This window comes from Oncorhynchus mykiss, chromosome 19 (assembly GCF_013265735.2).
Source record: "Oncorhynchus mykiss isolate Arlee chromosome 19, USDA_OmykA_1.1, whole genome shotgun sequence".
Classification (NCBI taxonomy): domain Eukaryota; kingdom Metazoa; phylum Chordata; class Actinopteri; order Salmoniformes; family Salmonidae; genus Oncorhynchus; species Oncorhynchus mykiss.
In genome coordinates this window covers 59,189,221-59,261,309 of record NC_048583.1, presented here as the reverse complement: position 1 = coordinate 59,261,309, position 72,089 = coordinate 59,189,221, and the positions used below count along the sequence as shown (strand labels likewise).

General features: G+C 43.6%; 1 protein-coding gene across 1 annotated transcript; it reads right to left on the bottom strand.

Moving 5' to 3' along the window:
* Positions 1-33,791: 33,791 nt before the first annotated feature.
* On the bottom strand, positions 33,792-41,274 carry LOC110498210 (odd-skipped related transcription factor 1). Its single transcript, XM_036955215.1, has 3 exons — positions 41,009-41,274; positions 36,318-37,062; positions 33,792-34,985 (listed from the first exon to the last, which is right to left on the bottom strand). Exons 2-3 carry the CDS (start codon positions 37,016-37,018, stop codon positions 34,853-34,855), a joined length of 834 nt encoding a protein of 277 aa, XP_036811110.1. The 5' UTR covers positions 37,019-37,062; positions 41,009-41,274; the 3' UTR covers positions 33,792-34,852.
* Positions 41,275-72,089: the final 30,815 nt, after the last annotated feature.

The window sequence follows — 72,089 nt, the reverse complement described above, 5'->3', positions numbered from 1 at the left end:
ATAATCAGTGGGGGGGGAACTCCTTGGGCTCGTATTTTTCCAATGGACTATTGTGTTTGTGGAGCCAAATATGATCAACTTTGATACTGAATCCCTGCTATCTGTTAACTTTGGCAGGGGTGTGTGGATTCTGGGGATGCTTGCCTGCGTGTTACTGAACCCCCACCCCCCCGCCCCATCCCCACCCCTCAGGTCGCAGAGTTCCTTCAAGCCACTGGTCTGTGTCTGGTCTCTGGGGGTGGAGGGGAGGGGGGGTTGCAAGGAAGCAGTGAATAACAGGAGGGGGATTGGGTGGGTGGATGGAAGCAGGGAAGACATTGTGATGCAGCTCTGAGTGAAAACCTGATCTCCAGTGTCTCAGATAGCTGAGGTTTGCAGAGAAAACACTTCTCCAGGCTCTTTGTTTTGGCCCCTATCTCCCTTGCTGCTCTCTCCACTGTGCCGGATCGTAGGATGAGCTGATTCGGGGGCTGAGGAGGAACTTGAGCGCCCGGCCGCCCAGGGGGAGAGACCAGAGTCAGCAAACATGCGGCAGAGCAAATAAGCGACATGTACTGTTTGTGCTTCAGCCTTTGTGTGTTTGTGTGTGTGTGTGTGTGTGTGTGAGGGGGAGGTGGCGGGGTGCTATGTGTGTGTGTGTGTGTGTGTGTGTGTGTGAGGGGGAGGTGGCGGGTTGCTATGTGTGTGTGTGTGTGTGTGTGTGTGTGTGTGTGTGTGTGTGTGTGTGTGTGTGTGTGTGTGTGTGTGTGTGTGTGTGTGAGGGGGAGGTGGCGGGGTGCTATGTGTGTGTGTGTGGGGCGGGGGGGTATGTGTGTGTTTGTGTGTGTGTGTGTGTGTGTGTGTGTGTGTGTGTGTGTGTGTGTGTGTGTGTATAGACGTGTGTGTGTGGGGTGTGTGTTTGCATACGTGTGTGGAAAGGGAGCAGGGTTGTCAGGGCATTTACAAATGTGTGAAAATCGAGTCACACTTTGGTTTCAAAACGTTTCATTCTGCTTATAAGGAGCCGTTGGCACTATCATTCCACGGTCTTCCAGATGACCACTGATAATGTATCAGTACCTTGCATGGCTTCTCTTCTCCACAACGCTTCCAGAGGAGTAACATTAAAGGGCCTGACAAAGGGAAAAGTGACAACAGCCACTTCTCAGCGGGAGCCCAAACAACAAGAGGTGTCGGCTCACCCCTTATCAAGACGAAGGAGAGGTGGACAGGCAGCCAGGCCAGGCCAGGCCAGGCCGGGGTGTGAAACCCAGGGAGGGGGTCAGGGGAGTCGGGTTAGCCCCCTACTTCTGAGCCTACTGACCCAGGGTGGGTGCTGCCTCCGGGTTTATTTACCTAGCCTTCATTTAGAGAGCGTCTCCCCTGAGTGATTGATGGTGGTTGCCCCGGTTAAAACGCTGCTGTTTTAGTCTGTGTCCAATCTAATCAGCCAATCACTCACCTCGGCGGGGGGGGGGGGGGGGGGGGGGGGGGGGGCTGCTAGGCCAGCATACTGGATGGAGAAAGAACAGGAAAGTTTTGGAGGATAACAACACACACACACACAGTTACCAGGAACATAATACAGATATGTGGACCTTGATGGTGATCTGTTGGGACAGAGAGAGAGTTTGGGATTACACAAGCGCTGACATACCCACACACACACACACACACACACACACACACTGTTAATCCAGGCAGAGAACTTGTGAACTCTTCTGATATCAAAGCTATCAAAGCTTCCCATTGACAGGATCAACATTGTCTTCCTGCAACTCATCGTTTATCAGCCTACCTGCAGCGTTACAGAGGCTCAGTGGGACTGTATTTTACTGTTGATATGGCATCATCACACACACAAACACAATTATTAGGATAAATACATCTCTGTTGCCTTGCCCAGGACAACACTGAAGTCTACAGAAGAGTTTGTTAATGAGGCCTGGATCATCTCCAGTGCAGAGGCCCACACACTAGTATGCACACACAAAACACACATAGATACAAGAACACTCTCTCTCTCACACACACACACACACACACACACACACACACACACACACACACACACACACACACACACATACAAGAACACTCTCTCTCTCTCAAACACACAAAACACACATAGATACAAGAACACACTCTCTCTCTCTCTCTCTCTCACACACACACACACATACACACACACACTAGCATGCACACACAAAACACACATAGATACAATAACTCTCTCTCTCACACACACACACACACACACACATATACAAGCACTCTCTCTCTCTCTCTCACACACACACACACACACACACACTAGTATGCACACACAAAACACACATAGATACAATAACTCTCTCTCTCTCACACACACACACACATATACAAGCACACTCTCTCTCTCTCCCTCTCTCTCTCACACACACACACACACACACACAAACACACACACACACACACACACACACACACACACACACACACACACACTAGCATGCACACACAAAACACACATAGATACAATAACTCTCTCTCTCTCTCACACACACACACACATATACAAGCACTTTCTCTCTCTCTCTCACACACACACACACACACACACACACACACACACACACACACACACACATACACACACACACACACACACACACAGTAGAATGTCAGCACACTAATATGCATTTTGTTTGACTCAAAAAGAGCGATACAATTATCAATTTGTCATGGCCACTGAGGCCATCTTGAGGAAGGAAGGGTCTTGCGTACTGGTGTTGACAGAGAATATGTTGTGAACTGGTTTTGTACTGGTGTTAAGAGAGAAGGGTCTTGTGTACTGGTGTTGAGAGAGAAAACAGTGATGCCACCCAAAGCTCAAAGCACCAACCTAACACTAATGTTGTTCCAGACTGTGTTTACAATGGTCTAGGCTTTCAATGGGGCCACAGACTTGTGCTTTTTAACTGCAGGAGTAGGAAACCTCACACCGCTTGTTGGTGGTCGTGGCACCTCCGACCTGCTTGCTATTTACATGATTTAATTATCACTGTCAGTTGAAAACGCTCCACTTTCTACTTCCGTCTTCTCCTCTTTCCTCTTTGCTTGTTGTCAGAATGCAGTGCCAAAGAGTGGTTGTAGGGGTGTTACATTTTATCACAATTAAAACCAAGTAAAAACATAATCAAATAAATTCTAGGACTAAAATAAAAACATCCTTCAAAACCAGAAATAAGAACAACACTGCATTTCATATTCACAATTAAGTCCAATTAAGTCCAATGAGGTTCTGTGCAGGAATGAGGGACAGTTTAGGCACTGATATTTGGAGGGGAAAAAATGTATATACAGGGTACATGATGACCCATCATGATAATTGCTATGTCCAACATCCTGATGGACGGAAGGAAAACTTGAAGGCCTGAAAGTCATCCTAACCGATTGCTAAACAGATTATCAAATTGTTCTTTGTAAAGCTAAATCAGAAAGGGAAAGGAAAGGAAAGGAAAGGGAAAGGGGGATACCTAGTCAGCTGTAAAGGGGGATACCTAGTCAGCTGTAAAGGGGGATACCTAGTCAGCTGTAAAGGGGGATACCTAGTCAGCTGTAAAGGGGGATTCCTAGTCAGCTGTAAAGGGGGATACCTAGTCAGCTGTAAAGGGGGATTCCTAGTCAGCTGTAAAGGGGGATACCTAGTCAGTTGTAAAGGGGGATACCTAGTCAGTTGTAAAGGGGGATACCTAGTCAGTTGTAAAGGGGGATACCTAGTCAGCTGTAAAGGGGGATACCTAGTCAGCTGTAAAGGGGGATACCTAGTCAGTTGTAAAGGGGGATACCTAGTCAGCTGTAAAGGGGGATACCTAGTCAGCTGTAAAGGGGGATACCTAGTCAGTTGTAAAGGGGGATACCTAGTCAGCTGTAAAGGGGGATACCTAGTCAGTTGTAAAGGGGGATACCTAGTCAGCGGTAAAGGGGGATAACTAGTCAGTTGTACAACTGAATGCCTTCAACTGATTCAAATAACTGATAGGATTTTGATTTTGCAAACTAATGTTAAGAACCATCTCTCCCTTGCAAATTTCAGTATATTAATTTAGATGAAACACGACCAAGGTCTCCCCAATCCCCTTGTAGACCAAACAACCGTGTGCGTGTCCATGCGTGTGGGGGTTGTTTGGAGCATGGAATAAAATTGTATTTCCTTCCAGCCCAATAATTTGACACGGCTTACCCGCCTCTACTGATGGAGCTAGTCTTGGCAAGACCAACCTCCTGAATGCTCCCACAGCGGCAAGACCAACATTCTGAATGCTCCCACAGCAGCAAGACCAACCTCCTGAATGCTCCCACAGCAGCAAGACCAACCTCCTGAATGCTCCCACAGCAGCAAGACCAACCTCATGAATGCTCCCACAGCAGCAAGACCAACCTCCTGAATGCTCCCACAGCAGCAAGACCAACCTCCTGAATGCTCGCACAGCAGCAAGACCAACCTCATGAATGCTCGCACAGCAGCAAGACCAACCTCATGAATGCTCCCACAGCAGCAAGACCAACCTCCTGAATGCTCCCACAGCAGCAAGACCAACCTCCTGAATGCTCCCACAGCAGCAAGACCAACCTCATGAATGCTCGCACAGCAGCAAGACCAACCTCCTGAATGCTCCCACAGCAGCAAGACCAACCTCCTGAATGCTCGCACAGCAGCAAGACCAACCTCATGAATGCTCGCACAGCAGCAAGACCAACCTCATGAATGCTCCCACAGCAGCAAGACCAACCTCCTGAATGCTCCCACAGCAGCAAGACCAACCTCATGAATGCTCCCACAGCAGCAAGACCAACCTCATGAATGCTCGCACAGCAGCAAGACCAACCTCCTGAATGCTCCCACAGCAGCAAGACCAACCTCCTGAATGCTCGCACAGCAGCAAGACCAACCTCATGAATGCTCGCACAGCAGCAAGACCAACCTCATGAATGCTCCCACAGCAGCAAGACCAACCTCCTGAATGCTCCCACAGCAGCAAGACCAACCTCCTGAATGCTCCCACAGCAGCAAGACCAACCTCATGAATGCTCGCACAGCAGCAAGACCAACCTCATGAATGCTCGCACAGCAGCAAGACCAACCTCATGAATGCTCCCACAGCAGCAAGACCAACCTCCTGAATGCTCCCACAGCAGCAAGACCAACCTCATGAATGCTCCCACAGCAGCAAGACCAACCTCCTGAATGCTCGCACAGCAGCAAGACCAACCTCATGAATGCTCGCACAGCAGCAAGACCAACCTCATGAATGCTCCCACAGCAGCAAGACCAACCTCCTGAATGCTCCCACAGCAGCAAGACCAACCTCCTGAATGCTCGCACAGCAGCAAGACCAACCTCATGAATGCTCCCACAGCAGCAAGACCAACCTCCTGAATTCTCCCACAGCAGCAAGACCAACCTCATGAATGCTCCCACAGCAGCAAGACCAACCTCCTGAATGCTCCCACAGCAGCAAGACCAACCTCATGAATGCTCGCACAGCAGCAAGACCAACCTCATGAATGCTCCCACAGCAGCAAGACCAACCTCCTGAATGCTCCCACAGCAGTAAGACCAACCTCCTGAATGCTCCCACAGCAGCAAGACCAACCTCATGAATGCTCGCACAGCAGCAAGACCAACCTCATGAATGCTCCCACAGCAGCAAGACCAACCTCCTGAATGCTCCCACAGCAGCAAGACCAACCTCATGAATGCTCCCACAGCATTGCAGGAATGTTTAGGTAGTTATGTAATTCTATGCTGCTGTTCTGATTTAAATGCTGTGCTGCCCTCTCTAGATTATTGTTGCAAACTATAGAGTAGCATATTTAAATGATTAGATGTGAAGTATGAGATTTATTAATCCCGTAATGTTGTCTTATTGTCATGCGTGGTTCCACGTCAGTGACAACAGTGAACATTATGCAATATGGTTTCAAATGAATCAGCGCCATGGGCAAGGAATGTCTTGAGCTGTGGACTCACTCAGATAGCACATTTCATGGAGTCTATTTTTCATATCTTAAAGGATCCCAAATCGTAAAATAACACTGTACGGGCCAAATCCTAGCTTGAGGTCTGTGTACACGTTTAATTTGGACTTTCACGAAAATCAAAGGGGATCTGGAGTAAGGGTTCAGACCTGAGAGAGATCCTGCTATAAGTGCTCTTATGGGGATTTTGAAACAAATGTGGCTTCTGCTTTTAATGGTCTGTGAAGATATCCTGTGTGGCAGTAGGTGTGAAACTCTCAACAGCTGAATCATATTCAACCAATAAAAACAAACCAGACCTCTTCACAACAATGCTTAAGATCTACATTGTTCGATAAGACTCCATAAAAATGCTTCGTTACTTCATTAACGTACAGAGTATGCATGCCCTTGTTAATGGCTCTGGGGGAACTTCTTATGTTCTGACAGTTAACAATCTCTCCTAAGAGTTGTTGTTCACGAATTTACTCCAATTAGGGGAGGGATGGCAGGGATAGTAGAAAATAATAAAGCACAATATATTAAAATTCAAGTATATATTTGATATATATATATATGCGTCTTTTAAACATAATGGGGGATTGTAAAGGGATGCAGACAATTACATTAATGGAAGACACAATCTATCTGTAGTATTAAAGCTGAGCTACCCCGTTACAAAAATCTTTAAAAAATATAGATTTTAAAAATCACTACAGGGCTCTGTTCAGTACGGCACACCGTAGCAAAACGGAAATGTGTGTTCTTATTGACCAAGTTCTTGTAGAGAACCTGTCCGTTGGTTTTCCCACACTGTCACAGCCACACCCCTTTTCCATCGCTGGGCAACCAGCCAGTTGGACACTTGCGATGCCAAGCAAACCTACGCAGGTCAATTCCAGCTATGGAGGTGAATCGAGCCTGGGGAATTATAGAATTCTAAAGAAATAAATCACAGAGTATTTCACTAACTGGGTTATTGAAATCAGATTTTTTTTTTTGCGCAGCCAGAGTTCTCTGGCCCAGGAAGCTGTGTTATACATAACATAGCTCATGGCCACACACCTTTTCACTTACTTTTCCTCCTATCCGCTGTTTTCTCTCTCGCTCTCTGCGTCTTTTAGACAGAGAACAGGCCGATCCAAGCTTTCAACAAGGTGGAGAGTTGGTGCGGGAGAAGAGGATCTAAACCCGGCAGTTTATTATCATTTGGTCATTAAATCTGAAGTAATTATTATGTCATTCAAGCTGTTTAGCAAAGGAACACATGTATAGAGCACGTCTTGTCATCCCACTTTCGCAATCAATTCCATGTGGCTGCAATCATACAGTGATATATGAGTGTACAAAACATGCTCTTTCCATGACAAAGACTGACCAGGTGAATCGATGGTGAAAGCTATGATCCCTTATTGATGTCCCCTGTTAAATCCACTTCAATCAGTGTAGATGAAGGGGAGGAGACAAGTTAAAGAAGGACTTTTAAGTCTTGAGACAAGTGAGACATGGATTGTGTATGTGTGCCATTCAGAGGGTGAACGGGCAAAACAAAATATTATGAGTGCTTTTGAATGGGTTATGTTAGTAGGTGTCAGGCGCACCGGTTTGTGTCAAGAACTGCAACGCTGCTGGATCTTTCACGCTCAACAGTTTTCCGTGTGTATCAAGGATCGTCCACCACCCAAAGGACATCAAGCCAACTTGATACAACTGTGGGATAGATTGTAGTCCACATGGGCCAGCATCCCTGTGGAACGCTTTTGACAACTTTTAGAGTCCATGGCCTGACGAATTGAGGAGGGAAACTCGGTACTAGGAAGGTGTATCTAACGTATTTTAGCTTACCTGAGGATTTGTCTTGATGTATGCTTGTTGCCTACAACTTTGCCTTGAACCACAGTCCAAACCTACCGATAACCTTTGAAAGATTGATTCGTAGATACATATCATAAGGCATATTGTAACGCAGCTCGAAGACATTATAAAGTCTTATACATGCGTGTAACAAGATATACCTGCACGTCTTATAATTGGAAAAATATATATTTATGGTCCACATTACAGCACTGATGAATCAACTACATTTTAACCTCAAAACAGTGGGGAGTCTTGGAATAATATGGCTGTCAAAGTGTCGTTAAGTCTTAGAAGGACGAGGGCAGGAGAGCGGAGCCACATTGCCCTGACCGAAAGGACCTTGTTTACAGAGCCGTGTAGCAACCAAAACACACAAACACACCCTGCAGTGATTGGGGTCTCCCCCCTGTTGGGGGGGGGGGGGCTTGCTCTAAAGTTGCAAAGAAGGGGCTTGACAGATCCTTATGTGTGTGAGTGAGGAGGGTATGGTGACGTGTCCCTTGGGATTGTGGCTTATGACAAAAGTGTTGGACCTTGACGAGGTGCAGGATTTCTGTGGGGCTTGCTTCTCTCATGAGCAGAGTGCAGAAAGACATAATGTCATCGATCAATTAACTATTTTGAGTAGCAGTGTAATGTACTTCTGATCAAACTATTACTATATCATATGAAAAGTGTGTGTGTGTGTGTGTGTGGGGGGGGGGGGGGGGGCATATGAGTTCATCTAAAAAAGAAAGAAGGAGAGATTGTGAACAGACAATATAGACTAGGGGACTGTTTGGTGGGTCATTACAGATAGCACAACATAATAAATACGTTGCTGCAGCAACACTTTTCTAAATGTACTGTTGTTCCCCCCTCCTTTAGTGACCTGCATCTCGCCAGTTCCCCAAGTGACAAGTTTGTTTGCACATGTCATGCAATAGATTTTTGAACTATGCCCTGATCTGTGTAGTTATATCCACTTTGCAGAACAAGGAAACTTTTTAAATGCACCCAACTGTTCAGTACACGTCCTGAATGTACCGTACACAGGCAAAGTAGAATCCCAGATGTTCATTGACCAACATACACTATCGACAATGATGAGGAAGCATGTTCAATTTGGGAAAATTGCATCAACCTGTTCAGCCACCCTGTGCGATGACAGAATTAATTGTTTCAGGTTCACGGTCATGAACGAGGGGCCTTTTAATCATGGCCCGTGATGTCATGATACCAGGTCATGTTCGCCACCTCCTCAGCGTGTTTCTGTTCCTCGTTATGTTATATGAAGGGAGCGATGTGCCACGAGGATCTGGATTCACATCAGGTTCAGTTTGCTCTACTCACACATGAACCATCAACAAGCGCAGACGATGGGAGCATGTTGTGAAAGTTAATTATCAGAAGATTAGTTGCATTTGGGGGAGATATTTATTTGGTTTATTTGGGTTTTTTTTGTCTTATTTTTTTACTTCCCTGCAGATATTCCTGGCAGCGAGTAACTTCCTGTACTCTTAACATTATTAAACAAACATGTCTGCATTGCATTTGCCCCCATGCCAATTCTTAACCCTGCTGCTGGTCTGGTTTCATGCATTAAGTAGCCCCAGAGGATTTGAATAGCTTGTGGGGCTCAGTGGAAAGTCTTAAATATAACAATTTTGTGGGCAGTTTTTGCCTCACAATTGCAGCTGCACCTGTTTAAGGGGCTATAAACCAAATCAATAAGATATTGTCCATTTCCCTAACATTTGGATTGGAACCGAATGTGGTGCATCTGTAGTGGTGTGTCAATTCAAAGCCGTTTGTTTCTCATACATACTGTATTCATTGATTAAAGATGCCCTTTTGCTTTTGGCCTTGTGATCCGTAAAGGGTTCCCCGGGAATGAACTTATTTATCACTATAAGAGAAACACCTCACTACGGCCCCCCAAAAAGCTCAGGACGTTTGGTCAATTGGACCTTATTAAAAAAAACAAAGGATTTTGTGATTAAATTTGGTAAGATACAGATTTATATCATATATTACGCACATATGAACCATATAGTTAAAATCAGAGATTAATTTCTAGTTCACTATTAGAAACAAAAATACCACAATGTACCTTTACGATACCAGCTGTTCTTAAAGATAATGATCAAAGTCAGAGCCACAGACTGTATAATGAGTAACTGGATGTAGTCGGAGATATAATGAAAGATTCTTTAGCAACTTCAGAGGGTATCAACAACTGGGACTGGAACCCGGGTCCAGTGACTGACAACCAAACGCCTGAGCTGGTACACCAAGACATCTCTTGACAAGGTCGCTAGGGGTTGTGTGAAGGTCACTACACTACCCCCCCCTTCCTTCAGTTGGAATGTGTTTCCAAGCTTCTCTACACCAAGTCCCTCACGGGTATACGCGTCTCCAATGACCTCACGGGTCAGAGCAGACTTCTCATACCTTTACTACCAGTGGGATATCATTTATGTGGTGTCAAATCCTGAAACTATCCAAAATGCCTTTTGGATAACAATAACAGCAACGCCATTATCTGCAAACCACCACAGTGTTTAGTCTTGTATTGCCCGTCACTAATGCCAATTGCAAGCATAAGGTATGTGCTCCACCAAACACTTTGGGGTGTCAAAGGAATCAGAAGCTAGAAGACCATGGATGAGCGTATACTTCAGTGTGTTCTGATTAGAAAGAAGTCTGGAACCTTCTTATCCTTGTAAAATGCTTGAATGCCTTCATTATTGTGCAACCCCTCTGATATATTTTGGCCCAGGATTTTACAACACCATATAGACTTCCTTTTTACATTAAAGGGCCAAAATACAAAACAGTTTTTGGGCAGCCAAGCCTATGTTAGAATTCCACATCAGCGTGCCGAACACTCAATAGGCCTGGGAGGCCAATCGAGTGTTGTTTGTTTCCACAGATAATACCGAGAATTTTAGCATGTGGTTATGGACATGGTTGTGTACAATACTATTAACGCTTTGCTGATGTTTTGGAGGACAGTGGACACATTGAAACCAATGTTAAGTGGCCTATTTTGATACCTATTTTATTGTATTAGTTTATTTCACCTTCATTTAACCAGGTAGGCCAGTTGAGAACAAGTTCTCATTTACAACTGCGACCTGGCCAAGATAAAGCAAAGAAGTGCAACAAAAACAACAACACAGAGTTACACATAAACAAACGTACAGTCAATAACACAATAGAAAAAAAGTCTATGTACAGTGTGTGCACCCATCTCAAAATCACAAAATGGACGTACAGAGATCAGCCCTTCTAACTGTAGCCAAGCGTAATACCTTTCCCCAGAGTCTGAAGAAATTCATCTCTAAGAAGTTGTTCAACATCACAGAAAGTTGATTTGTTTATCTGAGCAGAGGGAAAAGATTAACCTTCATTTGATCTGGGTATTTACTACAGAGGGGAACAATATTGGAAAATAGATGAAATTCAACATTATTAGTAGTACTCGCTATCCAACAATGAAAATGAGCATGAACACAGGAGAATATTGTTTACTTTTTCTGTAAATAGGAGCCATCTCAAGGATCAAGGAATCAATGTTCATGTAGACTTGCATACCTCCTTGAGGGCCCGATGGAATGGAACCAGCCTTCTGATTAAGGCATTGCCCCCCCTGTTAGCGTCATGCTAATGCAATACCAACCACAGAGCTTTTCTATTCGATGTCACCACCATGTAACCCAATCATCTGTGACATCAAAACCACTGGCTAGAAGACAAGGCATTTGATTCAGACAGCTTTGTTCGTCTCCAGGAGAGGAGCTTCCCTCAAACTGGGAGAACTCATTTCACTTAAAAGAGGAGTGCACAGATTTTCCCGTGCAGCGACTGCCGTTTTCCCCTCAACCAAAATGGTCTGTTGGAGAGGGCACTATTTGAAAAAACCAGAACCAATTTTTGATGAAAGGCCAACTTGGTTCTGTTTGGGTCGAGACTGGGGGGATACACGTGGGGAATTATACAAACCACTAACATATGCTACCACATCCAAAACCCTGAGAAAGAGACATACCCAAATTGAAAAAGTCCAAATGCAAAATGTTTATTCCCATGAACAATCAAATTCTTCCTGCTCCTGATAAAGTCTTAATATTATAGGACTGGAGAAGTACTCCCAGAACCTATCTGCATAAATCTATGGCAGCCAACACCACCAATGTGTTGTCCTTAATAAAATGACAATCAACAAAATAATACATAACAGTAATAAGGATATTACCAATAACCATGTTTGCCATAATTAATGGCAATAAGGGAGTATTTTGAGAGTGGACTTTTGCTCCAGAGGGTGAAGGCTACAAAATCTCTAGCACGCCTCATTAGCGTTGTGTTAGAAGTAGCCAACGGCCTCGGTTTACAGGCCCTAGTTTTTCTAACTTCTATTCTGGTTGCCAAACAGTAATGTGTGTTGCCAGCGCAGACTGGGCTATAATGATTTGTTAGAGGTGGCGGACACCGGAGGGTCTTTCCAGAGGTTGGGGAACTGGCGAGATGTAGGGTACCAAGGGAGGGTGGGGATTCAGTCGAATCCATATTCAAAGGAGTCACACAAGGCTTTCTGGGTTCAGCGGAAAGAACCTGGAATAAATGACGGCACTTGAGTGTGCCTTTTTATTTCACAACTGTAAAAAAAAAAAGCGTTTATTCTCCAACAAATGATTTCAGGAACTACGACACATAATACCACACAGGCCGACTGTAACAGACAATAAATATGCCTTCGGGTATCGGGTATTCTTCCACTGCGATTGAGAGTGACATTTTTCTCATTTTAATTTGTGTACCTTGTATTTCTGAGTTAATTGTTCAGTGAGTCAACACAGTGTGAGCCGTGTGTTGAGAGGCTTTGTTTTGAGGCCTGTTGCTCAAATGTCAAGTAATTAAATGTTTGTTTTTGGTTATGGCTTAATATTTATTCTTCAAAGCTTGCAGTGTATCATAGGGGAACAATATTATTGTACAGAAAACAATCTTAGCGGAAAGATTTTTACATTGGCAGCCCGTAATAAGCTACCACTAGAAAAATGCTGGGAAATATCACCCTTCGTCTTTCACTTTATCTCAACATTCCACGTAAGCTCTTTCCGTAGACCATAGAATAACATGTCAAATGTGCATATCAAATCATAGTGAGTATGGAGAGAGAGTTACAGTTTCAGAGGATCGTCTGTAGATACAACAGGAGCGTCTTTGCAGAGACGCCAGACAGCACTTTATCCACCAGTCTTTTTAATGTAACAGGGGAATTGCATAGCCTGAAAGGCATGGTGGCAAACTGCCATAACCCAGACACTGTTCTAAAGATGGAGAACTGCCATAACCCAGACCCTGTTCTAAAGACGGAGAACTGCCATAACCCAGACCCTGTTCTAAAGACGGAGAACTGCCATAACCCAGACCCTGTTCTAAAGATGGAGAACTGCCATAACCCAGACCCTGTTCTAAAGAGGGAGAACTGCCATAACCCAGACCCTGTTCTAAAGATGGACAACTGCCATAACCCAGACCCTGTTCTAAAGACGGAGAACTGCCATAACCCAAACCCTGTTCTAAAGAGGGAGAACTGCCATAACCCAGACCCTGTTCTAAAGATGGAGAACTGCCATATCCCAGACCCTGTTCTAAAGAGGGAGAACTGCCATAACCCAGACCCTGTTCTAAAGAGGGAGAACTGCCATAACCCAGACCCTGTTCTAAAGATGGAGAACTGCCATATCCCAGACCCTGTTCTAAAGAGGGAGAACTGACATAACCCAGACCCTGTTCTAAAGAGGGAGAACTGCCATAACCCAGACCCTGTTCTAAAGATGGAGAACTGACATAACCCAGAACCTGTTCTAAAGATGGACAACTGCCATAACCCAGACCCTGTTCTAAAGATGGAGAACTGCCATAACCCAGACCCTGTTCTAAAGAGGGAGAACTGCCATAACCCAGACCCTGTTCTAAAGATGGCAAACTGACATAACCCAGACCCTGTTCTAAAGAGGGAGAACTGACATAACCCAGACCCTGTTCTAAAGATGGCAAACTGACATGACCCAGACCCTGTCCTAAAGATGGACAACTGCCATAACCCAGACCCTGTTCTAAAGATGACAAACTGCCATAACCCAGACCCTGTTCTAAAGAGGGAGAACTGACATAACCCAGACCCTGTTCTAAAGACGGAGAACTGCCATAACCCAGACCCTGTTCTAAAGATGGCAAACTGCCATAACCCAGACCCTGTTCTAAAGAGGGAGAACTGCCATAACCCAGACTCTGTTCTAAAGATGGCAAACTGCCATAACCCAGACACTGTTCTAAAGATGGACAACTGCCATAACCCAGACCCTGTTCTAAAGAGGGAGAACTGCCATAACCCAGACACTGTTCTAAAGACGGAGAACTGCCATAACCCAGACCCTGTTCTAAAGACGGAGAACTGCCATAACCCAGACCCTGTTCTAAAGATGGAGAACTGCCATAACCCAGACCCTGTTCTAAAGACGGAGAACTGCCATCACCCAGACCCTGTTCTAAAGAGGGAGAACTGACATAACCCAGACCCTGTTCTAAAGATGGCAAACTGCCATAACCCAGACCCTGTTCTAAATACGGAGAACGGTCATAACCCAGACCCTGTTCTAAAGATGGCAAACTGCCATAACCCAGACCCTGTTCTAAAGATGGCAAACTGCCATAACCCAGACCCTGTTCTAAAGATGGCAAACTGCCATAACCCAGACCCTGTTCTAAAGACGGAGAACGGCCATAACACAGACCCTGTTCTAAAGATGGCAAACTGCCATAACCCAGACCCTGTTCTAAAGATGGCAAACTGCCATAACCCAGACCCTGTTCTAAAGACGGAGAACGGCCATAACCCAGACCCTGTTCTAAAGATGGCAAACTGCCATAACCCAGACCCTGTTCTAAAGATGACAAACTGCCATAACCCAGACCCTGTTCGAAAGATGGCAAACTGCCATAACCCAGACACTGTTCTAAAGATGGCAAACTGCCATAACCCAGACCCTGTTCTAAAGATGGAGAACGGCCATAAGCCAGACCCTGTTCTAAAGATGGAGAACTGCCATAACCCAGACCCTGTTCTAAAGATGGAGAACTGCCATAACCCAGACCCTGTTCTAAAGAGGGAGAACTGCCATAACCCAGACCCTGTTCTAAAGATGGAGAACTGCCATAACCCAGACCCTGTTCTAAAGATGGACAGCTGCCATAACTCAGACCCTGTTCTAAAGATGGAGAACTGCCATAACCCAGACCCTGTTCTAAAGATGGAGAACTGCCACAACCCAGACCCTGTTCTAAAGATGGCAAACTGCCATAACCCAGACCCTGTTCTAAAGATGTCAAACTGACATAACCCAGACCCTGTTCTAAAGATGGCAAACTGCCATAACCCAGACCCTGTTCTAAAGAGGGAGAACTGCCATAACACAGACCCTGTTCTAAAGAGGGAGAACTGCCATAACCCAGACCCTGTTCTAAAGATGGTGAACTGCCATAACCCAGACCCTGTTCTAAAGAGGGAGAACTGACATAACCCAGACCCTGTTCTAAAGATGGAGAACTGCCATAACCCAGACCCTGTTCTAAAGATGGCAAACTGCCATAACCCAGACCCTGTTCTAAAGAGGGAGAACTTCCATAACCCAGACTCTGTTCTAAAGATGGCAAACTGCCATAACCCAGACACTGTTCTAAAGATGGACAACTGCCATAACCCAGACCCTGTTCTAAAGAGGGAGAACTGCCATAACCCAGACCCTGTTCTAAAGATGGACAACTGCCATAACCCATATCCTGTTCTAAAGATGGTGAACTGCCATAACCCAGACCCTGTTCTAAAGATGGAGAACTGCCATAACCCAGACCCTGTTCTAAAGACGGAGAACTGCCATCACCCAGACCCTGTTCTAAAGAGGGAGAACTGACATAACCCAGACCCTGTTCTAAAGATGGCAAACTGCCATAACCCAGACCCTGTTCTAAAGACGGAGAACGGTCATAACCCAGACCCTGTTCTAAAGATGGCAAACTGCCATAACCCAGACCCTGTTCTAAAGATGGCAAACTGCCATAACCCAGACCCTGTTCTAAAGAGGGAGAACTGCCATAACCCAGACCCTGTTCTAAAGAGGGAGAACTGACATAACCCAGACCCTGTTCTAAAGATGGCAAACTGCCATAACCCAGACCCTGTTCTAAAGATGGCAAACTGCCATAACCCAGACCCTGTTCTAAAGACGGAGAACGGCCATAACCCAGACCCTGTTCTAAAGATGGCAAACTGCCATAACCCAGACCCTGTTCTAAAGATGGCAAACTGCCATAACCCAGACCCTGTTCTAAAGACGGAGAACTGCCATAACCCAGACCCTGTTCTAAAGATGGCAAACAGCCATAACCCAGACCCTGTTCTAAAGATGACAAACTGCCATAACCCAGACCCTGTTCTAAAGATGGCAAACTGCCATAACCCAGACACTGTTCTAAAGATGGCAAACTGCCATAACCCAGACCCTGTTCTAAAGACGGAGAACTGCCATAACCCAGACCCTGTTCTAAAGACAGAGAACTGCCATAACCCAGACCCTGTTCTAAAGATGGAGAACTGCCATAACCCAGACCCTGTTCTAAAGATGGAGAACTGCCATAACCCAGACCCTGTTCTAAAGATGGAGAACTGCCATAACCCAGACCCTGTTCTAAAGAAGGAGAACTGCCATATCCCAGACCCTGTTCTAAAGAGGGAGAACTGCCATAACCCAGACCCTGTTCTAAAGATGGAGAACTGCCATAACCCAGACCCTGTTCTAAAGACGGAGAACTGCCATAACCCAGACCCTGTTCTAAAGATGGACAACTGCCATAACCCAGACACTGTTCTAAAGACGGAGAACTGCCATAACCCAGACCCTGTTCTAAAGACGGAGAACTGCCATAACCCAGACCCTGTTCTAAAGACGGAGAACTGCCATAACCCAGACCCTGTTCTAAAGATGGAGAACTGCCATAACCCAGACCCTGTTCTAAAGATGGAGAACTGCCATAACCCAGACCCTGTTCTAAAGATGGAGAACTGCCATAACCCAGACCCTGTTCTAAAGACGGAGAACTGCCATAACCCAGACCCTGTTCTAAAGATGGAGAACTGCCATAACCCAGACACTGTTCTAAAGACGGAGAACTGCCATAACCCAGACCTTGTTCTAAAGACGGAGAACTGCCATAACCCAGACCCTGTTCTAAAGACGGAGAACTGCCATAACCCAGACCCTGTTCTAAAGACGGAGAACTGCCATAACCCAGACTCTGTTCTAAAGATGGACAACTGCCATAACACAGACCCTGTTCTAAAGATGCCTTACTTTAATTTTCAATGATATACAAGATTTGCATTGATGCATTTTTGTTAAAGTTACATCACAGAAGACTTGGCGGTGCTCTTGCGACAGACATTGTCCCCTCAACGGCCAGAAGAAATGTCCAGAAATGACCTCACTGGACAGAAAGCGCCACTTCTCCCACGCCCATAAAAAAAAAAATAAGCTTATATTGCAAAGTCAGCTTGTTAGCCTAAAACTAAGGTTGACTCCACGGTCAATACGCAAGAAAAAATGTGCAGTAAACAATTAGCAAATTAACTTCCAAAGTGAGCCTTTAACTTGAAATCTTGTATGTTCTTAAGATGATTTTATTCATGTACAGTACAGCGTACTGAGAATAAGGATACATTTATTTCAGGCAAGAATCCAGCTATACCCGTGTGATTTAAAATGTGAAAACTCCAAACAAATTACATGCAGGGATTTTTCTCTCTTGCACAGTATTTGACCACTATCACCTATTAAAGTTGAAAGTGTAATTGCTCTCCCACCCTTTGGCATCAGCCTGCATTTTTAGGGCCTTAGGCACATTGAAATTATCTTTCAATTATATTTTTTAGCTTGTCACTTTCAATTACATCACGGAGTTGTTTAACGGCCATAAATTTGTATTTTACTAAATAAATCAGCATTTTGGGCATGGGAACAGTTTTGCTCTGGGCCTGTCAAAGCTTAAGTAATGGACTGATCTGGTAGAGGAGCACGCTGATTCACTAAGTGTTAACTCAAGGCTAACTTTATGAGCTTTTTGGTGTTGTTGGATATCACTTGATGAGGCAGGCCCTATTGGGCACCCTTCCATACAGTCAGATCACAGTTACTTGTTACTGCCTTATTGTTTCAAATGGACGGATTGATTGTCAGGAGAAAATAAAAGAAGGAAATCGCTCCATCGGGATAGATAATCACTTCCCGTTATTTTTAGGGTCTAAAAAGCAGAATCCGGGCTGTGCTTAGATAATATGTACAATCTGACTTTCTCCTTCCACAATGTTTTATTTTTCTCTTTGTCCTTACTCTGACATTTTCCCATGGTCCTTTGTGAACAACAGCCATTGGTTTAGTCGACCATTAGATATAATTCTGACTTTGAACTCACCAAAAATTGCTCAATACGTTTTTTTTTCTTTACCAGTGTCTTGTACAGTAGAGCTATTGAAGGTTTGCTAGGTGAACCTTTATGTATCCTTAATTGTAATAGGGCATTAAAGTATGTTTTGTCATTCTTCCAAGGCCAAACCAAGTTTACTCCATGTTTATGCTCAAAATTGCTCAATTTCCTTTCCTCTCTCTCAATTCACTCAATTGCACATAGTCTCCTGGGACCCAGCAAAAAAAAAAAAAAAAATAACATTTTGGGAATATAATTTTCTTTACATTGCATACGTGTTTGGGTTTTTTCCCAAAAAATTGTTGAAAAAAAAAATATTAAAACATTTGTAGTGTACGTGTACTGCAGTGGATAAAAGGAATAAGGTTGATAATACAATACAGAGGACATGTATTTACAAGCTGATGTCCACTACAGAGGACATGTGTTAAACATCATGATGTCCACTACAGAGGACACTTGTTAAACATCATGATGTCCACTACAGAGGACATGTGTTAAACATCATGATGCCACTACAGAGGACATGTATTTACAAGCTGATGTCCACTACAGAGGACACTTGTTAAACATCATGATGTCCACTACAGAGGACATGTGTTAAACATCATGATGTCCACTACAGAGGACATGTGTTAAACATCATGATGTCACTACAGAGGACACTTGTTAAACATCATGATGTCCACTACAGAGGACATGTGTTAAACATCATGATGCCACTACAGAGGACATGTGTTAAACATCATGATGCCACTACAGAGGACATGTGTTAAACATCATGATGTCCCTACAGAGGACATGTGTTAAACATCATGATGCCACTACAGAGGACATGTGTTAAACATCATGATGTCCACTACAGAGGACATGTGTTAAACATCATGATGTCCACTACAGAGGACATGTGTTAAACATCATGATGTCCACTACAGAGGACATGTGTTAAACATCATGATGCCACTACAGAGGACATGTGTTAAACATCATGATGCCACTACAGAGGACATGTGTTAAACATCATAATGTCACTACAGAGGACATATGTTAAACGTCATGATGTCACTACAGAGGATATGTATAATTTACTGTAGCTCCTACTTACTAGAGCCCCCGAGTGGCGCAGGGGTCTAAGGCACTACATCTCAGTGCTTAAAAGGTGTCACTACAGTCCCTGGTTTGAATCCAGACTGTATCACATCCGGCCGTGTTTGGGAGTCTCATAGGGCCGCGCACAATTGGCCCAGTGTTGTCTGGGGTAAACTGTCATGGCAGATAAGAATATGTTCTTAACTGACTTGCATAGTTAAATATTTAATGTGAAAAAAAGTACACTGCTCTGAAAACTCAGCAAACTTTTCCTGAGATACTTACTAAGAAGCCATTTTGAATATCAAACTCACAAAATGTATAATTAGGCAATTACACACACTTGATATTTTGTATTTGGCAGCCATTTAGAAAAAACAGTAAAGTAAAGTAAAAGTTATCAAGGTCATGTGATATCATTGAAAAGCCCATAATGGCCTCTCAAAGGTACAACAGGTCTTTTAACACAGTGGCACGTATTGCCTCAATGATACCGACCAAAAACCAATGTCCATTAGAGTGGACAAAATGAGTTCCTGGGTCTCAGGAGGATAATGGATTTTCAGGCAATAGTAAAGGGCTTACCTGTGTTACATATCTATGAAAGACCTGTATATACAGTGCCTTGCGAAAGTATTCGGCCCCCTTGAACTTTGCAACCTTTTGCCACATTTCAGGCTTCAAACATAAAGATATAAAACTGTATTTTTTTGTGAAGAATCAACAACAAGTGGGACACAATCATGAAGTGGAACGACATTTATTGGATATTTCAAACTTTTTTAACAAATCAAAAACTGAAAAATTGGGCGTGCAAAATTATTCAGACCCTTTACTTTCAGTGCAGCAAACTCTCTCCAGAAGTTCAGTGAGGATCTCTGAATGATCCAATGTTGACCTAAATGACTAATGATGATAAATACAATCCACCTGTGTGTAATCAAGTCTCCGTATAAATGCACCTGCACTGTGATAGTCTCAGAGGTCCGTTAAAAGCGCAGAGAGCATCATGAAGAACAAGGAACACACCAGGCAGGTCCGAGATACTGTTGTGAAGAAGTTTAAAGCCGGATTTGGATACAAAAAGATTTCCCTTTTTTTTACTTTCACAAGGCACTGTATATATATACTGTATGTTACAGGAGAAGGTCAATTTGGGAAATGTATATGTTCCCCGTAATAAATTTGCAACAGGATTTTCAGGTAATACTTTTGTAAGTGCTTTTGATTTGCATTGGAGTCCACCCTGTAAAGAGGGAGTTGACGCCTGGTAAAAACAGGCAGTCACATGGCCTTTAACACACTAACGTTGAGCCCTAAACACTTGTAATATTACCAGTGTATAGGATTGTTTGAGTGCCCATTGTCTCATAAGTCACGTAGCGAACCACACGTACTTTAACTTAACTCGCTGCCTTTTCCCAGACTCGTTATCGTAAATGAGAAATGGGCTCGCGTTCTTACTCCTCTGTGAAATAAAAGGCAAATCAAATTCAGATTACTTGCTGAAAGAGAGCCAGAAAACGTTTGCTTTTTTGGGGGGCGCTTTGGGCAGTCAGAAAGGAGCGATATGAAATTGAAATCCGTCGTGAGTTTTACCACCTTTTTGTGGGGCTCGTTTGAAAAATTCACAGCAAAATGTGTCTCCTTTGGACATGGGCATTTGGAAATGCTCTTAGTCATGTGACAGTGTTTATGTGTCTTCGGTCAAACAGTTACACACGCATTCATCTTTAATTCACCCTTAAGCGAGCTATAGGCTTATGACTAACAACCTTAACATATATGGTCGAATGGGACCTAGTGCTATTGTGTCTCTCTCAAAAAGGTGAGGAGGCCACACACCAAGAGGAAGTGATTTTCATCGAGACCCGCGTTCACCTTCCTGGCCTTCCCCTTGTTATTTTCTATATTAGGGGAGCAGTTTTTTCAGTTTCCCTTTTTCCTTGCAGGAGGAAGCCAGGGCGGACATGTCGCGGCTGAACTGTTCCCCCTCTGCCGCTGTGTCTGTCAGTCCCTCGTCCGCTCATCCTGCCGCCCTCTACCTTACTCCCTTAAACATGTCATCACAAAGGGCCACCGTTTACTGGATGCAGCTGCCCATAACACTGACCCCAGAGAGGAAGAGGCAAAGCGAGATATTTAACTCCTCCACCCCAAAAAAATCTGTACACGAAAATTAGGCTACGAAGTGAGGAATTGTATTATGGAGGTCAATGAGAGTGTGTTGAATTTGGTCAACAGAAAATGTCATTGCTAATTTGCTACGTGAGGCTTATTTGATCAAATAGTAGTTTCGTAATGGTTAGGTGTTACGAATACACTGGGTAGCCTAGTGGTTAGAGAGTTGGACTAATAACCGAAAGGTTTCATGTTCAAATCCCTGAGCTGACAAGGTACAAATCTGTCGTTCTGCCCCAGTTAACCCGCTGTTCCTAGGCCATCATTGTAAAATAAGAATTTGTTCTTAACTGACTTGCCTAGTTAAATAAAGGTACAAAATATATATATAAGTGTATATGTGGACGCACGTGGTATTTCAGCAAACTGAGAAAAAAAAACGACTTTATATCGGAGCTGTCCCTGTAGTTGTAAAGACAGATACAGGACTCATCATGGTATAACCCATTTTAGCATGGACATTGCCATTGAAGGGCTGCCTGTGCTGTCACAGATGCTATAATGGCAGAGATACAAAGATGAGTCCTCTATCTATCTCTATGGGCTGTTGTTCACGCATGTATCTGCTCTCTCATTGGCTTGAATGGTCCCACCTAGTCTCGCCTCCTCTCGTCTGCCCTCCATCTATGAGGACACGTATTTCCAGCAGTCACTTGAATATCTTGTCAATATAATATACAATCTTTTCTGACACACACACACACACACACACACACACACACACACACACACACACACATTGACCCCTTGCACAGTCTTCTGGGAGCCTCCCCTAAATCATTCTATTTGTACAGTAGTTGTGAATTACATCTCTGTCAGCCACAGAGGTAAAAGTGCTGTTAAGAGGCTATGGGAGTCAGCTATTGTCTGACAAAGGTCATAATTTTCATAATGTGGTAGATCCCTACACTCAAAGAGACTACCTTACCTTAATGTACCATTCCACCCCTTTGCGTGGAGGGAGTAGGGCTTTGTTATGAAGGGCACCGGTGTCATCCTTGTCCTCTCAGCCACCTGCAATGGCAGGCCAGACTAGGGAAGTGTCATGTACACTGTCCCAAGGCTGCCGCTGCCTGCTTGTGTATGTGTGCGTGTGCGTGTGCGTGTGCGTGTGTGTGTGTGTGTGTGTGTGTGTGTGTGTGTGTGTGTTGGTGTGGATGGCAGTACAGTACAGTATGTGTCCCTGGCTTGTCACACCGGAGGGTCAGACAGAGAGAGGTTGACGGACTGATGAGTTCTTGGCTGCTGGAGAAGCGCTGAGCAACAGGGTGAATAACAGGGTAAACAACAGGGTGAATAAAAGGGTGATCAACAGAGTGAATAACAGGGTTAACAACAGGGTGAATAACAGGGTTAACAACAGGGTGAATAACAGGGTACAACAGGGTGAATAACAGGGTAAACAACAGGGTGAATAAAAGGGTGATCAACAGAGTGAATAACAGGGAGAATAACAGGGTGGTCAATAGATTGATCAACAGGGTAAATAAAAGGGTGATCAACAGAGTGAATAACAGGGAGAATAACAGGGTGGTCAATAGATTGATCAACAGGGTGAATAACAGACATAACAACAGTGTAAATAACAGGGTGGTCAACAGGGTGAATAACAGACGGAACAACAGTGTGAATAACAGGGTGAGCAACAGGGTTAACAACAGGGTGAGCAACAGGGTGAATAACAGGGTGAATAACAGGGTGAATAACAGGGTGAGCAACAGGGTTAACAACAGGGTGAGCAACAGGGTGAATAACAGGGTGAATAACAGGGTGAGCCAACTGGTTTAACTAAAGGGTGAGCAACAGGGTGAACAACAGATACATATCAGAGGGGTTGGGTTAAATGCAAAAGACACATTTCAGTTGAATTCATTCCGTTGTACAACTGACTAGGTATGCCCCTATGTAAACCTATATGGTTTCACATCTAATAATGTTATTGTGTTGTAGTGTTGTAGTGAGAAACTGTACCGCCTGTTGCCATGAGACCCGCTTTGGGTATATAGACAAAAGCTATATATCAACCCCAAAGGCTTACGGTAGCTTGCTATACTAGTCCCCTGCTGAGTTAGTGGAACGACCACAGACAAGGTTAGCTACAGAAACTGTCGTCTGGTGCCAGATATGGGAAAAGCTACAGTTTTCAATACATGCATTTGTTGTTTGGATGATGAGCAGTACTGAAAAATATAATGAGTCGAGACAGACGTTATCCTACTTGTTTATAAGGATAAAAAAATCCTCACTTCAAGTTACTTGTTTGTAAGGATGAAAAAGCCTCACTCTAAACGACTTGCGCTGCCTGGGAGAAACAGGAAGAGTCCGGTAGCGCTGCAGTGTCCCCATTGACAGAAAAGGTGAACTTCAGGAAAAGGCTTCATACACAAGTAATGATGTAACATAGATTGTTCCTATAGGGTAGTTTAATTGAGTTCCTTTTGACATACACACTACGTGTCACGTGTGTTGTAATGCTTTAAACATGTTCTAGGGAGCTGTTACGAATGTGCTGGTTGTGTCATGAATAATGTTTAGTAAATAAAGTGCCCATTTTTGCCGATGTAGACATGAATACATGTCTTTAGGACATTTCCTAGGAATCTAAATCCTTGCACATTATAGTTCCCACCTTGTAATCCTACCACTTACACTGAACAACAATATAAACGCATCATGTAAAGTGTAAGTCTTATGTTTCATGAGCTGAAATAAAAAATCCCAGAAATGTTTCATATGCACAAAAAGCTTATTTCTCTCAAATTTTGTGCACAAATTTGTTTACATCCCTGTTAGTAGTTATTCATCCTTTGCCAAAATAATCCATCCACCTCCATCCAGGTGTAGCATATCAAGAAGGTGAACATCATGATTGTTACATAGGTGCACCTTGTGCTGGGGACAATAAAAGACCACTCTAAAATGTGCAGTTTTGTCACACAACACAATGCCACAGACGTCCCAAGTTTTGAGGGAGCTTGTAATTGGCACGTATGTTAATTTCTCTACCATAATCCACTTCCAACGTCGTTTTAGAGAATTTGACAGTACGTCCAACAAGCCTCACAACACCAGACCTTGTGTAAGGCATCGTGTGGGAGAGCGTTTTACTAATGTCAACGTTGTGAACAGAGTACCCCACGGTGGGGGGTGGAGTTAAGGTATGGGCAGGTTTAAACTACAGTGAACACAATTGCATTTTATCAACGGCAATTTGAATGCACAGGGATACTATGACGCGTGCCGTGAGGTCTGTTGTGAGGCACATTGTTTTTTAAGGTATCTGTGACCAACAGATCTGTATTCCCAGTCATGCGAAATCCATAGACTGGGGCCTAATGAATTCATTTCAATTGACTGATTTCCTTGTACTGAACTGTAACTCAACACGAATGTTTGAAATTGTTGCATTTTGCATTTCTATTTTTGTTTGTTATATTTACAGTCTTAGTATTGCACTGTTGTAGGGACAAAGAGACAGATATATTTGAAAGCTAGCATTTGTGTATGTAGTTTCCATGATTGTGTGTTTAAACAAAATGCTCAAAATGCTCTCTGAAACGCCATACTATGATGTCATCGACTGCATCAGCCATAGAAGTTAAATATATCATCTCAGCCTTTGTAATAATTCAGGGGCGTAACACTCAACATACTTTTATATTGACGTATGTGTTGTGTATATATATATATATATATATATATATATATATATATATATATATATATATATATATATATATATACATATACAGTGTGTGTGTTGCCTCTCCATCACTCACTTTTGCCTAGCCAGCGTTTAAAAGGAACTGATGGAGCTTTTCATGTTGCTACACAATGCAATGTTAAGATGTAATACTGGAGCTCAGAACATTCCATATGGGTCTGGATTCAGGGACAGACTGGGACCAGAAATTGGCCCGGGCATTTCCAACACACTGGCCCACCACTAGTCAAATAATTCACTTCTTTTTTTTTTTGCACAAAAAAAAACTCATATTTAGATAGGCCCTTTGGGCTGAAGATAGACCAGGCCATCTGGCATTTGCCCAATCTGCCCTATGGTAGTTTATTCAACAGTCATCAGGACCAATATAACAGTCAGAAAACACTTGTTGAAGACATTCCAATGGTCTTTAAAAATGCAGATTAGTGGACTCAATCCGTTAGTTTAATACTATTCATAAACATGTAATTATCCAACACACTGTACGTGTTCACTGTACTCATTGCACTGTGATAATAGCATAATGTATTGCACTGCATAAGACAAATGTTAATGAGTGTTGTGCAATGTCATGTAAAGATTATGTGGGTGGGCATGTTCAGAACAACAACGACTGAATTGATTGAAGTCAAAAGCTTCAATGCCACGGTTTTGAAAATCGAACAAAGCAATTATGAGAACACAGCAAAATAGTGTGCTCAAAGCAAACTGAACTGATAGCAAACAGTACAGTGTGCAATAATGAACACTGAATTGACACAAAGTTAACCAATAACCACAATTGTCTCTGGATTGGAATATTTTGAATTTCAAGAATCATAATGGTTCTATATGTGTGCACAGCATTAGGTGGTATGACTTCAAGGTGGGAACTATAATGTGCAAGGATTTAGGTTCCTAGGAAATGCTCTAAACACATCTATTCATGTCTACATCGGCAAAAATGTACACTTTATTTACTAAACATTATTCATGACAGAACCAGCTCATCCGTAACAGCTTCCTAGAGCACGTTTAAAGATTTAAAGCACACTTGACATGTAGTGTTTATGTCAAATGAAACTGATTTAAACTACCCTATAGGAAAAATCTACACTGAACACAAATAAAACGCAACATGCAACAAAACAATTTCTAAGATTTTACTGAGTTACAGTTCATAAAGTACAAGAAAATCAGGAAATCAGTCAATTGAAATAAATTCATTAGGCCCTAGTCTATGCATTTCACACGTCTGGGAATAAAGATGTGCATCTGTTGGTCACAGATACCTTAAAAGAAAAAGGTAGTGCTGTCAACGATTGGTGAAAGTGGAGTCAGGCGCAGGACACAGGTATAGAGTGATCCAACTTTTACTCAAATCTGTTACTCAAAGAATAAAGCAAAATTCCAAACACAACCACTAACGACATGAACAATCACGGACAGAACAGAAATGCACGTCAGATGGTTAAATAGGGAAGGTAATGAGGGAATGTAAAACAGGTGTGTTTGTAATACAGACAAAACAAAACAAAACAGAAACATGGATCGGTGGTGACTAGAAAGCCGGTGACGTCGACCGCCGAACACCACCCGAACGAGGAGAAGGGCCGACTTCGGTAGAAGTCGTGACAAGTGCCCGTGGATCAGAACACCAGTCAGTATCTGGTGTGATCAGAACACCAGTCAGTAGCTGGTGTGATCAGAACACCAGTCAGTATCTGGTGTGATCAGAACACCAGTCAGTATCTGGTGTGATCAGAACACCAGTCAGTATCTGGTGTGATCAGAACACCAGTCAGTATCTGGTGTGATCAGAACACCAGTCAGTATCTGGTGTGACCAGAACACCAGTCAGTATCTGGTGTGATCAGAACACCAGTCAGTATCTGGTGTGACAACCATTTGCCTCATGCAGCACAACACATCTCCTTCACATAAAGTAGATCATGCTGTTGATTGTGGCCTGTGGAATGTTGTTCCACTCCTCTTCAATGGCTGTGTGCGAATTTGCTGGATATTGGCGGGAACAGGAACACGCTGTCGTACACGTCTATCCAGAGCATCCCAAACATGCTCAATGGGTGACATGTCTGGTGAGTATGCAGGCCATGGAAGAATTGAGACATTTTCAGCTTCCAGGAATTGTGTACAGATCCTTGCGACATGGGACAGACCATTATCATGCTGAAACAAGAGGTGATGGCGGCCGATGAATGGCACGACAATGGCCCTCAGGATCTCTTCACGGTCTCTCTGTGGATTCAAATTGCCATCAATAAACTGCAATTGTGTTCATTGTCCATAGCTTATGCCTGCTCATATCATAACCACACTGCCACCATGGGGAACTCTGTTCACAATGTTGACATCAGCCAACCTGCTCGCCCACACAACGCCATTCCCGGGATCAATTTGTGAAGAGCACACTTCTCCAGTGTGCCATTGGCCATCAAAAGTGAGCATTTGCCCACTGAAGTCGGTCACGGCGCCAAACTGCAATCAGGTCAAGACCCTGGTGAGGACGATGAGATGAGATGAGCTTCCCTGAGACGGTTTCTGACAGTTTGTGGAGAAATTCTTTGGTTGTGCAAATCCAGTTTCATCAGCTGTCTGGGTGGCTGGTCTCAGAAGATCCCACAGATGAAGAAGCCGGATATGGAGGTCCTGGGCTGGCGTGGTTACATGTGGTCTCCGGTTGTGAGCCCGTTTTGACGTACTGCCAATTTCTCTAAAATGACGTTGGAGGAGGCTTATGGTAGAGAAATTAACATCAAATTATCTGGCAACAGCTCTGGTGGACATTCCTGCAGTCAGCATGCCAATTACACACTCCCTCAAAATGTAGACATCTGTGGCATTGTGTTGTGTGACAAAACTGCACATTTTAGACTGGCCTTTTATTGTCCCCAGCACAAGGTGCACTTGTGTAATGATCATACTGTTTAATCAGCTTCTTGATATTGTCACGCCCAGGCCAAAGTCTCTTTGTTTTCTTTATTGTTTTGGTTAGGTCAGGGGTGTGACAAGGGTGGTTTGTTTAGTTTTTATTGTCTAGGGGTTATTGTATGTCTAGGGGTTTTTGTATGTCTAGGGGTTTTTGTATGTCTAGGGGTTTTTGTATGTCTAGGGGTTTTTGTATGTCTAGGGGTTATTGTATGTCTAGAGCTTTTTGTATGTCTAGGGGTTTATATGTCTATGGTTGCCTAGATTGGTTCTCAATCAGAGGCAGCTGTTTATCGTCGTCTCTGATTGAGGACCATATTTAAGTAGCCATATTCCTTGGGTATTTGGTGGGTTCTTATTCTATGTTTAGTTGCCTGTGCTGCACTAGCCATATTAGCAGCACGGTTCGTTTTTGTATAGTTTGTTCACTGTTCTTTCTTCATTAAAGAAGTATGTATGCTTACCACACTGCGCCTTGGTCTCCTTCATATGACGACCATGACAGATATGCCACTCCTGTCAGGTGGACAGATTATCTTGGCGAAGGAGAAATGCTCACTAACAGAGATGTAAACAAATGTGTGCACAGCATTTTTGAGAAATAAGCTTTTTTTTTGTGCATATGGAACATTTCCTGGGATCTTTTATTTCAGCTCATGAAACATGAGACACTTTACATGTTGTGTTTGTTTTTTTGTTCAGTATAGCTCATTTGATGAACAACATGCAACATTTTCTTTGTGCAAATCTTGTAACATTGTTCATTGCATTTCTGACTAATTGCACTATAATATACAGGTAACTGCCAAAATAAAGGAAACACCAACATAGTGTCTCAACAGGGCGCTGGACCACCACAAGTCGCAAGAACAGTTTCAATGCACCTTGGCATAGATTATACAAGTGGCTGGAACTCTATTGAAGGTATGTTACACCATTCTTCCACAATAAATTCCATAATTTGGGTGTTTTGTTGACGGAGGTGGAAAATGCTCCAGAATATCCCAGAAGTGTTCAATTGGGTTGAGATCTGGTGACTGAGTGACACACACACAAAACCCTTTCAAACTGCCTATGCTCCTTTGAGATCCCTCTTTCAAAGTCACTGAGATCTTTTGATGGGTAACTGAACATTTTTATACATGGCCCCAAGCATGATGGGATGTTAATTGCTTAATTAACTCAGGGACCACACCTGCGTGGAACAACCTGCTTTCAATATACTTTGTATCCCTCATTTACTCAAGTGTTTCCTTTATTTTGGCAGTTACCTGTACGTTGGAAATTACATGAAGCTTTGTAATGCTTGATATGTGTATGTTATGTTGATGTAACGCGTATTAACGGTGGTTTGGTGAACTACACTCGCTTTAGTAACCTTTCCTGAAAACTGAATATTCACCTTAGCTTCCAGCTACCTGACCAGTGACAGTTTTGGATGTGTTTTGTGCTAAAAATTTTCACCCAATACTTATTCTAGTTGTGGCTGTATGATTGAAGGTACTTATTCTAGATGTGGCTGTGGTGAAGAGGGCGCGACAAAGCCTATTCCCACTCAGGAAACTAAAAAGATTTGGCATGGGTCCTGAGAACCTCAAAAGGTTCTACAGCTGCAACATCGAGAGCATGGCTGGTTGCATCACTGCCTGGTACGGCAATTGCTTGGCCTCCGACTGCAAGGCACTTTAGAGGGTAGTGCGTACCGCCCAGTACATCACTGGGGCAAAGCTCCCTGCCATCCAGGACCTCTACTCCAGGCGGTGTCAGAGGAAGGCCCTGAAAATTGTCAAAGACCCCAGCCACCCCAGTCATAGACTGTTCTCTCTACTACCGCATGGCAAACGGTACCGGAGTGCCAAGTCTAGGACAAAAAGGCTTCTCAACAGTTTTTACCCCCAAGCCATTAGACTCCTGACCAGGTAACCAAATGGTTACCCGGACTATTTGCATTGTGTGCCCCCCCCCCCAACCACTCTTTTACGCTGTTGCTACTCTCTGTTTATCTTATATGCATAGTCACTTTAACTATACATTCGTGTACATACTACCTCAATTGGCCCGACCAACCAGTGCTCCCACACATTGGCTAACCGCATTGTGTCCCACCACCCGCCAACCCCTCTTTTTATGCTACTGCTACTCTCTGTTCATCATATATGCATAGTCACTTTAACCATATCTACATGTGTATATACTACCTCAATAAGTCTGACTAACCGGTGTCTGTATATAGCCTTGCTACTCTTATTTTCAAATGTCTTTTTATTGTTGTTTTATTTCTTTACTTACCTATACACACACACACACACACACTTTTTTTTCTCTCTGTACTATTGGTTAGAGCCTGAAAGTAAGCATTTCAGTGTAAGGTTTCACTGTACCTGTTGTATTCGGCGCACGTGACAAATAAACTTTGATTTGATTTGAAGGTACTTCTTCTAGATGTGGCTCTATGATTGAAGGTATATGGCTAGAACTGGGGTACGTTTAGATCTTCATAATGGCTTAGGTTTGAATCATCATTTTTCCTAATCAGTACTATCGGACCCAGCCGAAACGGGGTTCTTGGATAACTCCAACACAACAGATTGAGAAGGTTCACTGCAGGCACGTTCCAAACAGTGCCAGTGTGTTGGGGATCATGTGACGACAGTGTGGCGGGTCAGTCAAGGAGGGGCGTCCAGGGCAGCGTCACAAATGGAGCACAACGGAGCCCTGGTCAAAAGAAGTGCACTGAATAGGGTGCTAGCCCCGGTCAAAAGATGTGCACAAAATAGGGAATAGGGTGCCAGCCCTGGTCAAAAGAAGTGCACTGAATAGGGTGCCAGCCCTGGTCAAAAGAAGTGCACTAAATAGGGAATAGGGTGCCAGCCCTGGTCAAAAGAAGTGCACTAAATAGGGAATAGGGTGCCAGCCCTGGTCAAAAGAAGTGCACTAAATAGGGAATAGGGCTCCATGTGGGACGTACATTAGAACAAACCAGTTGCAGGTTAGAATTCCCAACGGAACATCAGTGGTAGTGTAGGTGTAGGTCTCCAAGGAGGCGCTGAGTAAAGCAATAAAGGTCTTAGCACGCATATGCGTGAGAGACACTTTAGCTTTAAATCCCCAAGAGGTATAGCACCGTAGCGTACTCTACCGTTTCTAGGGATTTACGAGCTAGTGTTGAATTGTCTTATTGTTTCAGAAACAGGGGGAATTTAGGCATGATTTGCAGTGCAACTTCAATTGATTTCATACCACCAGACCATACTATTATCATGGGTTGCACCTTCTACCACTATAACTGTCTGGAGATACAACTCATCCCTATAACTGTGTCTCTGTCTGGAGATACAACTCATCCCTATAACTGTGTCTCTGTCTGGAGATACAACTCATCCCTATAACTGTGTCTCTGTCTAGCCATTTGGTTTGCCTCCCTGTTGTGCTGTCTGTCTGTCGCCGCATCTTCTCTGCTGTCACTCTGCTTCTTCTTCTGTCTGTCTGCCTGTCCGTCTGCCTGCCTGTCCGTCTGCCTGCCTGTCTGTCTGCCTGTCTGTCTGCTTAAGTCTTATAGGTTATAATAGCCAAGCTAATGACATAGGCTATATTGAAAATGACTTCCTGTAATATGTGTTCCCCTGAATAAACACCTACCCTAAGTGTTAATTACTATTACAGGGTTCCAGACTAACATGTTCCCCTAAATAAACCCCCCCCCCCTCTCCTAAGTGTTCTTAACTATTACAGGGCTCCAGACTAACATGTTCCCCTAAATAAATACCTACCCTGAGTGTTAATTCCTATTACAGGGCTCCAGACTAACATGATCCCCTGAATAAACACCCCCCTAAGTGTTCATTACTATTACAGGGTTCCAGACTAACATGATCCCCTAAATAAACACCCCTCTAAGTGTTCATTACTATTACAGGGCTCCAGACTAACATGTTCCCCTGAATCATCACCCACCCTAAGTGTTCATTACTACAGCCTGGTAGGGGCCCATCCTGGTAGGGGTGCCAGCCTTTGCTCACTAATCCACCAAAGGCGGCAGGTGTGGTTAGTGTGGTTCGAGCGTTGGACTGGTAACTAGTCACTGAAAGGTTGCAAGATCAAATCCCCGAGCTGACAAAGTAAAAATATGTCGTACTGCTCCTGAACAAGTCAGTGAACCCACCGTTCCTAGGCCACCATTGAAAATAAGTATGTGTTCTTAACTGACTTGCCTAGTTAAATAAAGGTTTTTAAAAAATGAAGATTAGTATAACAGAGGAATTCAATTTCTTTTCCACGTTGGTTCAACGTAATTGAATTGAAATGACATGGAAAGAATGTTGATTCAACCAGTGTGTGCCCAGTGGGATGGGCTGCCGGCTATGTCACCTTTTTCATTGCCTTATATATTTAAAAATATATATATATTTTGTGTCTGTGTCAATTTCAACCAGCCCACCCAACTGAAAAAAAGAGTCCAGTCCATCTGGCATTTGCCAGAATTGCCAGATGGCCAATCCAACCCCTGGCCCCTAGACTGAAAGTAATATTTGGCTGCCCGCTGTCTGTACATGCCTTTCAACTTACAAAATGCTTGGACAGATCACTTTTCTGTCTAACCTGGAACAAGGAAACAATGTTTCAGAGGACAGTTGCTGTTACCCAGAAACACTTCCGATAGATGACAGGTTGTCTTCCTTCTCTAACATTGATAATCTGGTTTTTGAAAACGATCTGAGAACATTCCTTTCAAGAATATGCCTGGAAAAATCCAGCAACCTTTTCAGCACTTTGATACTGATTTCATACTGTCTGAATATTTCTGGTAAAGTTCCATTACATTTGGGGGCATGTCTGTTAGCTGTGCTGCCATATCACATATAGTCAATGGGTGTCATGCACTGGATTTCTAAAACAGGGGGAAATATTTTTGAGGAAGTAGATCATCTATTGAGATGTAATTAGTATCACGTGACTGATATTTTAGTGTTGTTCATTATATCTTTCACATAGTTGTAAGTTACAACTTGTGAGTTTCCAAAGGGATGAGAGGGTGCAGGGTAAATACTAAGGTTTCTCTTAATCTGTACCTGTTCTTTCATGTTCACAATATACATGTCTGATGGTCCTGTTTACACCTAATGTTGACAGTGTTAGCTATCAGCCACCAAAGTCACGTTGACAGGTGTTAAATCCACTTCTAAATGCTGTCATTCGGATGAGGACCACTGCAACACCTCACAATACACATGCATGCACACTGGAGCCCTCTCCATACCCTTTATGCAATGCTCCTATTAGCTGTTGTTTTTTAAAGTGATGCTACTTTGGTAACACGGAAAGCACAATAACAGAAGTCCTGTGTCAACTACAGGAAATGAGAAAACAAAACGTTTTTTTTACAGCTGATTTCCATTTCAAAACCCTAAAAGAATGCTAAGGCAATGATTAAAAATGGGCAAAGTATTTGATAGTATTCCTCTCACAAGAAGCCAGAATAAACAATAAAATATAGATTTTGTTTAGAAAATTACTATTTATTTTCTCAAAATAAGTTTTAGGAATCCAGTGATATATGTAAATAATCAATAATCAGGTTAAAGTGCAAAAAATACAATTATACAAAAAAATAACATTGGAATGTAAGCTTTGGAAGTGGAATAACATTACGCTGACATGACTTTAACCAATTTAGTTGTTTTTTTGTTTTTTGTTTTGTTTTTTAACAAAGACTGCTTTAGACTCGTAAATGTCCCTTTAAAAAAAAATGTCATTTTGATCAAAAGCAAGAGTCTTTCGGAATGTCTGAGAGGTCAACTTTGTCAGAGAGGTCAAGATCACATTCCATACAGCTATGATGTATGATCCATTCGCCCCATTGGGCTTCATCGTGGACAACCAATACACTGCCTCAAAGTCATTAAGCCTAATTATCTCTTAACTAAATGTGGAAAAACAACTTAGATCTAGTACAAGGTGCTCCTGGATATTGTCTGGATACATCATAGAGATCCAGGATTTTCAAATCTCTCTGAAGAATCATTCCCCACGATGAACACTACGGCTTCCTTCCTTGGCTGGTGAATTGTTGGTGAACAGTTAACTTTTTATATCACTTTTCTTCTGTTCAGAGAACTTCAGTTTGGTTCAAGTTCAGAGATGTTCTACTCATTATATGTTCCAGGCACTTGAGCTCCACAATGTCCCCCTGTCTTTGGTCAGCTCTACAATGTCCCCCCGTCTTTGGTCAGCTCCACAAACTCCCCTGTCTTTGGTCAGCTCCACAAACTCCCCTGTCTTTGGTCAGCTCTACAATGTCCCCTGTCTTTGGTCAGCTCCACAATGTCCCCTGTCTTTGGTCAACTCTACAATGTCCCCTGTCTTTGGTCAGCTCCACAATGTCCCCCCGTCTTTGATCAGCTCCACAAACTCCCCCCGTCTTTGGTCAGCTCTACAATGTCCCCCCGTCTTTGGTCAGCTCTACAATGTCCCCCGTCTTTGGTAATTTTGTCTTGTTCTCCTTTATAGTCTTCACCGTTATTGTTTCCAGTGTCCCCTAGTCTCTTTTTTCATGTATTGACATCACTTAATCTTGGATGGCTTTAGTTCCTTCACCTGCATGTGCAGCGTTTTGTGGACAGCTAGAGTTCTGGACTGACAAAATCCCTTTCCACACTCCTGGCACTTGAAGGGCTTCTCTTTGGAATGGATGTACCTGCAGGGCAGAGCAGAACAAAAACAGAGTACGGGTTGAGCAAGGAAACATAACAAACACACAGAGACAGCTATCAACCTATAGCTCCAAATGAATAGGAGACGACAAAGAAATATTAAGGGAAAAGGGAGTTGAGAGGTTGACTGGCCCGCTAAACCATCTCATATGAGAGGTATGGGGATACTGACTGGCCCGCTAAACCATCTCATATGAGAGGTATGGGGATACTGACTGGCCCGCTAAACCATCTCATATGAGAGGTATGGGGATACTGACTGGCCCGCTAAACCATCTCATATGAGAGGTATGGGGATACTGACTGGCCCGCTAAACCATCTCATATGAGAGGTATGGGGATACTGACTGGCCCGCTAAACCATCTCATATGAGAGGTATGGGGATACTGACTGGCCCGCTAAACCATCTCATATGAGAGGTATGGGGATACTGACTGGCCCGCTAAACCATCTCATATGAGAGGTATGGGGATACTGACTGGCCCGCTAAACCATCTCATATGAGAGGTATGGGGATACTGACTGGCCCGCTAAACCATCTCATATGAGAGGTATGGGGATACTGACTGGCCCGCTAAACCATCTCATATGAGAGGTATGGGGATACTGACTGGCCCGCTAAACCATCTCATATGAGAGGTATGGGGATACTGACTGGCCCGCTAAACCATCTCATATGAGAGGTATGGGGATACTGACTGGCCCGCTAAACCATCTCATATGAGAGGTATGGGGATACTGACTGGCCCGCTAAACCATCTCATATGAGAGGTATGGGGATACTGACTGGCCCGCTAAACCATCTCATATGATACTTTTTCCACATACTGATCCTGAATTCCGATTCAGCATAAAATATAATCGTGTTATCGTTACGTTTAATTGGTCTGTCGCTCTTGGGGAAATGACAAGTTTGATATTAGAAATCGATTCAACATAACACATTAAAAAGCAATGCATAACAGGTTTGTGACCAATTACATTTGGGGCTGTTCCATTTCTTTGACTGGAATGAATTCCAATGGAACAGGCCTCAACCCTGATGCATGACACTGTCAGGGGGGCACAACAGGATTCATCAATAGCACACATGACCATTTAAGAAGCAGTTTTGTGTTAATATCCCATGCTGTTCTCATGTGGAGGCCTTATACAGCAGTGTAACTGAATGTGGTTCTGGGATTTTCTGTGGAAGGTTCTGTCGCCAATAAATAAAGTATGCAATAAAATATGATTAATTCATTTACAACATTTTGGCAGCAATCTATCTCCATTCTCCATGTTTATTAAATAGAAAAAAAAGTACAGGTCTCACCTGTGGTCTCGGAGGTGGTCCTGCCTCCGGAATGCCTTGTGGCAGATGTCACAGGTGTACGGCCTCTCGTCCGTGTGCGTCCGCTCGTGGATAAGCAGGTTGTAGGACTTGGTGAAATGGCGGCCGCAGAACTTGCACACAAACTCCTTCTTGGTCTTGGAGGGAAGGCGACCACGGCTAGGCTTGCGCTCGGGCGACGACAGCTTGGCTACATCTATGAGACAGCCTAGCCCGCCATGGCGAGGAGAAGTGGCGGCGGCTGCCCCTGTTATGCTCAGGTCCTCTGCCTTCAACGGGTCCTCCTGGGTGGCGGCGGTGGCCAGGTTGGCAAAGTCGAAGCGTGGCTGGGGCTTGTTCTTGGAGCCCTGAAGGAGATTCATGGTGGTAGCTGCTGTGGCGGCAGCAGTGGCCTGGTCCTTGTGCTGGACCAGGTGGGGGAAGATGGGGATGGAAGGCAAGCCGGGGAAGCGGCCGTCCATCAGGGCTGGGAGCTTGGAGAAAGTGCAGCGGGGGACACCAAAGGGAGGGTAGCCCAGGGTCCACTGGTGGAGGTGGATGGCGTGCAGTGCGCTGAAGCTATAGATGCCAGGGACCTGGTCCGTGGGCAGCTGGAAGCCATTGGAGGCCTGGAGGATGGAGTAGTTGGCCAGCTGCAGAGAGGGGTGGAGGGGAACCGGGGCTGGAAGAGTTTTGCTGCCCATGATTGGTGTCACTACTGATCACTCGAATCGCAATGGGATTCCCTCTGGAAAAGCAACACATCAAAAAGGTTAGGTCATATTGATAACACAACAGAACTGTACTCGTTTAATACTCGTATAAGTCATTATTTGTTATAAAAAAGTTGTACAAACCCCTGATACCATGACAACAACTAAAACTACAAATAATGACAATATGGATCATAATATTCCATAATGAAACGAGCATAATTGTGATATTTGATAATGAATCAAAAAACATTTCTAACTAAGTATTTCCTGCACTTCCAACAGGCTTTGAGTCTACCCCCCTTGTTCTGGGTCATCCTGGTGTCTTCACCCTGCCCCCCCCCCCCCCCCCCCACCCCCCCACCCCCCTCACACCCCAACACAACTGCCTCAATGCCAGGCCAATACACAAGCGATCCAGCTTGATTATCTAGTTGCTTTTCAAGAGGCCTCATTATCAGTGGATTAAGATGGTACATGTGAATGTCTCCTTTTTACCACTGAGACAAAAGGGATGTTTTTTTCTCTCTAGGGAGAGCCCCTTTGCCACCTTAGAGAGTGATAACAGCTCTGAACCAGACCTCCATGCCACAGGGACTACCAGCTCAACATGTGGCCCAACACACGCACACGCGCACACACACACACACCTTGAATCATGTATTGTCTGCAAGGCACACGACGAGTGATGAGAGCCTGTATGTGTGAGTTTGTATGTGTGTGTGTGGAACGTGCTTAGGATATATGTCAGAGAGGAGAAGGTGTGAGAAAACAAAACAATTTCCAGTGCTGACACACAGACACTGGGATGTGCCTGGTGTGGGTGTTTCCCGTTCCCAGAAAACATGCCCGGGCTGTTAAGACTCAGGTAAATAGAATGACACCATTCACTGAGGCGGGAATACCTCAGTGAGCTGTTTATTCAGGTTTAATAAGAGGAAATAACAAAGGAATATAAAGCCTCTTTGTTTCTGAACATATTTGATTGTCAGGCTGTATGACACAGTTACCCTATGTCGTTTCTGTTTTAGTCTAAGTAGAGCTCCCAAGCCGCACCTTTCCATTGTGATATGCTTTAGCGTTCCAGAGAAAAAGCATTACCCCCTAAGCCATGCCGTTTGCTTTGTTTGATTCTGTTAGTCATAGGGAATTGTGTGTAATCCTCCGATTTTACCGTTCTGAAAATATGATTTACTCATTATTCTACTACTGGTTTACATTAGTTCATGTGGGATTAAGAATTCAAATGTAATTGTTAAACGTGGTCATGGGTTATGTCGTCATCGCATAAGGAAACCCTCCAATATGGCCAAATCAAGATATATTGTAGATGTTAATAGGCTATATATGGGTATAGATAGGCCTATTGGAGAAAATTACCCATTGATCATATTGGTGAATAAAGGCCTACACTGTTAAAAAAAAGTGTGGATTGAGTGAAAGACATGGCTATTCGGCAGTAAATAGAAGTAAAAATAGTGTTAATTAGAATGAAGCTCAAACGTCCCCCGGGGATTTTCTCCTTTCTGATCAGGACGCAGAAGTAATTTACTTTTACTTACGATGTCATTAGGGGCGATCAGCGGTTTCTCCCGAGTGGTCTCATATCCTTAAAACGCTTTGATGTCTACATACCATCTCTAACGACTCAACAATCAAGCTAAACACTGCTAAATCTCGTTTCCCCGTTGGACGTGACTGGCCAACTGTTCCAATTCCACGCCTCGATCACACAGCAGACTTTGTATGAGATTTGAGATAAGATAACGCAAGGCATGATCGAATTATCATGTTCCCCCACACATATCACACCAGTATATGTTAAAGAATGTGCTCACTCTAACTCTAATACATATTATAGGTAGGACATAAGGAAATCAAATAATGTTTTGACACAATATACAACATCCTATGGGTTCAAAAATGACCCGAGGTACACCTTCATTACATTTTCCCAGTACATTGTTATATAATTAGGAGAACGTTACGTTGGTGTTGGTAAGAAAAGTCACACCAGCATTCACATTTAGGTCCCCACAAGCCAAATCCACTCAAAATCAGGGCAGCTTTTCCACAACTTTATCTGAGCTGAGAAAAAAAATCGGATTACTTTGGATTTTGGGGCGCTCTTGTAGACTCCAGACATGGGCCTACAACATTACATACATGTCATGATTTAGAGGGAGTTCACCTCTTTCAGGTTGTACATAATAAGCACAGAGGCAGGCATGCTGGCTGGACCTACTTAATTTGCAATTGAAAAGGCTACATCAAGCATGGAATTGCAATACATTGCATTGGTTTTGGGTTAAGGAATACAGAATCGGACTCAATCTAATTAAATCCATATCCACAAACTCACTAGTCTACTGCGGCTATAGATTATCTTTCCTAAACCTGGACTTCATTTATTTAGTTTTCTTTTTCAAAGGGGGATTCAAGTGCAAAACATCTATCTAATAAACATATATTGTTAAATAAATAATATATATATATATATATATATATATATATATATATATATATATATATATATATATATATATATATATATATATATATATATATATATATAAAAAGAGGAATGGTGACCTTGTGTGTATTGGACAGCAACTTCAGAGTTTTTACGTTAATACAGATGCTTTGGTCAATTGTGCAGCAATGACCAGGGACACATGTTTTTAGCCGTGTTTTGATGCAGAACACGAGAGGATATGAGCGCAATAAAATACAGACGTGTGCACCCAAGCAACGTGGGAAACAGTTCTCTGACAATCGCAAATAAAACATGTATATGCCTAAGAATGATTTCAATTCAAGCCAATAGTTCCAGATCATGTCTGATACCATAAAACCATTATTTTGTCCATAACAATTAGCACAATACGTTGTCCACTGTTTTAATTCCGATTATTGCAATTCCCGATTAAATCGTGTTTTCATGTAAAAAAAAATGTAAAAAAAAAATAAAGTAAAGTACATAGGTCTAATCCATGTTTCTATGTAAAGTACACTAAAGCGTAGCCTGTCGTTATATATTCCAGAACACTGGTTTAACTCTGAATATTTAACTATTGATTGAATGTAATTCACCTGCAACGATGACCGTTAAATGTTAATCAATTATTAAATGTAGGCTATGTATTTTAGTTTTTTTTTGGCGACGTAGTAAAATTCGTTTAAGTCATTTTATTATAAGAGACACTTAAAACGATTAATGATCATAACAATGATCCTTACCACTCCAGCTATATTTGAATTTATTAAATCGACATTTAACAAATATTTCGAAGTACCTTTAATATGCCACAAAATACATTTAAAAAATATATATATAAACAACATAAAAAGGTAATGTTTCATTAAGGTACCAAAGTTTGGATAAATGAATTGGGGATACCCTGTAAAAGAAATGTGCCTCCTCGTCATCGAACACGCATATCTTTCTCATGTTAACTCAAACCATGTAATGTATCATGCAATTCAACAAAATGTACGTTTTTGCATGGAATTATGTCGTTATTTTCACTTAGGTCCTTGTTGAATTTACTCCAACGTGCTGGAATGCGTTTACCTCTGAAAGATCCCACCTGTTTCACACTCTCTTCGCGCATCTAACTCAGAAGGCTCACAGTCGTGACTCTCTCTCTCTCTCTCTCTCTCTCTCTCTCTCTCATGCAAGCTCAAGACACTGTCGAATATGTTAACTTCTAGTTCCAGCATTAAACAGGTCAAAAATGGCTAAACTGAATATTGTTGCTAGGCTATTGTAATAACACATCTATTCACTGCGAATGGACCAGTTATGTTAAATAACTCAACTCTCAAATCAGTTGTGGTAAAGTTTACAACGTTGTGTATTGTGCCTCGCGTTGTCATTCCCCCGAAGAAGCCTGACCATAAATACATTTTACACGTCGTATTCTGACTGATGGCTCAGAGAAAAATCACAGAGAAAATGTAATACGATGAAATAGTTACCAGCGCAGATGTCGGTCCTATGGATCCGGAATGGTCCTGGAGTTGAAAACCTGCGGATGGTCCGATGCAAAACGTCTTGGAAAAAAACGTTCAAAGTTGAATGTAGTTCAGAGAAAGTTTTGGGCTTCGTAAGACAACTTTCCCGGCATGTTCAAATCGAGTTTAGATTGTACGCGCGTGTAGTTCAACAGCTGTCCAAAATAGTTGCGTGTAGAACTTCTGTAGTGACTCTGGTGAAGACGCCTTCTGTTACTGTCCTGCGGTCTGCACTCAAACCGCCTCTTTATTGCAACCAAACCCTTTACTCGCACATGCGCGTCATTTAGCCAGCCCCCATACAAATTTGAGGGAGCTCCTTACTATAAACTCAAGTTTCTCTTTTTTCATTATAAGTTGAACATTCTAGTGATGGCCTGAACATAGTTGTAGCATAGTGTCAACTGTACTCTCTTGTTTCTTTTTAGAGAGGCTGCAATGCCTAATTACAATAGGCTGTTTACAACTACTAAACACATACATTTGTCATTTTGCCCGGCCCATATTTGAAAATGCAGGACTATTTTTTTTAGCCTGTCTAGGCTTATAAGACAATAAAAATAGGTATGTCATAAAAATCGAATTCTAATAGCTCATCCTTGCCCATATTGGGAAATAACTTGGCAGCTAAAATTCATAGGAGCATTTGATTTTTGTGATGCATTTTTTTTAAATCAGTGGATGGTAATGCCGAGATGGCATATTGATTGCCTACAACATTGCATATAAGGGTAGAAGGGTAACATATCAAGGGTTAATGGATTTGGCAATGAAGCAATTCACGTTCCATGGATTTAATTGATGGCTTCTAACGCAACAAATTAAAGTATCACCCACATTATTATTATTAGTTTTGTTGTTATCATCCTAGTATTAATATTAATGTTAATAAGTATTTTCATAAAGTTGGTATTATTAGTGGAATAAACAATGTACGGGCTGAACCTCATGCACCCTCCCTCATAGGCCTAAAACCTACAATCCGTAATCCGAAGGGCAAAAATCCCCCCAAGCAAATTAATTCGATTATTATATTCATGGGATTAAAAACAAATTGCTCGTTTAAAAAGAGTGCGAGGTGGAACGACTAACAAATACATTTTCACTTTCTCCTAATTAAAGAAAATATACAACTGTCACTTTAACTTGAGATCTGGAGGGAAAGAAACGACACACGTGTATTTAATCTCCCTTAAAACCATTATTCAATTGGTCACCCTGCGCGGAAAAAGGAAGATGCATCTTAAAGCCTTTAATTTAAATTGCACTAGAAAACACCTTTCTTTCTAAGGACAGAGGTGAGGTATTTCCAGTACATTGATATCATAAATAAAATATCTGAAGTCCTCTCAATCTCACATGAGGCAGGGCAGGGAACCTGAAACACTCAAACCTCGGAATTATATCTATGATTTTGTTGAACAACCAGCTATTTGTTAAAAAAAATTTTTTTATGAATAAATGAACCTAATAAGTGTGATTGATATAAAAAACAACATGCGCCACAAATATGCAGCTCGCACTACATCGTTATCGTTTCACTGACAAGGTGCTCGTGCTCCTGTGGTCAAGATGTTTTTTTTTTCCCTGCTCTTATTTCCAGGGCACTTGAACCGTGATGGTTTAAGTGTCGATAAGCAACACCTTGCGGTGGTGCTATGGTGTACAAAACCCGCCACCTGCTGGACAAAACATTACATTGTTAGTTATTACTCCTGTGTTCCTCCGTTACAGACAAATACATGAGGGGTAGGCACAGAGCCATAACCTTATTGTCTAACATCAACCCAAATCAAGAACTTTTGTTGTTGGAATATTATCAATTTTAATTTCGGTAATATTGTGACAGAAAAGTAGCCGAATGTCAAAAAAAGCTTGAAAAAAAATTATATGCTAAGAAAATTATATGACATTGATATAATAATTTAAAATGGTGAGAGCAGCCACTACTAGATGCACTTTAGAATAGCGTAACATATAATGTGTTGTAAATATGTCATTCTATTGCAGGGATAGTTTCTAAAGACAAACTATTCAAAAGTCTATGCAGTGTTGCAAAGACAGATTTCATTCTGCAATTGAAATCGTTTTTTTTTTGAGGCAAATACTGCATATTTTGATTGACAAAAATATTTCCCAACTTAAAGGCAAAGATGTGATGTGGTGATTGAAACTGTTCATAAGTGTCATGAAAGAGTCTGAAATGTTTATTTTATGAGCACATTTTGTCAAGACTCACTGAGCCAAGTTCAAGAGTGGTGACCTCAATAATTTATCATCAATGCTGCCACAGAAGCACATCGAATAGCCAAGTCTGTAGGCTACCTACTAGTGCCCACTGAGGGGTACTAGATTCCGCTGGGTCGTACTAGAGAGTTTATTTTTTATTTATTTTACCTTTATTTAACTAGGCAAGTCAGTTAAGAACAAATTCTTATTTTCAATGACGGCCTAGGAACAGTGGGTTAACTGCCTGTTCAGGGGCAGAACGACAGATTTGTACCTTGTCAGCTCGGGGGTTTGAACTTGCAACCTTCTGGTTACAAGTCCACCGGCTGAGTGGCTGAGTGGTACTAGAGCCCTCTGAATGGTAATAGAGCCCTCTGAATGGTACCAGAGCCCTCTGAATGGTACCAGAGCCCTCTGAGTGGTACTAGAGCCCGCTGAGTGGTACTAGAGCCCGCTGAGTGGTACTAGAGCCCGCTGAGTGGTACTAGAGCCCGCTGAGTGATACCAGAGACCTCTGAATGGTAATAGAGCCCCTTAGAGTGGTACCAGAGCCTTCTGAGTGGTACTAGAGCCCTCTGAGTGGAACCAGAGCCCGCTGAGTGGTACTAGAGCCCGCTGAGTGGTACCAAAGCCCGATGACTGGTACTAGAGCTCTCTAAGTGGTACCAGAGCCGACTGTGTGGTACTAGAGCCCACTGAGTGGTACTAAAGCCCAATGACTGGTACTAGAGCTCTCTAAGTGGTACCAGAGCCGACTGTGTGGTACTAGAGCCCACTGAGTGGTACTAGAGTACTCTGAGTGATACCAGAGCCATCCGAGTGGTACTAGAGCCCTCTGAGTTGCAGTAGAGCCCTCTGAGTGGTACTAGAGCTATCTGATTGGTACTAGAGTCCCCTGGGTTGTAGTAGAGCCCTCCGAGTGGTACTAGAGCCCGTTGAGTGGTACTAGAGCCTGCTGAGTTGTAGTATAGCCCTCTGAGTGGTACTAGAGCCCTATGAGTTGTAGTAGAGACCTCTGAGTGGTACTAGAGCCTGCTGAGTGTTACTAGTGGTACTCCCTCAGAAATTATGTTTACAGATCACTTGCATATTTTATTCCAACTATTTACAAACACTTAAGGCAAAGGAATTGTGGTGTATTGGAAGGCTTTTGTGGGAAGTAACAATGTTTGTGACCTTTGGATCATTGGATCAGTACAGGCACAATGACTGGAGCCTAGCTGGGAAATTTAAGGTGAACATGACATACAATATCCATGCTTCATATGCAGCCTATTAATAATTAATGCTCAAGTGACGTGTTTTCCCATGCATATAGCTAGCTTGGCATACACTCTTCTACAGGGGGGAAATAGAAGATTATATTGACAACATCTGCAGATCTGTTCCTATTAGACATAAGGGCTTTAGAAAAAATCTATAGGCCTAAAAATCTATGCAAGATGTCAGCTGTCCTCCAATGAATCTTAAGTCCATCGGCCTTTCATAGAATTCAAACGTGTTTCTCCCTGATAGGCTGCATGCAGGTGGAGAGGATGTCTTTGTTTACAGAAGCTGGAGGATGGAGACATTAGCCACAGACTGACTCCTATGGTATGTTGGGGGCAGCTGCAATTTCATTAAACACAGTTCACGGCTGGAGAAGTGCATTTAGTCATGTGTGTCCAGTGCACACAAGATGTTGTGTTATTGTAACATGTTGCATCAGGGAATTATGTTTTTACCCAATTTAAGGAGAGGGGAATTCCACTCCTCTTGTTGTTTTATTTGGATTGTAAGGGAAAGGGGGATACCTAGTCAGTTGTACAACTGAATGCCTTCAACTGAAATGTGTCTTCTGCATTTAACACAACCCTTCTGAATCAGAGAGGTACAGGGGGCTGCCTTAATCAACATCCACAGCACCCAGGGAACAGTGGGTTAACTGCCTTGCTCAGGGGTAGAACGACAGATCTTTACCTTGTCAGCTCAGGGATTCGATCCAGCAACCTTTCAGTAACTGGCCCAATGCTCTAACCACTAGTCTACCTGTCATATATAGATGAAGTGAGATGGGAAGACAGATACAGTGTTTAGAGTTGAAGAGGTTGACACCCCGGTCTCTCACCGGGCATGCGTAGTCCACAATTGGCTGCGTTATACTGCTAGACCAAACTCCTGCACCAGGGTTTTGAACTCTAAGGTCCGGTCTTGTCTATACTCCATCTCCATGTGGTAATGGTTAGTTTTACATCATTCCCTTTCTGACTGACAACATGAATAATGGCGAGCCGCAAGGAGGCTGAGTACATGATCTTCAGTGTGATCGAAGCCAGGTCTCTATGCCAAGCGAAAGAGCGCATGTGTAGATATTATTTAGCCAGCAGCCAGCCATGTGTAGATAGCATTTAGCTAGTAGCCAGCCAAGTGTACTGTAGATAGCATTTAGCTAGCAGCCAGCCATGTGTAGATAGCATTTAGCTAGCAGCCAGCCATGTGTAGATAGCATTTAGCTAGTAGCCAGCCATGTGTAGATAGCATTTAGCTAGCAGCCAGCCATGTGTAGATAGCATTTAGCTAGCAGCCAGCCATGTGTAGATAGCATTTAGCCATCAGCCCAGCTACTTGCAGCTTGTCTTGAGAACGAGTTTAACTAAACAAAATAACTCATTTGTATTTCCAACGTAAAACATTCCACCAGTGCCTGAATCCAAACAGAGAGGTGAACTATGTTTTGTCTGAGCTGCTGCTGTTGTGTCCTCTGTCAAAACCTTTCTTAACTTTAAATGCAGGCTTTACAAGCAGCTTTAATTGTTCCTTATTCCATGTTGTTCTATGGGCCGCTCTGCCTCGAGCACAGAAATTAATGTAATTGGTTAAGTTAAAGGGGAATTCAGCAGCTGCTACATCTATTGTTTGAGTTAATGATATGTACCCATTGATTCTTGAAGAATAGAACTTAGAAATGCCCGCTCAGTTCAATTGTCACACTCCATGAGAAGCTAAAATATAAGCTTGTTTAACTCTAGTGTTTGTAAACAAAGTACATGTCAACATACACTATATGGCCTCAAAACATGGTTAAAAAGGTACGTTTTGATACCATGGATGATCAGTACTTGCATCCACAGCTCTGTCTATGAATTTGAGAGTGGTTCCATTTCTCCGGCCCCGTCCCTCAGCTTGTTACCGAAACAGGGGCAAGGAAAACACTTTATTACTGTTTCTACTGCTGATTGTTGCTTTAAAGCAAAGCAATGTGATTTGGTAGTTTAGGTTTTGTTTAGGTATGCAATTCCAATTGGTTAGGGTTAGGGTTGTAGGTTTAGTTAAGTTTAGGTAAGAATTGTGATTATTTAAGTTTAGGGTTGAGTTATAAGTTTTAGAAAACTAAAGAAACACATTGAGGGACCTTGGAAATTATTCAGTGGAATTGACATTTGCCAATATCCACCCCCACAGTTTACAAACAAGTGCAAAATAACAACAACAAAAAAAACAATGTTTTTAGAAATGTTCTGCCTTACTTTGCTTCTGCTTTGTTCTATTGTTATTAAATATATGCTCCCCATTTATGAAAAGATGTCATGTTTGTGATCAATCATCCAATGAAGTGTATGTTGTATTTGTATGTGTATTTATTATGGATCCCCGTTAGTTCCTGCCAAGGCAGCAGCTACTCTTCCTGGGGTTTATTATGGATCCCCGTTAGTTCCTGCCAAGGCAGCAGCTACTCTTCCTGGGGTTTATTATGGATAACCGTTAGCTCCTGCCAAGGCAGCAGCTACTCTTCCTGGGGTTTATTATGGATCCCCGTTAGTTCCTGCCAAGGCAGCAGCTACTCTTCCTGGGGTTTATTATGGATCCCCGTTAGTTCCTGCCAAGGCAGCAGCTACTCTTCCTGGGGTTTATTATGGATCCCCGTTAGTTCCTGCCAAGGCAGCAGCTACTCTTCCTGGGGTTTATTATGGATCCCCGTTAGTTCCTGCCAAGGCAGCAGCTACTCTTCCTGTGGTTTATTATGGATCCCCGTTAGTTCCTGCCAAGGCAGCAGCTACTCTTCCTGGGGTTTATTATGGATCCCCGTTAGTTCCTGCCAAGGCAGCAGCTACTCTTCCTGGGGTTTATTATGGATCCCCGTTAGTTCCTGCCAAGGCAGCAGCTACTCTTCCTGGGGTTTATTATGGATCCCCATTAGTTCCTGCCAAGGCAGCAGCTACTCTTCCTGGGGTTTATTATAGATCCCTGTTAGTTCCTGCCAAGGCAGCAGCTACTCTTCCTGGGGTTTATTATGGATCCCCGTTAGTTCCTGCCAAGGCAGCAGCTACTCTTCCTGGGGTTTATTATGGATCCCCGTTAGTTCCTGCCAAGGCAGCAGCTACTCTTCCTGGGGTTTATTATGGATCCCCGTTAGTTCCTGCCAAGGCAGCAGCTACTCTTCCTGGGGTTTATTATGGATCCCCGTTAGTTCCTGCCAAGGCAGCAGCTACTCTTCCTGGGGTTTATTATGGATCCCTGTTAGTTCCTGCCAAGGCAGCAGCTACTCTTCCTGGGGTTTATTATGGATCCCCGTTAGTTCCTGCCAAGGCAGCAGCTACTCTTCCTGGGGTTTATTATGGATCCCCGTTAGTTCCTGCCAAGGCAGCAGCTACTCTTCCTGGGGTCCAGTTAAGGCAGTTATACCATTTTTTTAAAACACTACATTACATTTCACAATAGATTTCACAACACATTAAGTGTGTGCCCTCAGGCCACTACTCTACTACCATATATCTATGTTATTGTGTGTGTGTGTGTGTGTGTCTCTCTGTGTGTGTGTGTGTGTGTGTGTGTGTGTGTGTGTGTGTGTGTGTGTGTGTGTGTGTGTGTGTGTCTGTGTGTATGCATGTGTCTGTGCCTGTATGTGTGTCTTTTCTGTTTTTTCAATTACATTTTACTGCTCGCATGAGTTACTTAATGTGGAATAGAGTTCCATGGATCTATGTATTATCTATGCTTATCAATCAGGCAGTTGCCATGCAACGGATATGTGTAAAAGCCTGTGCTATTTTCCCAGCACCCAAATGAGTCAGGTGCTTGAGGAAATAGGAACCCGTGATTGGTCCAGATGATTATTGCTATGTTTCCTTCCTCGGCCGCCCATTAGAACCATCCTTAAGGTTAGAGAAACAACGTTGTGTTCGGAGCTAACGATATCTTCTGAGACACCCCCCCACCTTTCATTGCGGTTGAATTACTCCCCTCTCTAATTCTCTTACATTGTTACATCCAATAACTCAAAACACAAGATGAAAGTGATCTCCAATCAGCGTACATTCAAATGTGTATTCCCATTTTAATAAAACCAATTACATTTGGTCATATATCTGCTGGAGGTTCATTATAAGGCAAGAAGAAAAAGGGTGGATCAGTCACGGCTCGTTGATGTCATCGAGGTATACTCAAAGTTAAGGGAGCCCTTATGGACTTCAATGTTGCCCTTTAAGGTCACTCGTTCATATTACAAAAATAATAGACCTGTAATAACTAATAAATGTGGTTGGGAAGTGGCCGTTTCTCCTACTACCAACCTAATACGTGGTGCCAGATGATGAACTCATGGCTACTATGGGACGTTTCAGGCTATTAACATTAATGTTATTGTTGGTGTTTAGATTAATGATTGGGATGCATGTTTCTCTGTGAGTGTTGCAATTTACAAAGAAGGTAATAAATTGTGATTCCAAGAACTTTTGATTGGCCCGGGGTGTTTTTTAATGTTTTTATATCGTTGAGGAGACAATACTATATGACAGCATCGTCCAGAACAGCAGCAGATTCAAAATGGTGACCAGTGTTTATTGCCTTTGTTATAAGTGGCAATTCTTTGAATTCTCAGACTGCAAGGATGTCTGATGATTAAGGATGTATCATTGGTAATTTGTCACCTAAGAGTGTATTGACGCACCTGTGCGTCAATCTAAGTAACATAATACAAACAATTCCCATCAAAATTCGTCAATTTAAGCAAGAGATATCTGTTGTAAAAAAAAACAACATCGCATTCCGTCTATGTCGGCCTTTCGCATCTGGGCCGAGCTACAGCGGTGTTTGTCAAACCACGAGACATCCCAAAAATTGGTTTTCTCATGAAAACGTCTGTAGCATCCGAACGGTTTGGCCTACAAACTAATATACCACTAATATACAAACTAATATACCACTAATATACAAACTAATATACCACTAATATACAAACTAATATACCACTCTATGTGAAGATTAGACTATTACAAACACGACGGTCGGTACACGACGGTCGGTACACGACGGTCGGTAACGCTAATGCGCCAACTTCTGTTTGTAGCGTCCAAACCATTTGGGCTACAAACTCTGTTTTGGGCTATGAATTCTGTTTTGCTCTACAACCCTCAGAAGTGTAATGGGACTCGTCTGAATGTAACCCATACAAATGAATAGAAGTATGGAGGTCGTTTTGTGCAAACAGATATAAGGGGTTAAATTTTTATCCATTATATATTATCCATTATATATAATACTTATCCAATATCCATTAAAATAATATGAAATTCACCAGAAATACAGTGTAGATGTTGTCAATGTTGTAAATGACTATTGTAGCTGGAAACGGCTGCTTTTTTATGGAATATCTACATAGGCGTACAGAGGCCCATTATCAGCAACCATCAACTGCCCGTTGAGGACTTGTGAAGAGTCTGTTTCTCAAACTAGACACTCTGATGTACTTGTCCTCTTGATCAGTTGTGCACTGGGGCCTCCTACTCCTCTTTCTATTCTGGTTAGAGCCAGAGTGCGCTGTTCTGTGAAGGGAGTAGTACACAGGCAGGCAGGCAGCCAGGCAGGCAGGCAGGCAGGCTAAGGTCATAGTACAGTAGTGAGGGAACTGTATGGCTTTATTTAAGCCATTGAGAACCGACAGCCTCAGAGTCACTCAGACTTGTCAGCGTCAAACAGAGTTACTGTAAGAGTTGACAGGAGTTGGTGTCGGCTGTCCTAAGATGGACACTGCAATCCTGAAATATTTCAACTGGATGAAATCTAAAGAAGCAAAGCGCTATCGTAATATTAATGACAAACACCCCTGGTCAACCATGATGAACACCCCAGGTCAACGCCTGGTCAACACCCCTGGCCAACCATGATGAACACCCCTGGCCAACCATGATGAACACCCCTGGCCAACCATGATGAACACCCCTGATCAACCATGATGAACACCCCTGATCAACACCCCTGGTCAACCACGATGAACATCCCTGGTCAACAACGATGAACACCCTGGTCAACCACGATGAACAACCTGGTCAACCAGGATGAACACCCCTGGTCAACACCCCTGGTCAACCACGATGAACACCCCTGGTCAACCACGATGAACACCCCTGATCAACACCCCTGGTCAACCACGATGAACACCCCTGGTCAACCACGATGAACATCCCTTGTCAACCACGATGAACATCCCTGGTCAAGCACGATTAACACCCCTGGTCAACCACGATGAACACCCCTGGTCAACCATGATGAACACACCGGATCAACACCCCTGGTCAACCACGATGAACACCCCTGGTCAACAACGATGAACACCCCTGGTCAACCACGATGAACATCCCTGGTCAACCACGATGAACATCCCTGGTCAACAACGATGAACACCCCTGGTCAACCACGATGAACAACCTGGTCAACCATGATGAACACCCCTGGTCAACACCCCTGGTCAACCACGATGAACACCCCTGGTCAACACCCCTGGTCAACCACGATGAACACCCCTGATCAACACCCCTGGTCAACCACGATGAACACCCCTGGTCAACACCCCTGGTCAACAACGATGAACACCCCTGATCAACCACGATGAACACCCCATGTCAACCACGATGATCACCCCTGGTCAACACCCCTGGTCAACCACGATGAACACCCTGGTCAACCATGATGAACACCCCGGTCAACCACGATGAACACCCCTGGTCAACACCCCTGGTCAACAACGATGAACACCCCTGGTCAACCACGATGAACACCCCTGATCAACCACGATGAACACCCTGGTCAACCACGATGAACACCCCTGGTCAACACCCCTGGTCAACAACGATGAACACCCCTGGTCAACCACGATGAACACCCTGGTCAACCACGATGAACACCCCTGGTCAACCACGATGAACACCCCTGGTCAACCACGATGAACACCCCTGGTCAACCACGATGAACACTCCTGGTCAACCACGATGAACACCCCTGGTCAACCACGATTAACACTCCTGGTCAACCACGATGAACACCCCTGATCAACCACGATGAACACCCCTGAACAACCACGATGAACACCCCTGATCAACCACGATGAACATCCCTGGTCAACCACGATGAACACCCCTGGTCAACCACGATGAACACCCCTGGTCAACCACGATGAACATCCCTGGTCAACCACGATGAACACCCCTGGTCAACCACGATGAACACCCCTGGTCAACCACAATGAACACCCCTGATCAACCACGATGAACACCCCTGATCAACCACGATGAACACCCCTGGTCAACCACGATGAACACCCCTGGTCAACCACTATGAACAACCCTGATCAACCACGATGAACACCCCTGGTCAACCACGATGAACACCCCTGATCAACCACGATGAACACCCCTGGTCAACACCTCTGGTCAACCACGATGAACACCCCTGGTCAACACCCCTGATCAACCACGATGAACACCCCTGGTCAACACCCCTGGTCAACCACGATGAACACCCCCCCTGATCAACCACGATGAACACCCCTGGTCAACCACGATGAACACCCTGGTCAACCACGATGAACATCTTAGAAAGCAAGCTGAACAAGGATTAGTCTATGTTTATAACCGAATAACCCTAATCTCGGCCTGATACAATTAAATTAACAAGCAATTCAAATATGATTAAAGTAAAACATTTTTTTTCATAAAAATTGTTCAATTGTAGGCCTGTGCATGTATCCCATGGTGCTCCAGTGTAACGCAATCCAACATATCCTTTATGGTGTAGCGTTCTTTGACCCCCCCCCCCCCAAAAAAAAGTTAATGATTAGATTATAGGAGGACTTGATCATGACTGCGGACTATAAACGAATTAGCTCTGAAGCAGGCTCTAGGAGGGGGAGAAGTGTTATTTTAGCTCCCTGGCACTTATAAGTCAGATTCACTGTCAATTTATCCACAAGAACAGTGTCATGAAACAAATATGTGAATGTGTTGGCGTTGCTATTTTGCAGAAGTGGTGTTGGTGTGGTGTATATATATATATATATATATATGTATATATATATATATATATATATGTATATATATGTGTGTGTGTGTGTCTGTGTGTGAGAGAGAGAGAGCTAGAGAGACTGTACTATAACAGCAAAGAAATGAGAAAAAAATAACTGTAACACCTTAAACTTAACCATCAAGTTCGGACATTCCAGTAATTCAAAACTTAACCACCCCCCATGGACAAATGTTGAATACTGAAGTGAGACTGTGAGATCTTGTTGAAAAAAACTCAACCGGCCTCCCGGGTGGCGCAGTGGTTAAGGGCGCTGTACTGCAGCGCCAGCTGTGCCATCAGAGCCCTGGGTTCGCGCCCAGGCTCTGTCGTAACCGGCCGCGACCGGGAGGTCCGTGGGGTGACGCACAATTGGCCTAGCGTCGCCCGGGTTAGGGAGGGCTTGGTCGGTAGGGGTGTCCTTGTCTCAACGCGCACCAGCGACTCCTGTGGCGGGCTGGGCGCAGTGTACGCTAGCCAAGGTGGCCAGGTGCACGGTGTTTCCTCCGGCGCATTGGTGTGGCTGGCTTCCGGGTTGGATGTGCGCTGTGTTAAAGAAGCAGCGGCTTGGTTGGTTGTGTATCGGAGGACGCATGACTTTCAACCTTCGTCTCTCCCGAGCCCGTACGAGTTGTAGCGATGAGACAAGATAGTAGCTACTACAACAATTGGATACCATGAAATTGGGGAGAAAAAGGGGTAAAATTCAAAAAAAAGAAAAAGAAAAAAACTCAACCACTCTGGGTCATTGATGAGTATTTCAGCTCTGTGTGTGTGTGTTTGTGTATGCATGTGTCTGGGGTGTGTGTGTGTGTGTGTGTGTGTGTATCATGTCGTGGAAAGGGGGCTTTCTGAACGTTTTCAATGTGTGAACATTATAAACCCTTTGTGATGTGAACTAGCATGTGCACTAATGGTTTTGTAAGTGGGAACATGATCACTCCTGAATATACCTGAATATATCCATACCAGCTACCATGATTATATTTCAGGTACAAAATCAATTAAAAATATTGATAAAATTAGGTGAGATAGAATTACCTTATCGCTTTTAAGGGACCAAAATAAATTGGTTTGTAAATTGCTTTGGCTTGTTAACTAAAACTGAAACGATTGTACTGGGCTGGGTTGTACTGGCCTGGGAGGTGCTATGCTGTACTGTGCTAGGCTGGGCTGGGCTTTGCTGGGCTCTTCTGTGCTGGACCGTGCTGGGCCGTGCAGGGCTTTGCTGGGTTGAACAGGTACAGTTGAAGTCGGAAGTTTACATACACGTTAGCCAAATACTTTAAATTCAGTATTACACAATTCCTGACATTTAATCCTAGAAAAATTCCCTGTCTTAGGTCAGTTAGGATCACCACTTTATTTTAAGAATGTGAAATGTCAGAATAATGGTAGAGAGAATTATTTATTTCAGCTTTTATTTCTTTCATCACATTCCCAGTGGGTCAGAAGTTTACATACACTCAATTAGTATTTGGTAGCAATGCCTTTCAATTGTTTAACTTGGATCAAACATTTTGGGTAGCCTTCCACAAGCTTCCCACAATAAGTTTGGTGAATTTTGGTCCATTCCTCCTGACAGAGCTGGTGTAACTGAATCAGGTTTGTAGGCCTCCTTGCTCGCACACAGTATTTCAGTTCTGCCCACAAATGTTTCTATAGGATTGAGGTCAGGGCTTTGTGATGGCCACTCCAATACCTTGACTTTGTTGTCCTTAAGCCATTTTGCCACAACTTTGGAAGTATGCTTGGGGTTATTGTCCATTTGGAAGACCCATTTGCGACCAAGCTTTAACTTCCTGACTGATGTCTGGAGATGTTGCTTCAATATATCCACGTAATTATCCACATCATTTTCCTCCCTCATGATGCCATCTATTTTGTGAAGTGCACCAGTCCCTCCTGCAGCAAAGCACCCCCACAACATGATGCTGCCACCCCCGTGCTTCACGGTTGGGATGGTGTTCTTCGGCTGGCAAGCCTCCCCCTTTTTCCTCCAAACATAATGATGACCAAACAGTTCTATTTTTGTTTCATCAGACCAGAGGACATTTCTCCAAAAAGTACAATCTTTGTGCAGTTGCAAACCGTAGTCTGGCTTTTTTATGGCAGTTTTGGAGCAGTGGCTTCTACCTTGCTGAGCGGCCTTTCAGGTTATGTCGATTTAGCACTCGTTTTTACTGTGGATATAGATAATTTTGTACCTGTTTCCTACAGCATCTTCACAAGGGCCTTTGCTATTTGTTCTGGGATTGATTTGCACTTTTCGCACCAAAGTACATTCTTCTCTAGGAGACAGAATGCATCTCCTACCTGAGCGGTATGGCGGCTGCGTGGTCCCATGGTGTTTATTCTTGCGTACTATTGTACCTTCCGGTGTTTGGAAATTGCTCCGAAGGATGAACCAGACTTGTGTCTACAATTTTTTTACTGAGGACTTGGCTGATTTCTTTTGACTTTCCCATCATGTCAAGCAAAGAGGCACTGAGTTTGAAGGTAGGCCTTGAAATATATCCACAGGTACACCTCCAATAGGCTAATTGTCATCATTTGAGTCAATCAGAAGCTTCTAAAGCCACGGCATCATTTTCTGGAATATTCCAAGCTGTTTAAAGGCACAGTCAACTTAGTGTATGTAAACTTCTGACCCACTGGAATTGTAATACAGTGAACTATAAGTAAAATAATCTGTCTGTAAACAATTGTTGGAAAAATTACTTGTGTCATGCACAAAGTAGATATCCTAACCGACTTGCCCAAACTATAGTTTGTTAACAAGACATTTGTGGATTGGTTGAAAAATGAGTTTTAATGACTCCAGCCTAAGTGTATGTAAACTTCCGACTTCAACTGTATATGTGCAGATAGTACTATTGAGTTGTATTGGCTTCAGAAGTTATGACCCACCAGCTACTACTACCAACATCCTTTTCAATGTTTCCAGCAGATGCAGCTGTCTTATGAATCATTATTTCATAGGAGGTCTTTCTGTGAAGATTTGGAGGGGGAAAGGGAAAAGCATTATAACTGTTTACTCTTGTCTATTTTTTTTTTCAGGAAAAAGGAATGAACAGAATGAATATTAAAGGATCATGTCCACATTTAAACATCTCAGAACCTATTAGCTTCGACAGAGAACTCGTTTCAAATAAAAAAAGGTTCAAAGAAGGAATTTGGAGAATACTCTGATGTATTGTTGAAAGTATTTATCTTTCATTCAATGTCTTACATGCAGGAGCACACAGGGTGGGGGGGGGCATTGAAGCAAGAGTGTACACTTTACAGCATGGTCTTCAGAGTCTTCCAGAGAGTGCTCGTTTTGTCCCATAGGCAATTATTCACTGAAACCAGAGATTCCGACAGTTCTAAATTAAGTTTTATTAAAACGGTCTATCGCAGCAGGCTTTTAAGGGCCTTGACTCCTTGTGAAATTTCAAGGAAGATTTCTCTGGAGTGTGTCTACACGGGAGATTGCATTATATCTTACAGGCTCATTACAAAGAAACATGTTAGGATGAAGGGTGGCGCAGGGACGCAGTATAAATAAGATTCAATTTAGCTATCATTCAATCAAAATTATCAGACGTGGGAGAGCATCCAAGAATAGCATGTCATGACCACCTAACAGCCGTCTTTTCCCCCTAAATGTTTAAGCTCTCAGGAACTGTCCTAAAAGATGTAGGATGATGAGGTTCAAGCAGGTTTTTTTCAAGGAAGGATTTTGAGAAAAATGAGATGAACCTTCTGCCTCATTATATTCTTAATTACATTCTTAATATCTTTCCTTTTTTCTATGTTAGTTTTGACAGTCTGTTCCTGAGACATCCGTAATCCATAAGGTTAAGGTAGTGTATCTCTATCCAGTCTGTAGAGTGAGGTTAAGGTAGTGGGCCAAAGGAAAGGAAGCCACTTAGGCATATTGTGATTCATTGTTTGTTCAATTGGCTCAGTCATGTAACCTATAACAGGAGAAGCAACACCTGCAGACAAAAGAGGCCCGTATGGGCATGTAATGAGAGGTTGAGAAAAAAAAAAAAAAGAAGTTGGTTAAGATGATCAATGATATGACACGTGGCTTTGATTACGGGCCTTTTGATTCGTGGCCGTGTGATTGGACTGTTTGACTGTTTGTTTGATTAACCAAAATATTATTACAAAATCTTGGTTCCTTTGAGTGATTTGGTCTCTGAGGTCCTACTAATTCCTAATTAATTCCTTCCCAAGCCACGCCGCATTTCATATACTGTTTATAAGCCTATTTAAAACCACTGTGATGATGTTGAGCAGTATCTGTCAACGGTTCACACAATGGCCCCAGATGGACGTCCGATTGACGCATACCCTCTCTCATTGAGTGTCTCTTGTCTCCCTCCTTGACCTAACGGCCCTCTTTTTCATGAGGGCATACTTGGACTCCTTGACCTCACTGCCCTGTCTTTCATGAGGGGATACTTGGACTCCTTGACCTCACTGCCCTGTCTTTCATGAGGGGATACTTGGACTCCTTGACCTCACTGCCCTCTTTTTCATGAGGGGATATTTGGACTCCTTGACCTCACTTCTCTTTCTTTCATGAGGGGATACTTGGACTCCTTGACCTCACTGACCTCTTTTTCATGAGGGGATACTTGGACTCTTTGACCTCACTGCCCTCTTTTTCATGAGGGGATACTTGGACTCCTTGACCTCACTGCCCTCTTTTTCATGAGGGGATACTTGGACTCCTTGACCTCACTGCCCTCTTTTTCATGAGGGGATATTTGGACTCTTTGACCTCACTGCCCTCTTTTTCATGAGGGGATACTTGGACTCCTTGACCTCACTGCCCTCTTTTTCATGAGGGGATATTTGGACTCTTTGACCTCACTGCCCTCTTTTTCATGAGGGGATACTTGGACTCCTTGACCTCACTGCCCTCTTTTTCATGAGGGGATATTTGGACTCTTTGACCTCACTGCCCTCTTTTTTATTGAGGACTTGCCTAGAAGCATTCCAGTGTTCTCTGATGGAATGTGTCGTTTTCTGGCAGTATGTATGAGAGGCATAGAATGTGTTTGGCTGTAGACTGGCATGTTGTAGACTTCTATGTTGTAGACTGCCATGTTGTAGACACACAGAAGAGGGATTTTGCTGGTTCTGATTAGGGTGCATATAGTACTAGATGCTGGTACGCTGGCACACATACACTTACACACACACACACACACACACATACACACACACACACACACACACACACACAAACTCCAGTAAGAACCACCACTGTGACAAAGTACAGCCTGTTTACGGAACAGTGGGAACCAAAATGGCATGTGGCTTTTTCACCATCACTTTATGACTGGGTCACTTATGACTGCATCACTTATGACTTGGTCTCATGGATCTGACAAGAAGTGCGTGGACATATTGCAAGCTTTGTGCAACATTTGCAAGCTCTGTCAGTTCATATGTGATCTGTGGAACTGATCTGCTTTTTATATCACTCGTTACTTTCTATCACAATAAAAGAAGAGTCACATCTCAATCTATCAGACTCATGTTTGACATAACTTGCACATAGTGATCATCTGTAGCTCAGTTGGTAGAGCTTGGCACTTGCAACGCCAGGATAGTGGGTTCGATTCAACCCATACGTAAAATGCATGCACACGTGACTACTGTAAGTCACTATGGATAAAAGCTTCTGCTAAATGGCATATATACAGTGCCTTTGGAAGGTATTCAGACGCCTTGACTTTTTCCACATTTTGTTACGTTACAGACTTATTCTAAAATGGATTAAATAGTTTTTTTCACTCATCGATGTACACACAATACCCCATAATGACAAAGGAAAAACAAAAACATGTAGAATACAAAACTGGAATTGTACATTTACATAGATTACCAGTCAAAGTTTGGACACACCTAGTGATTCAAGGTTTTTTTTTATTGATTTTTTTACTAATTTCTATATTGTAGAATAATAGTGAAGACCACAAAACTACGAAATAACACATATGAAATCATGTCGTAACCAAAAAAGTGTTAAACAGATCAAAATATTTTTGTGATTTTACATTCTTCAAAGTAGCCACCCTTTGCCTTGATGACAGCTTTCTTTACACACTCTTGACATTCTCTCAACCAGCTTCCCCTGGAATGCTTTTCCAACAGTCTTAAAGGAGTTCTCACAGATTCTGAGCACTTGTTGGCTGATTTTCTTTCACTCTGCGGTCTAACTCATCCCAAACCATCTCAATTGGGTTGAGGTCGGGTGATTGTGGAGGCCAGGTCATCTGATGCAGCACACAATCCTTTTTGGACAAAGCCCTTACACAGCCTGGAGGTGTGTTGGGTCATTGTCCTGTTGAAAAACAAATGATAATCCCGCTAAGGGCAAACCAGATGGGATGACATATCGCTGCAGAATGCTGTGGTAGCCATGCTGGTTAACACTTTTTTGGTTACTATATGATTCCATATGTGTTATTTCATAGTTTTGATGTCTTCAATATTATTCTACAATGTATAAAATAGTAACAAAATAAAGAAAAACCCTTGATTGAGTAGGTGTGTCCAACCTTTTGACTGGTACTGTAAGTATTCAGACCCTTTACTCAGTACATTGTTGAAACACCTTTGGCAGCCATTACAGCATCAAATGTTCTTGGGTATGACACTACAAGCTTGGCACACCGGTATTTGGAGAGTTTATCCCATTCTTCTCTGCAGGTCCTCTCAAGGTCTGTCAGGTTGGATGGGGAGCGTTGCTGCAACACTATTTTCAGGTCTCTCCAGAGATGTTCGATTGGGTTCAAGTCCAGGCTCTGGCTGGGCCACTCAAGGACATTTAGAGACATGTCCCGAAGCCACTCCTGTGGTGTCTTGGCTGTGTGCTTCCTGATGGAAGGTGAACCTTTGCCCTAGTCTGAGGACCTGAGAGCTCTGGAGCAGGTTTTCATCAAGGTTCTCTCTGTACTTTGATCCGTTCATCTTTGCCTCGCTCCTGACTAGTCTCCCATCCCGGCCACTGAACAGCCCCACAGCATGATGCTGCCACCACCAATCTTTACCGTAGGGATGGTGCCAGGTTTCCTCCAGACATGACATTTGGCATTCAGGCCACAAAGTTCAATCTTGGTTTCATCAGACCAGAGAATCTTGTTTCTCATGGTCTGAGAGTCTTTAGGTGCCTTTTGGCAAACTCCAAGCGGACTGTCATGTGCCTTTTACTGAGGAGTGGCTTTCGTCTGGCCACTCCTCATAAAGGCCTGAGGGGTGGAGTGCTGCGGAGATGGTTGTTCTTCTGGAAGGTTCTCCCATCTCCACAGAGGAACTCTAGAATTCTGTCAGGGTGACCATCGGGTTCTTGGTCACCTCCCTGACCAAGCCCCTTCTCCCCCGATTGCTCAGTTTGGCCGGGTGGCAAGCTCTAGGAAGAGTCTAGGTGGTTCCAAAGTTCTAAAACATTTTTTGTACCCTTCCCCAGATCTGTACCTCGACACAATACTATCTCAGAGTTCTACGGACAATTCCTTCGACCACATGGCTTTGTTTTTGCTCTGACATGCAGTCAACTATGGAACCTTATATAGACAAGTGAGTGCCTTTCCAAATGTCCAATCAATTGAATTTACCACAGGTGGACTCCAATCACGTTGTAGAAACATCTCAAAGATGATCAATGGAAACCGGATGAACCTGAGCTCAATTTCGAATCTCATATCAAACGGTCTGAATACTTAAGTAAATAAGTTATTTATTTTATTTAATTTTTGCTTTGTGTCATTTTGGGTTATTTTGTGTAGATTGCTGAGGATTTTTATTTATTTAATACGCTTTAGAATAAGGCTGTAACGTAACAAAATGTGGAAAAAGGCAATGGGTCTGAATACTTCCCGAAGGCACCGTACATATTATGATCTCTATTGCGGCAAACGTTTCTGCTGACCTGCTTTAACTCAGTTGGATGTTCTTCCCAACTTCTGTAAACAATATACATATATTTTTAACCGTCTTGGTGATTGGCTACAGCTAAGTTAAGTAGAGTGAGTTGTGGACGTCACAAACGGCTAAGAGTATCTCAAACCATTCAGAGTTTTCTCAGCTCCTGCTAATCCCACAGTGCAAGATATTTTAGTTCTAACCCAGCACTTGATTAAACTAATCATGATGTCATGTGATCCCCAGACCTACTACTGTTTAGGTTCAGTGTACTGTACTGTATGTCTCCTGCAGACATTTAGGAGAAACACTGACTGGCCACACTAGAAAGCACTATGTGGATATTTCTCCGGCTACGTGGTTGAAAGTCCAAACACCGAGTTTAACGTTCAAAGCTCTAAAAAACCTTGAGAGTAATACCTTAAGATGCATATCATAAGATTAATCATACGCCGACGTTTTGTGCGAAAGCGTCTTGGCACACGGGGAATATAATAAATTATTAGTGTTTGGCTTTAGCAGGTATTATAAATCAAAGGGATTGACTGCAATGCGTCTCGTTACCAGAAGAAAAAGATTAAAATATCGGGTTCAGTGATATAAGGTCTGGTCTTCAATCTTCAATTGCCCTCCTCCTATTCAATCCAGTCCCTGTACCCCCAACCCTACTGCTTTGCCTTGCATGGGGAGCCCTGAGTGTAATTGACCAGACAGAAGCTTTGGGTTGTGATGGAGAACGTGTAATGCCTTTGTATCCCTGTAATATTTTGCCCGGGCTGGTAATGAAATACACATGGAGAGGTCTATGATGGCGGCGGTAGCCAGGCTTGTGTCACAACGCTTAAAGGGATACTTCGGGATTTTGGAAATTAGGTCCTTTTATCTACTTCCCCAGAGTCAGATGAACTCGTGGATACTATTTTTCTGTCTCTGTGTCCGGTATGAATGAAGCTAGAGGTTGTATTGTGAGCCAATGCTAACTAGCGTTACCCAGAGACTTTCAGTCATTGCACTATCTGCAAGCAATTGCGCTACTTAGCAACTTCCTTCAGACTGCATGCAGAGACATAAAAATGGTATCCATCTGACTCTGGGGAGGTAAATAAAGGGTCTCATTGCCAACATCCTGAAGTATCCCTTTAACATACTCCAAGCATGAGAGACTCATTTGTGTGTGTGTGTGTGTCTGCGTGCATTTTGTTCGCACATGTGTTTGTCCACATGTGTGTGTGTATATGTAGGATAAACTTTGTAGGGGACAGGGGGATGTGTGTGTGTGTGTGTGTGTGTGTGTGTGTGTGTGTGTGTGTGTGTGTGAGAGAGAGAGAGTGTATGTGAGCATGGGCTTGTTATTTGTAAGTCAAAGTTAGGGCATATGGAACATGTACAGACAAGGTATTTTAATATGTATCCAGACTATTTACAACATGAGGTAACTTTCCATTTTAGAGAATAGTAATGACCGTGGTGGACTAACATACTGTATGTTTGATATTTGCAGTTTTGCATGCCAACATGCAGAAAACTGACTTGAATATTGCCGCAAATTAAGACTAAACCAATGCAAATGTTCAAACCCAAATGTGATTCTTTGTAACACTACAGTATAGATATTAATATGCTTGTTGTACATTATGAAATGTTCCAATGTTGGATCAACTGAACGGTGATAGAGTACCACAGTGACCTATTACTGACTCTACTCTCTCTGATCTACAGCCCTGCATGGGCATGAGGCCTACCCATGCCCAAGTCATTCAGGCCTTACCCTAACCAGGCCTGATTGCTTCTGACAAATTTAAAGCCCGGCCCTGCCCGAAACCCGAAATGACTTCCACCGTTAGTAAATCCATAAACTGCTCCTCTCTGTCTGTCACTCACTCCCTGCGTGCAGCTCACTCTGCATGCGCTCTGTTCATGGCGGCTCTGTGAGTATCCATAGCAACGGCGCCGCTTGAGACATGAGAGAGAGCAGTCGGCTGTTAGTTACTTTTAGTCACTAAATTCCCGACAAAACTCAAGGAACATTATTATTTTATGTTAAATAATCTCTCCTGTCTTGTATTTGATGAGTTTGAAGCACTTCTGAGTGCTTCAAACTCATACTGCTGCTGCAGTATGACTGTACTGCAGCAGCAGAGCACATGCAAAATGTTTGTGATCAATTTAGTGATACCTCAGCCCTTCTCCTTCCCTAGTTACTGATGAGAAAACAGGCCCTTCTCCTTCCCTAGTTATTGATGAGGAAACAGGCCCTACCTGTTTTAGTGATACCTCAGCCCTTCTCCTTCCCTAGTTACTGATGAGAAAACAGGCCCTTCTCCTTCCCTAGTTACTGATGAGGAAACAGGCCCTACCTGTTTTAGTGATACCTCAGCCCTTCTCCTTCCCTAGTTACTGATGAGAAAACAGGCCCTTCTCCTTCCCTAGTTATTGATGAGGAAACAGGCCCTACCTGTTTTAGTGATACCTCAGCCCTTCTCCTTCCCTAGTTACTGATGAGAAAACAGGCCCTTCTCCTTCCCTAGTTACTGATGAGGAAACAGGCCCTACCTGTTTTAGTGATACCTCAGCCCTTCTCCTTCCCTAGATACTGATGAGAAAACAGGCCCTTCTCCTTCCCTAGTTACTGATGAGGAAACAGGCCCTACCTGTTTTAGTGATACCTCAGCCCTTCTCCTTCCCTAGATACTGATGAGAAAACAGGCCCTTCTCCTTCCCTAGTTACTAATGAGAAAACAGACCGTACCTGTTTTAGTGATACCTCAGCCCTTCTCCTTCCCTAGTTACTGATGAGAAAACAGGCTCTACCTGTTTTAGTGATACCTCAGCCCTTCTCCTTCCCTAGTTACTGATGAGGAAACAAGCCCTTCTCCTTCCCTAGTTATTGATGAGAAAACAGGCCCTTCTCCTTCCCTAGTTATTGATGAGAAAACAGGCCCTTCTCCTTTCCTAGTTATTGATGAGAAAACAGGCCCCACCTGTACACTAGTTATTGATGAGAAAACAGGCCCCATCTGTACTCTAGTTATTGATTAGAAAACAGGCCCCACCTGTACTCTAGTTATTGATGAGAAAACAGGCCCGACCTGTACTCTAGTTATTGATTAGAAAACAGGCCCCACCTGTACTCTAGTTATTGATGAGAAAACAGGCCCTACCTGTACTCTAGTTATTGATGAGAAAACAGGCCCTAACTGTACTCTAGTTATTGATGAGAAAACAGGCCCTACCTGTACTCTAGTTATTGATTAGAAAACAGGCCCTACCTGTACTCTAGTTATTGATTAGAAAACAGGCCCTACCTGTACTCTAGTTATTGATTAGAAAACAGGCCCTACCTGTACTCTAGTTATTGATTAGAAAACAGGCCCTACCTGTACTCTAGTTATTGATTAGAATACAGGCCCTACCTGTACTCTAGTTATTGATTAGAAAACAGGCCCTACCTGTACTCTAGTTAATGATTAGAAAACAGGCACTACCCGGCCCTAACCCGATGTATAATGTCGGGCTCAGGCCAGGTAGCAGATCTTTACTCTGTATACTGTTTTGCACCATTAATATCCGTCCAGCAGTACCCCCTCTGGTTGGGGATCAAGCTTTACGGGAAATCAATAACATCTCAGGTAACAACACAGATTTGATTAACTGTAGATTATCAGTTTACATTATTCAATTCTCAATGGACCAAGGTTTTAGTAAAACATATTTTTAATTTATAGAATGCAGCGATTATTTGGTTTTCTGATAGTGCCAAAACTTCCTTTTTAAAACACTGTACCTTAGGACCACCATACACCAGTTATCTTCCACTATACACCTTAGGTCCATCATACACCAGGCATCCTCCACTATACACCTTAGGACCACCATACACCAGTTATCTTCCACTATACACCTTAGGACCACCATACACCTTAGGACCACCATACACCAGACATCTTCCACTATACACCTTAGGACCACCATACACCTTAGGACCACCATACACCAGACATCTTCCACTATACACCTTAGGACCACCATACACCAGACATCTTCCACTATACACCTTAGGACCACCATACACCAGACATCTTCCACTATACACCATAGGACCACCATACACCAGACATCTTCCACCATACACCTTAGGACCACCATACACCTTAGGACCACCATACACCTTAGGACCACCATACACCGTAGGACCACCATACACCTTAGGACCACCATACACCAGACATCTTCCACCATACACCGTAGGACCACCATACACACTCCCTAGCATTCTTCTCGCCAATGTCCAGTCTCTTGACAACAAGGTTGATGAAATCCGAGCAAGGGTAGCATTCCAGAGGGACATCAGAGACTGTAACGTTCTTTGCTTCACGGAAACATGGCTCACTGGAGAGATGCTATCGGAGGCGGTGCAGCCAGCGGGTTTCTCCACGCATTGCGCCGACAGAAACAAACATCTTTCTGGTAAGAAGAGGGGCGGGGGCGTATGCCTTATGGCTAACGAGACATGGTGTGATGAAAGAAACATACAGGAACTCAAATCCTTCTGTTCACCTGATTTAGAATTCCTCACAATCAAATGTAGACCGCATTATCTACCAAGAGAATTATCTTTGATTATAATCACAGCCGTATATATCCCCCCCAAGCAGACACATCGATGGCTCTGAACGAACTTTATTTGACTCTTTGCAAACTGGAATCCATTTATCCGGAGACTGCATTCATTGTAGCTGGGGATTTTAACAAAGCTAATCTGAAAACAAGACTCCCTAAATTTTATCAGCATATCGATTGCGCAACCAGGGGTGGAAAAACCTTGGATCATTGTTACTCTAACTTCCGCGACACATATAAGGCCCTGCCCCGCCCTCCTTTCGGAAAAGCTGACCACGACTCCATTTTGTTGATCCCTGCCTACAGACAGAAACTAAAACAAGAGGCTCCCACGCTGAGGTCTGTCCAACGCTGGTCCGACCAAGCTGACTCCACACTCCAAGACTGCTTCCATCACGTGGACTGGGACATGTTTCGTATTGCGTCAGATAACAATATTGACGAATACGCTGATTCGGTGTGCGAGTTCATTAGAACGTGCGTTGAAGATGTCGTTCCCATAGCAACGATTAAAACATTCCCTAACCAGAAACTGTGGATTGAACTGCAGCATTCGCGTGAAACTGAAAGCGCGAACCACTGCTTTTAGTCAGGGCAAGGTGACTGGTAACATGACCGAATACAAACAGTGCAGCTATTCCCTCCGCAAGGCTATCAAACAAGCTAAGCGTCAGTACAGAGACAAAGTAGAATCTCAATTCAACGGCTCAGACACAAGAGGCATGTGGCAGGGTCTACAGTCAATCACGGACTACAAGAAGAAATCCAGCCCAGTCACGGACCAGGATGTCCTGCTCCCAGGCAGACTAAATAACTTTTTTGCCCGCTTTGAGGACAATACAGTGCCACTGACACGGCCTGCAACGAAAACATGCGGACTCTCCTTCACTGCAGCCGAGGTGAGTAAGACATTTAAACGTGTTAACCCTCGCAAGGCTGCAGGCCCAGACGGCATCCCCAGCCGCGCCCTCAGAGCATGCGCAGACCAGCTGGCCGGTGTGTTTACGGACATATTCAATCAATCCCTATACCAGTCTGCTGTTCCCACATGCTTCAAGAGGGCCACCATTGTTCCTGTTCCCAAGAAAGCTAAGGTAACTGAGCTAAACGACTACCGCTCCGTAGCACTCACTTCCGTCATCATGAAGTGCTTTGAGAGACTAGTCAAGGACCATATCACCTCCACCCTACCCGACACTCTAGACCCACTCCAATTTGCTTACCGCCCAAATAGGTCCACAGACGATGCAATCTCAACCACACTGCACACTGCCCTAACCCATCTGGACAAGAGGAATACCTATGTGAGAATGCTGTTCATCGACTACAGCTCGGCATTCAACACCATAGTACCCTCCAAGCTCGTCATCAAGCTCAAGACCCTGGGTCTCGACCCCGCCCTGTGCAACTGGGTACTGGACTTCCTGACGGGCCGCCCCCAGGTGGTGAGGGTAGGCAACATCTCCACCCCGCTGATCCTCAACACTGGGGCCCCACAAGGGTGCGTTCTGAGCCCTCTCCTGTACTCCCTGTTCACCCACGACTGCGTGGCCACGCACGCTTCCAACTCAATCATCAAGTTTGCGGACGACACAACAGTGGTAGGCTTGATTACCAACAACGACGAGACGGCCTACAGGGAGGAGGTGAGGGCCCTCGGAGTGTGGTGTCAGGAAAATAACCTCACACTCAACGTCAACAAAACAAAGGAGATGATTGTGGACTTCAGGAAACAGCAGAGGGAACACCCCCCTATCCACATCGATGGAACAGTAGTGGAGAGGGTAGCAAGTTTTAAGTTCCTCAGCATACACATCACAGACAAACTGAATTGGTCCACTCACACAGACAGCATCGTGAAGAAGGCGCAGCAGCGCCTCTTCAACCTCAGGAGGCTGAAGAAATTTGGTTTGTCACCAAAAGCACTCACAAACTTCTACAGATGCACAATCGAGAGCATCCTGGCGGGCTGTATCACCGCCTGGTACGGCAACTGCTCCGCCCACAACCGTAAGGCTCTCCAGAGGGTAGTGAGGTCTGCACAACGCATCACCGGGGGCAAACTACCTGCCCTCCAGGACACCTACACCACCCGATGTTACAGGAAGGCCATAAAGATCATCAAGGACATCAACCACCCGAGCCACTGCCTGTTCACCAGGTTAACCAGGTAGGCTAGTTGAGAACAAGTTCTCATTTGCAACTGCGACCTGGCCAAGATAAAGCATAGCAGTGTGAACAGACAACACAGAGTTACACATGGAGTAAACAATTAACAAGTCACCAGGCATCTTCCACTATACACCTTAGGACCACCATACACCAGACATCTTCCACCATACACCTTAGGACCACCATACACCAGACATCTTCCACTATACACCTTAGGACCACCATACACCAGACATCTTCCACTATACACCTTAGGACCACCATACACCAGACATCTTCCACTATACACCTTAGGACCACCATACACCAGGCATCCTCCACTATACACCTTAGGACCACCATACACCTTAGGACCACCATACACCAGTTATCTTCCACTATACACCTTAGGACCACCATACACCAGACATCTTCCACTATACACCTTAGGACCACCATACACCAGTTATCTTCCACTATACACCTTAGGACCACCTTACACCAGACATCTTCCACTATACACCTTAGGACCACCATACACCTTAGGACCACCATACACCAGTTATCTTCCACTATACACCTTAGGACCACCATACACCAGACATCTTCCACTATACACCTTAGGACCACCATACACCAGTTATCTTCCACTATACACCTTAGGACCACCATACACCAGACATCTTCCACTATACACCTTAGGACCACCATACACCTTAGGACCACCATACACCAGGCATACTCCACTATACACCTTAGGACCACCATACACCAGACATCTTCCACCATACACCTTAGGACCACCATACACCAGACATCTTCCACTATACACCTTAGGTCCACCATACACCAGACATCTTCCACTATACACCTTAGGACCACCATACACCAGTTATCTTCCACTATACACCTTAGGACCACCATACACCAGACATCTTCCACTATACACCTTAGGACCACCATACACCTTAGGACCACCATACACCAGGCATACTCCACTATACACCTTAGGACCACCATACACCAGACATCTTCCACCATACACCTTAGGACCACCATACACCAGGCATCTTCCACTATACACCTTAGGACCACCATACACCAGACATCTTCCACTATACACCTTAGGACCACCATACACCAGGCATCCTCCACTATACACCTTAGGACCACCATACACCTTAGGACCACCATACACCAGTTATCTTCCACTATACACCTTAGGACCACCATACACCAGACATCTTCCACCATACACCTTAGGACCACCATACACCAGTTATCTTCCACTATACACCTTAGGACCACCATACACCAGACATCTTCCACTATACACCTTAGGACCACCATACACCAGTTATCTTCCACTATACACCTTAGGACCACCATACACCAGACATCTTCCACTATACACCTTAGGACCACCATACACCTTAGGACCACCATACACCAGTTATCTTCCACTATACACCTTAGGACCACCATACACCAAACATCTTCCACTATACACCTTAGGACCACCATACACCAGTTATCTTCCACTATACACCTTAGGACCACCATACACCAGACATCTTCCACTATACACCTTAGGACCACCATACACCTTAGGACCACCATACACCAGTTATCTTCCACTATACACCTTAGGACCACCATACACCAGTTATCTTCCACTATACACCTTAGGACCACCATACACCAGACATCTTCCACTATACACCTTAGGACCACCATACACCTTAGGACCACCATACACCAGGCATACTCCACTATACACCTTAGGACCACCATACACCAGGCATACTCCACTATACACCTTAGGACCACCATACACCAGACATCCGCCACTATACACCTTAGGACCACCATACACCAGACATCTTCCACTATACACCTTAGGTCCACCATACACCAGACATCTTCCACTATACACCTTAGGACCACCATACACCAGTTATCTTCCACTATACACCTTAGGACCACCATACACCAGACATCTTCCACTATACACCTTAGGACCACCATACACCTTAGGACCACCATACACCAGGCATACTCCACTATACACCTTAGGACCACCATACACCAGACATCTTCCACCATACACCTTAGGACCACCATACACCAGGCATCTTCCACTATACACCTTAGGACCACCATACACCAGACATCTTCCACTATACACCTTAGGACCACCATACACCAGGCATCCTCCACTATACACCTTAGGACCACCATACACCTTAGGACCACCATACACCAGTTATCTTCCACTATACACCTTAGGACCACCATACACCTTAGGACCACCATACACCAGTTATCTTCCACTATACACCTTAGGACCACCATACACCAAACATCTTCCACTATACACCTTAGGACCACCATACACCAGTTATCTTCCACTATACACCTTAGGACCACCATACACCAGACATCTTCCACTATACACCTTAGGACCACCATACACCTTAGGACCACCATACACCAGTTATCTTCCACTATACACCTTAGGACCACCATACACCAGTTATCTTCCACTATACACCTTAGGACCACCATACACCAGACATCTTCCACTATACACCTTAGGACCACCATACACCTTAGGACCACCATACACCAGGCATACTCCACTATACACCTTAGGACCACCATACACCAGGCATACTCCACTATACACCTTAGGACCACCATACACCAGACATCCGCCACTATACACCTTAGGACCACCATACACCAGACATCTTCCACTATACACCTTAGGACCACCATACACCAGGCATCCTCCACTATACACCTTAGGACCACCATACACCTTAGGACCACCATACACCAGTTATCTTCCACTATACACCTTAGGACCACCATACACCAGACATCTTCCACTATACACCTTAGGACCACCATACACCTTAGGACCACCATACACCAGGCATACTCCACTATACACCTTAGGACCACCATACACCAGACATCCGCCACTATACACCTTAGGACCACCATACACCAGTTATCTTCCACTATACACCATAGGACCACCATACACCAGACATCTTCCACTATACACCTTAGGTCCACCATACACCAGACATCTTCCACTATACACCTTAGGACCACCATACACCAGTTATCTTCCACTATACACCTTAGGACCACCATACACCAGTTATCTTCCACTATACACCTTAGGACCACCATACACCAGACATCTTCCACTATACACCTTAGGACCACCATACACCAGGCATACTCCACTATACACCTTAGGACCACCATACACCAGACATCTTCCACCATACACCTTAGGACCACCATACACCAGGCATACTCCACTATACACCTTAGGACCACCATACACCAGACATCCACCACTATACACCTTAGGACCACCATACACCAGTTATCTTCCACTATACACCTTAGGACCACCATACACCCTAGGACCACCATACACCAGACATCTTCCACCATACACCTTAGGACCACCATACACCAGACATCTTCCACCGTACACCTTAGGACCACCATACTGTACACCTCACATCTTCCATTATGTAAGAATAAAATATGGGTAGAACTACATGATTTGTGTCATTAACAGAGGTCTGAACAGTTTGTGGTATCTCAATAAATTGACCTGAATTAACAAATTGCAGAATCCCCATGTTTAGGCTATCCTTGCTACTGTTGTGGATTTGAGAAAGGACTTGCACTCTTGACCAGTCTTCCACTGTTTCAGCTTCAATTATTTATCCAACATGCCACTGTCTGGACTAGACAATTTGAAAATAAATGTAATAATTTGGATGCAAAGTGATTTATTATCTGTGAACTGCAATTCACTTCTAATGCCAATGCAATAAGTAGCAGGTAACATAAACAGAGTGATACCACAAGGGCTCCGAAGAGATGACTGATGGCTCCAACTATGCAGTGATACATTCTTGGTTTATGCTGGAGCCCAGGAGTACCATATTCACACTGAACGCATTCCAAAGCAGCAACGCATCCCGGCATAAAACAAATGTATCCAAAACAGCCTCCTCCCACGCCCTCTCTCTCTCTCTCTCTCTCTCTCTCTCTCTCTCTCTCTCTCTCTCTCTCATTGTCTTACACGAGAACGAGGGTGACCATCCGCAGAGAGGATGATTAAGTGGGATCGCAATGTTGATGGAGAGGGAAGGTGGGATGGCCACACACACATACACACAAACACACAGACTAATAATTAGCGCCCACGTAGAACATTTAACTAGGTTGGATGGATGTCGTCTCACCTCCTTGTCTGTCACTCTAATCATCTTACCTTTATAGATCCATTGGCACGCTCTCAAATGCCCCCACCTACCACAATTTTCATCCAATCTCATGCGAACTAAGAACCTGCCATAGACTCTGATGGCAAAATTTCATTTCTCCATAAAATATATTACGTGCTGTATCTGTTTGTCCTGGTAAATCAGGTGATATTGAACATGGGGGGGGGGGGGGGGGGGGTTGAAGAAAAGCATGTTTTTACACACAAAATACATATGAATAACCGTAGTGCTGAACATATGATACAGAATTCAGTGGGAGTCGAAGGAATTCTCAAAATGCTTTCTTTGTGTGTGTGTGTGTGTGTGTGTGTGCATGCGTGCAAGGAAAATGAGAATACTGAAGCGTTTATCATTGGCGTGGTTCGTCTAAGACATTTATTGAGGAATGTCTGACAGAATATCCTTGGAGAGTGAATCAATACGCGCTTTACTACTGTTCGTTGGACTTCTGCAACAGGTTATGCATTGTTCAGCAT

Bases quoted from the DNA above. Each gene is read 5' to 3' on its own strand.
- LOC110498210 (XM_036955215.1), bottom strand. From the start codon at position 37,018: ATGGGCAGCAAAACTCTTCCAGCCCCGGTTCCCCTCCACCCCTCTCTG. The intron at 34,986-36,317 runs GTGAGACCTGTA...TCTGCCCTGCAG, and splicing joins GACCACCTCCGAGACCACAG to GTACATCCATTCCAAAGAGA.